This window comes from Papio anubis, chromosome 2 (assembly GCF_008728515.1).
Source record: "Papio anubis isolate 15944 chromosome 2, Panubis1.0, whole genome shotgun sequence".
Lineage (NCBI taxonomy): Eukaryota > Metazoa > Chordata > Mammalia > Primates > Cercopithecidae > Papio > Papio anubis.
In genome coordinates, this window is record NC_044977.1 from 68,201,873 (window position 1) to 68,273,961 (window position 72,089).

At 40.9% G+C, this 72,089-nt stretch overlaps 1 long non-coding RNA gene across 1 annotated transcript; it reads right to left on the bottom strand.

Annotated features, from left to right (window-relative positions):
• Positions 1 to 42,329: 42,329 nt before the first annotated feature.
• LOC110742549 lies at positions 42,330 to 55,004 on the bottom strand. Its single transcript, XR_004182138.1, has 3 exons — positions 54,910 to 55,004; positions 52,892 to 52,970; positions 42,330 to 43,062 (listed from the first exon to the last, which is right to left on the bottom strand). It is a non-coding gene; the product is annotated as an uncharacterized LOC110742549 (long non-coding RNA).
• Positions 55,005 to 72,089: the final 17,085 nt, after the last annotated feature.

Genomic DNA, 72,089 nt, shown 5'->3' on the forward strand with positions numbered 1-72,089 from the left:
ACTTACCTGGAAGAAGAAATTTGTATTGCCTTGAGTATCTGAAAATTCAGTTTATTTGTTTGTATGTTTGGTTTTACTTATCTTTACTTTCTCATTTTCTAAAAAATGAAAGTCTATTTTAATGTTGTAGTGGGTGTCGATTGTGCTTCCCTGATATCATTCCTTCCTCTTCAACTTTGCATCCTTCAAGGAACCATTCCTGACCACTGCCAGGCTGTATGATTTAGGTGGGAGTTACCTCCACCATTGTTCCCCACTGCAGATGGGTCACACACTAGACTGTTCTATCAGCATATTGCAATGCCCTGCTGTTGTCCTCAGTTTGGGAATGAGAGCCAAGCCCCAGACGTCACACAGAGCTATTGGAAAGAGCCTCTCTATTTCTGTTGGTGTTACTGAGTAGAATGTAAATCTGAAGCTGCATCTTCCCATTGCTTTTGAAGAGCTTACCCATTGGTAAAAACAATCAAGAGAAAAGCAAAGCTGAACAATGGAAATAAACAGATTTCTTGATAATATTGATATGGGTCTGCCAATGCCTGAAGTCTTTCCTTTTCCTTTGGCACTTTAGTTGCACAAACTGATAAATTTCTCTTTTGCTTGAATCAGTCTATATTTGTTTTCTGTTACTTGTAGCCAAAAATATCCTGACTAATGCACAAAGGAACTCTTTGTCTATTATACTTTATTGTGGCCTGAATCTTGAGTTGATTATCTTTAATCAACAACACATGGAGATTTGTATTGGCATCCCTTGTCAAAATCTATTGGGAGGAATTGTAACTTACTGGATGAATTTTATCGCTCTATATCTTCCTCCTCTTATTGTTTTTGTCAATGAGACTTCTGTGCTACCTTGTTTGAGTTTTTCCCAGAAGCAGACCCCGAGGAGAGGTTTGAGTGTCCATAGTTTATTTCAGAGGTGATCCCAAGAGCATCAGTAGGGAATTGGGGGAATAGAAGTGGAAAAAGAAAGATGAGTTATTGAGAAGGTTACTACAGAGGGCCATGGGGCCCATTCCAGCTGGGAAACTCTTGGAGACAATATAGAATGAGCTCCAGAATTATCCCCTCCAGGAGTGAGGGAATGAGGGTTATTCATCTTCCAGCTCACATCCATCATTGGCTCAGGGCTGTTCCCAGAACTTTAACTCCCCTAGCACTTTAGCCTGCCCTGCTCAGGAGCCCAGAACAAGCCTTTAGGTGAAGGGTTGCAAGTATATGCAGCAGGACACGGTAGGCATGGGCTTGGGGGACCCTAAGAATAAAAATGGATATTGGAGGGGCCCAGGCAGCACCTCCACCAGAAACTGCAAGTGTTCTTGTTTCAATTCCCAGGCTTCTGGCTTAGCCTTTTTTCATACAGTGGCTAAGAAGGTGTATTGATTGCATGTATGTTGATTCATAAATAATGACTCTTCAGAAACACAGTAGCTTTAAAACTTACCAGGCTTTCTCCACATTTGAAAAGATGAGATTGAGGTCAAAAGTGGTGATGTTTTCAGCCTATTTCAATCACTCATTTATTCATTCATATAACAAATACTTTGGGGGAACAGAAATCGATAAGCAAAAGTCCTTATCCTTGCAAAACTCAGAAGCTGATGTCAGGTAGAAACAACTGTAATTACTGGTGGAATAAAATGAGACTTGCTTTAATAAAGGTGGATATAAACTACATTAGAGCACAGGTAGAATGACAAAGAAGGCAGTGTTTGCATCTTAAAAGGTAAGAAGTGAAAAAGGGAGAGTTCCCTGAACCCGCTCGCAGGATGTGCAACAGGAGTGTGGCTCATTTGTCCGGCCACCACTCATGCTCAAACCCCTTATGGGAGGGGGAGCACGCGGATGGGCAGGTGCAGGAGCTGGGGTGAGTGCCCCTGGGCTCTGCCCCACAGCAGCATCCAGGGGTAGATGTCTGCAACTCTCAAAGCCCAAGTGGGTGCGTGTTACATTGTGCTCTTTTAGTCTTGCTGTCTGTGGACAACTTAAGTGTTAACCAGTTTAGTGCCCTCTTGGTACCTAGGTCCTTGTCCCACATCCAGAAAGAATCGGGTTGCACATGGACCTGAAGGATGAATGTAGTGGTTTTATTGAGTGGTGGAGGTGGCTCTCAGCAGGATGGATGAGCCTGAAGGGGGATGGAGTGGGAAAATGATCTTCCCGTGGAGTTTGGCTGTCCAGCAGCCAATCTCCTCTCCGACCATCCCCAGCTGAAATCCTCTCAGCATTCAGACACTCATTCTCTTCTCTCTGCTACGCCATTCTGCCATTTTTCTGTTCTTCTGTTTGTCCCCTCATGGAGCTGGGGGTGTAGGGTTTATATGGGTACAGAATAGGGGAATGTGGCAGGCCAAAAGCAACTTTTGGGCATGAAAACAGGAATACCTGTTCTCATTTAGGGCCATGGGTTTCCAGATTGAGGGTGGGGCCTTTGCCGGGAAACTGCCCTCTTCTATCCAGTATTTCCCTGTCTCATGTCTGTATCACAAGGATGAGAGGAAGGAACCTTATTCTCTTTGCTATTACAGCCTAACTAATCACCCCAAACTTATGGCATAGAACAGCAACCATTTTATTATGCCCATGATTCTGTGGGTCATGAAAGGAGGTCCAGAAGGCTCAGTTTGTCTCCACCATAATGTCTAGAACCTCACTATGAAGGCTAGGGTTGACTCAGGGGCTTGTGTGTGGAATCATAGGAAGGCTCCCTTACTCACTTGTCTGGCAGTTGGTTTGCCATTATTATTTGACGCTGATGCTTGTGAGGAATCCAGCTGGGGCTGCTGACTGAAACATCTACACTTGGCCTCTCCATGAAGCTGCCTGGGCTTCCTCTCAACGTAGTGGCCAATTCCAAGAGCTGGTGTCCAAAGACAACTTGGTAGAAGCTGTGTTGCTTTTATGGACAAGTCTTGGAAGTCACACAGTGTCACCTCCACCATGATCACAAGCCTGCCAAAACTCAGAGGAAGAGAACGAGACCCACCTCTCAATGAGAGGAGTATCAAAGTTACGCTACAAGAAGGGGATATAGGAAGGGAGATGCTATTGCAACCAGTTTTGGAAAGTACCATCCTTAGTACTGAAGTGATCAAATTCTGATGAGCATCTGGTATCTAATAATATCTTTCCTGGGTCACTTTATTTTTGATCGATACTATTTTAAATTGCTTAAACTACCCTCTCTCATAAAAAGATGAAGAGAGGGATTTATTAGTTGATTTGTTTGCACCCCCGCTCTGCCCACACAGTCTTTCTCCCTGGAACACTCTTTTAGAACCAATGTCACAGGGCTTGGCACAGTGGGAGAGGCAGGTGTCAGATTGGCACAGTGGATTCTATTTAGAGGTCAGGGAAGAGCAAAGACTGTGAATATTCTTATCTTTTTTTTTTTTTTTTTTTTTTTTTTGTAACAGGGTCTCACTCTGTCACCCCAGCTGGAGTGCAGTGGCACGATCTTGGCTCACTGCAAACTCCACTTCCCAGGTTCAAACGATCCTCCCACCTCAGACTACTGAGTAGCTGGGACCACAGACATGTGCCACCGTGCCTGGTTATGAATATTCTTACCTTAATATTAAAGTTGATTATAAATGCACATATTCATATACATGCTAAGTTCCTTTCTTTTCTCATTGGATCTTATTCTTGGGAGTATTGAAAAACCTTAGATTCATTTCATGTGTGGCATTATTCTTTTGAACATTCTAATTTATTCTCCCTTTTGAGTAATTGTGATGAGGCTCAGGGCTGTTTGAGAATGTCTCCTTTGTTCATTACTTGGATTTTTTTAAGCGGAAAGTTGATAGTTTGCATTTTAAAAACCATATTAAAAACATCTTCAAAACTGACATCTCATAATCAGGGTATACACACGGTGACATTTTGACACCTGGCTGAATGAGGTAGCTAGGAGGCAGTATTGTACTATAGCCTGGCAGTCTTTGGCTTGAATCCCAAATGTACCACTTACTGTTCTGTGGGTTTTGGGGAAGTTACTCAACTTCCTGCAGTCCTGGTTTCTTGATCTGTAAAATGGGGGTAATGACACTTACTTTTTAGTATTGCACTACACACTAAATAAGACGATTAAAGTGGTTGGTAGCTAGGAAATGATAACTGAATATTGTGGAATTCTAAGAGAAATTCAAGTCTGTGCTCACTCAGTTCTCACTGGAGACAGAGGGCAGGTCAGTATCCACATAAACACTGTTCAGATTTTTATGTCCCTTTCCTGCCTCCAAGGGCTGAGGAAAGGCAGAAAATCAGCTGAAGCCGAAGGCCTTCTTGTTATACTCGTGTGTGGCAGTGGGTGTCGGAATCCCGGCTGTGGAGGATACTTCCTGGATCAACCACTTCCTCACCTCTCATCTCGCTCTCCTCTTCTCCTCCTGTTTCATGAGACTGGAAGCTTCAGAGATGTTTCCTGATTATTTCTCAGGGTCGTATATTAAGTGAGGCGGAATCAAAGCCTCACAGGGAAGGCAGCCCAGGGCTAAAGCACTCATTTGGTGTGGCCTGCCAGCGCCCTGAGCAGACTGTCTCTCCTTTCCTCCCAATCTAATTTAGAGCCAGACCTGTGGTATCACTCCCAGGCCTGCGATGGAGTTGTCAGGAAGGGCAGAGCCGGAATCTGCCCTGCCTTGTAATTAGAGTCTGGTCCTCCACCGTCTCCTGTGCTGTGTTGCAATGAGACACCCACTAGGTCACAGAGAGCTACTGAAAATGGCAAGAAAATCACCATATTGCCTAATATTCTTCTTGCTTGCTTTTTTTTTTTTTTTTTTAAGTAAAAAAGCCATGAAGCCACAGTGAAATCACTGACAACGTCAACCAAAAACTGCCCATGTCATTTGGCCCTTGTGTGTGTGTGTGTTTAATATTAATTATTATATTGATGGCATTCCACCTTTCAAATTAAATCCCTTTCCTCATTGTCTTGGTTTGCCATTATTATTGTCTGAGTTGAAATGGATTTCATGACAACTCTGAAAAACCAGAGTTGGCTAAATTTAGCTTTAATTAGGCATCATCTTAGCCCCGTGATTATTTCCTCATTTCATTCGGATTCTACTAACGGGAATGCTGAGTGAGGGTTTGGCACGGTTTTCATGCAATTTTCACAGAATTCGCCACCACATTTCTTGCAAGCATGGTGATTGTTTTGAACCACAAATGATTTTTGCAGATAGAGCTTTAATCCCCTTTTATAACTCAGAGTTTATTAGGGGTCATCAGGCTATGCTCCATAGTTGGCAAGTGCTGCTGAGAGGAAAACCCAAAACAAAATTGCAGGGCATCTCTGCTTCCTCTGGGCCCTCCAGGTGGTGGGCACCTGTGGTGGCAATTGTCTATTTTGGGTGGGGTGTGCCTGTCACTTCTGCACAGAGGAATTTCCACCTTTATCCAAATAATGCTGTGGAAAATGGATCTTTGCAGACCTTAGCTGACCCCTCCTTTTCCTAGAGACAATCAAGCCTACTGGTTAAGAAGTAAGCTCCAGGCCAGGCATAGTGGCTCACGCCTGTAATCCTGGCACTTTGGGAGGCCAAGGCAGGTGGATCACTTGAGGTCAGGGGTTCAAGACCAGCCCGGCCACCATGGCAAAACCCCGTCTTTACTAAAAATGCAAAAATTAGCCAGGTGTGGGGGCACACACCTTTAATCCTAGCTACTCAGGAGGCTAAGGCAGGAGAATTGTTTGAACCCAGGAGGCAGAGGCTGCAGCGAGCCAACATGGCGCCCCCTGCACTCCAGCCTGGGCAACAGAGTGATACCCTGTCTCAAAAAAAAAAAAGAAGTAGGCCGGGCGTGGTGGCTCAAGCCTGTAATCCCAGCACTTTGGGAGGCCAAGACGGGCGGATCACGAGGTCAGGAGATCGAGACCATCTGGCTAACACGGTGAAACCCCGTCTCTACTAAAAAGTACAAAAAAACTAGCCGGGTGAGGTGGCAGGCGCCTGTAGTCCCAGCTACTCGGGAGGCTGAGGCAGGAGAATGGCTTAAACGCGGGAGGCGGAGCCTGCAGTGAGCTGAGATCCGGCCACTGCACTCCAGCCTGGGCGACAGAGCGAGACTCTGTCTCAAAAAAAAAAAAAAAAAAAAAAAAAAAAAATGAAGAAGTAGGCTCTGAAGCTACAATGCCAGATTTAAGTGTTAGCTTAACCTCTTGCCAGCTCTTTGACTTTGCGGAAGTTACTTCTTTGTGCCTTGGTTTGCTCATCTGTAAAGCAGAGATATGGTGGTCCTGTTTCATAGTGTCATTATGAGAACCCAGTTAACACATGCAACGCATGTAATCACTTCTTGACAGTGTGTGGCATGTAAGTGCTTGCTGCTGCTGCTGCTGCTGTTATTTTGGGCCTCCTGGAAGACAGCATAAAAGAGTTATGGTCAAAAGTAACAATAAAGCAGGGACAGGCTGGAATGAAGGGTAAAACTTCAGTTCCTGGAAGAGAAACTCACAAGAACAAACCAGGATTTAATCCACAGTGAGCATCTATTAATTCTTGTCTGCCTACCATTCATTCTCATTCCTGGACTTTCCTTCGGGGAGCTGTAAGATTCAGGATTTAGTTATCACAATGGAACCACTCCGGGTATTTCAAACGGAGTGAAATGTATATTGGGAGCTGATTATGCAGATGATGGAAGGGTTGAGAAGCCAAATGATAGATGGCAAGTTTGCCCAGTGGTTAGTGACTCTCTTCTGCACCTAGGGCTGGGGACCAGGGGAGGAGGCAATGCCACCAGAGCCCAGGGCCAACTAGTAGACGCCAGAACTATGGTGAATCTGATCAGCAGAAGCTGGGACCATGAAGGTAGGGTCCCAGAGGAGACACAGCCGTTGTCTGTGACACCACCTGAAGCAGAGAGAAGGATCAGTTTATTGGCTTCTCGTTCCTTTTGTCCTTCCATCAGTGTCTCCAATTGAATCTACCTGGGAACCAGAGGCAAAGGCATTAAGGAGATATAGTTCCACAGAAAGGCATATGAAGGGCCCAGGACCCGTCTGTTCCCCCACTACCCAGTTCCCATGACTCTGATGGCGCTGACCTTGACCTTTGGCTCCAGGGGTGGGCCTGTGGCCTTGGTCTAGCCAATCCGTGTATTCTACTCTGCTGGCTATCGTGATTGCTTCAGTAATGATAATGTGGCTCAAGTCAGTTCTAGTAGAGTGAACCCCAGAACATTTGCTGTGACTATTGGGAAGAGCAGAGAGGAAGCTTCTTTCTTCTGGGGTAGCTGGGCTTCCAGAATATAAACCTAAAGTCACTAATGGCCAACTTACTGCCATAGAGAAAAACATGGCTTAGAATGAAGTCAGCTTAAGGCCAGGCGTGGTGGTTCATGCCTGTAATCCCAGCACTTTGGGAGGCTGAGGTGGGCAAATCAACTGAGGTCAAGAGTTCAAGACCAGCCTGCCCAACATGGTGAAACCCCATCTCTACAAAAATACAAAAATTAGCCAGGGATGATGGCGGGTACCTATAATCCCAGCCACTTGCGAGGCTGAGGCAGGAGAATCACTTGAAACTGGGAGGCGGAGGTTGCCGTGAGCTGAGATCGTGCCACTGCACTCTAGCCTGTGCGACAGAGAAAGACTCCATTTCAAAAAAAAAAAAAAAAAGAATGAAGCCAGCATAAAGAAAAGCAGAAGCATGAGAATGGAAAGAGATTGCTTATGATCTTGTTGAATACCAGATCCAGCCATAACTGTGCATAGATCTCTTGGTTATGTGAGCCCTTTTAAAAATTATTATTGTTTTTTTATGAGTCAGTTTTGCCATTTGCAACTGGATGACAGTCTTTGGACTAAGATACAACAGACCTGAGACAGAATTAGGTACTAAGAGATCACTGCAGTCCAAACCAGTGAACAGTGACTGAGGGGGATGTCTGTCTTTGGGGCCAGTTGCAGGATTGGACAGTTTTGAATGAGCCAGATGTCTAGACATCAAAAGAGAAGCCCACCTCAGGACTAGACTAGCAGCATAGGTGATCCTCTCTGTTGCCTGCGTTTCCAAACCAAGTTCTAGACACTCCCTACTTCTCATGCAGAATCTAGCCATAACAAACTTCTTCACAAATTCCTCAGCCTCATTTTTTGTTCTCTTTCTTATATCTGGGGACGCTTGCTATCCTTTCAATAGTGAGAACTTTTTCCTACCCCCATCCTTAATAATTATTTCCCTTATAAATTATCCTTACGTGTCAGATACTCTGACAATAAACATTATTTATAAATATATTTATAGTTGCGTCATAATATAAATATATTTTAATATTATATATTTTAATCTTTATCCATGAGGACAATAACCTGTGAGGTCAGAATGATTATTTTCCATTTTTTAAATGTGGAAATTGAGGCTGAGATGGGTACATTGACTTGCCCAAAATTTGAACCTTGGCCATCAGACCCTAGACTGCACCCTTCTAGCCCTTATGACATAAGGCCTCCATCTTGCCTGAACACCCTTATTTATCCTTTGGGTCTCACTCAGATCTACCCTTAAATCAACGTTGGTTCCCCGCTGCCGTGCACTTCCCTGGGCCCAATGTTCTTCCCTCCTGATAGCTGTCAGCACATTCTTCTATAGTTGCTTGTTCAATTGTCTGTCTTCCCTGCCAGGCTGGGCCCCATAAATGTGTGGCCTGTGTCCCCCGTGACTCCAGGCTCTTCTCAGTGTCTGGCATATAAAAGATCCTCAGCAACCATTTCAATAAATGGAGGAATGACTGTTGAACCACAGGTGTTGGCTTGAGTGAATCCTGCCTTTTGTTCAGACTGAACCTGAAAGTTATATGAAAAGTGACCATTCTCAGCAAAGGATCAAGGAACTTGGGCCATAAGGGGCCAAGGATGGATACAGAGAAGAATTCAGACACAGCTTGATCTAGCCCCAGAGTCTGCAGAATGGGGGATTCCAGGCCTGGTACCACATAAGGAGAGACTATTAGGCAAGAGGGGTCTTGCCACCTCTCAAATCACATCCCGGATCCACCCTGCTCACCCCACAACCTGGATTCTTCTTAGTTGTCTTCTTCAGCAGCTGTGAGTTTTCAAAACCAGGAGTTTTGTCTTTCAGCTCTGTTTCCCAGTCCTCAACCCAATGCCCAGCAGTCCATGGGCCCTCGTGGGTGCTGCTGGCCGGCTAGTCGTTCAGTGATGGAGTACTTGCTCCCAAGGCAGCCTTCATTGCTCTCCTGGGGTTGAAGTGTGATGGAGAGGGCTGCTGTTCAATTCCAGCTAGCTTTCTGCTCTGTGCAGCTTTGGCAGAAGTGCCGACTCTTCAAAGGACAGGTGCATTGACATTTCACCAACTCTGCATGCTTTCTGATAATTCCTGATAATGCTATCTGCCAAACAGCAGTTACTGCTTTCCACGACCACAAAAATGAGATTATTGTCTCAAATGTCCCTCTAGACATCATAGGCAGTTTTCACATTCATTCATTTATTCACATATTCATCATTCAGCAAATATTTACTGAACACATATTAAGGCACATGCTAGGTTCATGGCTATTGAGGAGGGCAGTAGGAAATGGATCAGTAAAACATGAATGCTCTCTAAAAGCTGAGTTGAAGACACAAAAGCTACTCTTTCTAAGATACCCACTGTGGGCCAGCCATGTGCTAAATAATCTTCATATATTGTCTCCTTTATTCTTCACCACCACTATTAAATATGGTATGAAGTATGGATACTAGATGAGGCAGCTGAAGATCTGAACGTGAAAACTACTTGCTCAAGACCGTACAGCTAGTGAGAAACAGAATGAGGATTCCATTCCCAATCTCTGAGACACCAGTGCCTAGTTCTTTGTGCTGCGCTGCCTCCAAAATAAGGATCAGATTGGAGGTGGGCAGCGACCTTGGACAAAATGCCATGGAAGATCAATAGGGACCGATTCCAGTTATGGGACTGCTGACCGCTGCTGGAAGATGGAAGCCATCCACGTGGATCCTTCTAACACCTATCCTCTACAATAGATGAAAAGTGAAAATTCAGTTGATCCTATGGTACTCCTGAACCGTAACATGAAATTACTGAATGTTTAGAATCTACTTTCCATTTCTATAAGATGGCACATGCCCAACAGACACAGCCTTCAGCATTTTTCCATTTTACCATGCCTGGCGCCAAGCATCCCACCTGCTGCGTTCCATATGGAACAGGGCTCTGAGAGCAGACCAGGTGGTATGGTGGTGGGCCTCCCTCTTTGGAATTGGATGTTAGCACTGTCCGTCATTCTAGGGACTGAGAAGTCAACCTGGGAATGATATGAAGCTAGGGAAAACTTTTCTCCTCCATATGGGAGACCTTGATCTCTCGGTGGGTGGTTTAGCTGTATCCCTGGCTTGTGAAGGTCTCTTGGGAAGCAGGTAAGTCCCCGAGGATAAGCTCAGGACAGTAGGCTCTGGAAGTGGCAATTCCTGGAGCAAATGTGAGTTATCCTTTGCAACTCCCAAGTCTTCAGTAAACTCATTAGAAGAGAAGTAGAGGCCGGGCACGGTGGCTCAAGCCTGTAATCCCAGCACTTTGGGAGGCCGAGGCGGGCGGATCACGAGGTCAGGAGATCGAGACCATCCTGGCTAACCCGGTGAAACCCCATCTCTACTAAAAAAAATACAAAAAAAACTAGCCAGGCGAGGTGGCGGTCGCCTGTAGTCCCAGCTGCTCAGGAGGGTGAGGCAGGAGAATGGCGTGAACCCGTGAGGCAGAGCTTGCAGTGAGCTGGAGATCCGCCACTGTACTCCAGCTCAAGTAACAGAGCGAGACTCCGTCTCAAAAAAAAAAAAAAAGAGAAGTAGAAACGGCAAGCATAAATGTTTAATCATCTGCGTTTATATCCTTTCACTGACTAGCTGTGTGCTGCTTCTCAGCTCATTTAACCTCTCTGAGCCTGTGATTTCTTATTTGTAAAATGGGGACAACAATAGTACCTATCTCACAGTATTATTTTAATTAATTTTCCAGACACAGGCTGGCTGTAAACTTAAGAGAATTATCTTAGACATTAAAAGCAATATAATCTTACCTAAAAAATACACCTTTCCCGAGAGAAGTTCCAATTAGATGTTGATGGGACAGAGTATTTTCATTCTTTTTCCTTTTGCTGTTTTTTTTCCCATTGAAGGAAGTAGAAAAGCATTAGAGCTTATTAATGGAATGATTATCACAAAGGTGCTGTAAAGAAATGGGGTTAAAATGAATGAATAATGATAACACCACTTTGGTTAAACTTATTTATTACTGAACATATTTAAAAAGAAAAATGGGTAGTAATTTAATTCCATTTGTAACACTTTCATGAAATCATTTCCATTAAATGGTAAAGAGTGCATATTTTGAAACATGCTGTTCATATTCGTCTAGGAGAAGAAATTTCATTGCTTTGGAAGCGAGAGACTGCTGAATAGAATTTCCTCTCATAAATAAGGCATTGTCCTAGAAATCTGGTCTTCTTTATCCCACTATGTTCAGTTGTTCAGCTACTCTACTAATTGTTGCAATTGGCAGTTTTCAAAGAAATCAACATGAAGAGCTCTGCAAAGCAAAACTGGGCATTTGGTTATAAAATCTGGCGTAAATCCATTACAGTGCACTATTGGGAGAATCAGCGCAGCTTCCAACTTCATGAGCCATTAACAAAGCGTAGACTCTAAACACACAGACATATTTCTTGACAAAGCATAATGTTATAGGTGATTTTCTGGCTGATTTCAATTAAGTGTCTATTTTTTTAATTATTTTTAAAATCACAAATAATTTTTAAGTGATTTGAGGCACTAAATGCTAAGGTTGAAATCCCAGCTTACTAGCTCTGTGACCAAAGTACTTAAGCTTCTTGAAGCTTTAGTTCCTTTTTAACTCTATAAAATGTGAATAAGATTACTTACCTCATGGCTTGAAGTGAGGATTTAGTGAAGTAATATGTAAAGTACCTAGCACAGTTCTCAAAAATCTTTGGTATTATTTTCTTAGTTGTCATTATTATTGTAGTTGCAAATGATAGAAACCCAACTCAAATTGGTTTCAAAAATAACAGTGATAACATATATTGGGGGCTTACTGTGTGCCGCTTGCTGGGATCAGCACTTCATCCTAATTATTTTCGTTAACCAAAAGGAATTTTTAAAATTATATAAGTGAAAAACCTAGGTTTGGTCTGGCTCCAGGGAATGCCAGACCCAGATGCTCAAATGAAGTCCTCAGCAGCGTATCTCTTTTCACCTTTCCATTCTCTTATCTATGTTGGCTTCAGGCTCAGTCAGTCAGGGTCTCTCCATTAGCTATCAGCAATTCCAGGCTTTCATCCATTAGGTTCCTCTAACCTAATAGTTCCAGCAAAAGGTCCACATGGCTTTTGATTAAATAGTGCCTTTCTCTGCCTAATAACCTTGACCGGAAGGATGAACCATTCTGATGAACCTGGCCTGGGTCACTTGCCCACCCATTGAGGATTGAGTATAGGGACTAGAGCACTCAGTTTTCAATTGTTCTACCTCAATTTCTGAAAAGCACACAGAACATCATGAATGAGAAAAGACAAAACTCATGGACAACATCAACATTTTTGGCAAAACTAAGAGATTTTAGAAAACCTCAAACCCCAAGGTAGCAGAACTGTCATGAAATCAACCATGGTGCAACAGGAAGGAAAGCAGAATGCTGAAATTTCCTACAAACTGCAAATCTCCTAATGACCAAACACAGGAGAGGGTTGCACCTTGAGTGAGAACTGCTGTGAGCTAATTTGAGAATGAAGCAAAATGAGGAGTCTGGGAAAGGAAGTCCTTATACCAAATTATATTTCTATAAACGGAATGGCCTACAAGTCATGTCATCTCAGTAGAAATGAACACTACAGAAAATCCTACTTAAAGGACCTGGCACTCCTTAGAGAAATGGTGGGTCTGAAGCAAAGAAGATACTTGGTGAGCTGGAGATAACTTGTTCTACCAGAGAGCAAGGAAATTTCCAAGATTAGTAGATTTGTGTCAAAATAACATAGAAGGCAGTATGAAGGGGCTTCTACTGGTTACAGCTGGGTCAACTGGGCATCAAAAAGAATAATGATTAAGAAGAAAAAGAAACAAAAGGCATCTGAATTGGAAAGAAAGAAGTAAAATTGTCCCTGTTTGCAGATGACATGAAGTTATATGTTGAAAACCTTAAAGACTCCATTAGAAAATCCTTTAGAACTATTAATAATAAACAAATTCAGTAAAGTTGCAGGATACAAAACCAACATATCGAAATCAGTTGCATATCTATACACTAACAATGAACTACCTAGAAAGGAAATTAGGAAAATAATCATACTTAAAATGGCACCAAAAAAATAAAATACTGGAATAAACTAAGGAGGTGAAAGACTTGAATACTGAAAACTACAAAACATTGATGAAAGAAGTTAAACAAGACATAAACAAATGGAAAGACATCCATGTTCATCGTTTAGAAGACTTAATACAAAAGTCCCCCTTTATCCATGGGGGATACATTCCAAGGCCCCTGGTGGATGCCTGATACCACAGATAATACTGACACCTAAATATACTATGTTTTTTTAATCTTATAAGTGAGATGACTGCTAAGTGACTAATGGGTGGGTGGCATATATAAGATAGATATGCTGGACAAAGGGATGATTCATGTCTCAGGTAGGACAGAGCAACATAACATGAGATTTCATCATGCTACTCAGAATGGCACAGAATTAAAAACTAATGAATTATTTCTGTAATTTTTTGTTTAATATTTTCAGACTGTGGTTGACCATGGATAACTGAAACCACAGGAAGCAAACCTGCAGACAAGTGTTGGGGGAGCTACTATATTGTTAAAATGTTCATACTTTCCAAAGTGATCTACAGATTCAATACAATATCAAAATCCTAATGACATTTTTTACAAAAACAGAATTCTATAATTCATATGGAACCACAAAAGACCACAGGCAGGAATAACCAAAATCAGTCTTGGGAAAGAAGACCAAAGCTGGAAGCATAATACTTCCTGATTTCAAAATATATTGCAAAGCTACAGTAATGAAAACAGTATAGTATATATGTCTAAACTGGCATAAAGACAGACATGTGGACCAATACAACAAATAGCCCAGAAATAAATCCATGCATAATATATGGTCAACTGGTCTTCAATAAGGGTATCAAGATATACAATGGGGAAAGGACAGTCTCTAATAAATGATGTTGGGAAACTGGATATCCATCTGCCAAAGAATGAAATTGGATCCTTATTTTATACCATACACAATGGTTATTCATAATAGCCGAGATATGGAAATAAACTAAATGTTCGTGAGAAAATTAATAGTAAAGAAAATGTGGTGTATCCACACAGTGGAATATTATTCAAAGTTAAGAAAGAAGGAACTTTATATGTGACAACACAGATGAACTTTATGAGAATATTATGCTAAGTAAAGCAGTCACAGAAAGCAAGATATTGCATAATTCCACATATATGAAGTACCTAAAGCAGTCAAATTTATGGAATCACACACTGGCTCATGCCTGTAATCCCAGCTATACAGGAGTCTGAGCCAGGAAGATCGCTTGAGCCCAGAAGTTCAAGACCAGCCTGGGCAACACAGTGGGACTCCCATCTCAAAGTACTAAAATTTAAAAAAGCAGAATGGTGGTTGACAGGAGCTGGAACTCTGGGACAGAGGCAACAACAGGCATAAAGTTCCAGTCAAGCAAGATGAATAAGCTCTAGAGGTCTACTGTGCAACATGGTACCCCCAGTCAACAATAATGTATTGAACACTTAAAAATTTGTGTTTCTTACAAATTTTTAAATTTGTAAATGAGAAATCTCATGTTGTTTTCTTACCACAATAAAATTTAATGAAATAATGGTTATAGATAAAATATATTTAATAAATAAAATGTGTGACTTCATAAAGATACTAAAAAAAGAGAAAGCCTGAAACGACATCATATGAGATGGCCATTAAACCACTCCTTATTTTTTAGTTGGTCATTAAAGGAAAAAAATTAAACATTTTGCCTTTTCCAATAGGAACTATACAACAGGATAGCCAACTAGCCCACCTGATGAAGAGAAGCTCTACTTTACAAAATAATGCCGGTTAATAAATGTAGAAGAAACAATAAAGGTTGAAAACCTCATCTTGCAAAACCTAGTGAAATTATTGATTTAGTCAAGATTTACATATTAAGCGAGTGGGATACAGAACAAGACATAAGACCAAAGTAACATTATATAAATTCCTTTCTGATCATGCATCAGTTATTTATTGCTGAGTAACAAATCATTCAAAGAATCTAGTGACTAAAAACAATAATCATTTCTGATTCTTTATTACTCTATGGGTCAGCTGGTTGGTTCTTCTGTCTGGGCCAGCTTTATTGGTCTCTGAGGACAGCTGGTGACCCACCTAGGGCTGATGGATCCCAGATGACCTCACACAAATGTCTGGCAGCTGGTAGAGATGGCTGGATGGCTAAGGCCTCCCTTCACATGGTCTGTTGAGATGATTTAGGATGGCTTGACTCACATCTCTGGGAACTCATCTGGACTAGCTGGGGCCATGCTCCATGTGGTGTCTCATCCCCCAGTAGGCTAACCTGAGCTCCTTCACATGGTGTTCTTAAGGTTTCAATAGCAAAAGAGGGAAAGCCCTGGTACACAAGCATTTTCCGAGCCTCTGATTGCATGATGTTTATTAGTATCCTATTGGCCCGAAGAAAGTTGCATAGCGATGCCCAGATTCAAGAGATGGAGAAATGGACTAATTCTCTAGTTAGTATGTCTAGTAGAATTTTCTTCAATGAAAGATATATTTCATATCTGCCTTGTCTAAATGGTAGCCACTAGCCACATGGGACTATTGAGCACTTGAAATGTGGCTAATGCAACTGAGGAACTGAATTTTATTTAAGCTTAAATTTAAATAGGTACATGTGGCTGGTAGCTACCACACTGAGTAGTGCAGTTCTAGATACAGAATCTCCTATGGTGTATTCTAGCAAAAAATGCTTGTCATGAATCTATCAGTCCTTTAGATCTAACTTATCATTTGCAGGAGATAGAGGGTACAGGAATCAGCTACATGGCACAGCAAGGAAGCAATCAGACATATCTAGAAGGTGAGATATTCCACAGGAAATCCAGTCCAGTGTCCTTAACAAGTCAATGTCATCAAAAAGGAAATCAGGATAGACTGGGTGAAATAAGGAATATATCAGCCAGATCTGATTCTTGATAGGATTCCTAGAGAGGAGAAGCCAGTTATAAAGATCTTTTTAGCTTAAGTGGGGACATTTGAATATGGTTTAGCTATTCAATGACATAAAAATGTACTGAGTGGGCCTGGCACGGTGGCTCATGCCTGTAATCCCAGCGCTTTGGGAGGCCGAGGCGGGCGGATCACAAGGTCAGGAGTTTGAGACCACGGTGAAACCCTGTCTCTACTAAAAATACAAAAAATTAGCTGGGCGCGGTGGCAGGCGCCTGTAGTCCCAGCTACTTAGGAGGCTGAGACAGGAGAATGGCAGGAACCCGGGAGGCGGAGCTTGCAGTGAGCCGAGATCGCGCCACTGCACTCCAGCCTGGGCGACAGCGCGAGACTCCGTCTCAAAAAAAAAAAAAAAAAATGTACTGAGTGGGTCAGACACAGTGGCTTGGCTGAGGTGGACAGATCACTTGAGCCCAGGAATTCAAGACCAGCCTGGGCAACATAGTGATGCCCTGTATCTACAAAAAATACAACAAGAACAACAAAATTAGCCCAGTGTGGCAGTAGTTGTAGACCTAGTTACCCAAGACACTGAGGTGGGAGGATCACCTGAGCCCAGGAGGTAGAGGCTGCCGTGAGCAGTGTTTGCACTACTGCACTCCAGCCTGGGCGGCAGAGCGAGACCCTCTCTCAAAAAAAAAGTACTGAAGTGGAAAGGTAAAGATCATTGGCTGAAAAGGCAAGTTTTAAGACAGTGAATGGAGTGTCATCTCACACTGGTAAAGCAAAATCCATATAAATATGTGTGTAGATAAATACAAATATATGTACAAATACGTAAAGATTTAGAAGCATATGGACAAAGGTCTAACATATGGTGATTCTGGGTGATGGGAAGGTGAAGTTTTTGTTTGTGTTTCCTAGTTTTCTATAAATATAAATGCACTGCTTCTATAATAGTGAAGAAGTTATTCAATATTAAAGAGATAAAGACGCTACTAAGTGTCTTGGAGGTGCCAGAGACAAGCAGCTAAAAATTACAGTGTTTATGCGCATGTGCTTGTTTAGGAAATGGTCTATCTCGATAACATTGCAGATACTATGTGAGGACAAGGGGAGACCTATGAGGCTCAGCAGCTGCTGAAAGCGTTTAGCTAATCTCGAGGATCTGGTAAGTGGATCACTTCCTTGTGACACCACAGAAGCTCCAGCCGTCAATTTGGATTAGTCAGCATATCCCATTGGACAGCATGTTCTAGAGTGTTCTAGTATGAATCATTCATGGAGGCTTCTAGTTATGTTACTTGGTTTCCCTCAGAAATAATGGCCCCAGGGATTGAATGCTGTGTAACAGAGAAAGTGAATAAATTGGTGCAGGCCCTGCCAGGTGTCAAACAAATAGGAATATATCACAGGAAAAGTGCTCCATCTATAATTAATGACAACATTTTAAAGTTTTACCAGAAATTGATAATACAGTGGTTTCTTTTAATGTGTTTTCCCTTTAGTAATGTGTACATATTTTAAAGTAAGTCTAGCATTAAATATACATCAAACTCTTCTTATAGAAAAATGTAATCGTTGAATAGAAAAATATTATATTTATAAATATCTCATTGTTACCTTTTATGCAATTATTCACTCTGGGGTGTTCAGTGTAGAAGTTCCAGGAATATAATGCTTGTCACAGAAAGCATATTCAAGACTATCAAGTAAAAAATCAAACTTATGACTGCCAATTTTTTTGAACTTTTTGCATAATTTCCAAATTGCTACTGTCATAATAAAAATCTAGATTGCCACTAGTTTGTCTCGGAATTACATGGCTATCTTTTAAAATAAACATATATTGTCATTTCTGAGTTACAAACCCATTTAGGTAGCTTAATCTTTCTAGCAGTCAACTGAATAATTAAATAGCAAGGTAAGAGCTTTTATTATCCCTCAAATCTGCAATTGAACATTTGCCATGAAACAAATGGATACATTTCTCTTTGGGATCCATTAGGGAGAAAGGGGAATTTTAAAACTCTTAAAGTCTAGCAAACAGCAGTTGTTCAAGTGTTAAGTTCTATCAAATAAAATTAAGTGAAATCAAATTCTCTTCCCATTTGTATACTTTATGTCTTGTTCAAATTGCTTATTCTGAGACACAATAGGCTGTCACACCTGTCCCCTAAATTTCCAAAGCATTAAGTCATCACTCTATTGTCTAACTTCTATTAGTGCCATATGCATTCTGCCTTAAATTTGAGAGTAAACACAAGCTTTAACAAGTTCCCAAAGCCATCTTATTTTTTTTTCAAGAGTCTCCAACTGTCAACGTTGTTATCAAGTCCCTGAGAATATTATTGTTTCATTATAGTTAATTTGAAATTGATACACAATGTGATTTTTTGGTCATAGACAAAGAACAAGAATGATTTTGTGCACTTTGTATTTATAAGTGGTCTCTCAAACTGCTGGCCCAGGGATCCATCAATAAACATCAATCACGTTTATTGAGCATAGTTATCTACAAAGTGTTTCATCTAAATGAGGAAGGTGGTGGGCATCACAGTAGGAGAAAGGCAAAGCCTTCAGAGCTAGATAGTGTACATTGCACATATTCATTCTTCTATACACAACAAGAACTTGCAATATACCAAGCATCATGCTAGGTGTTAGAGATACATCAGTGAACAACACAGGCACTCACATAATTTTCAGACTGCTAGGAGCACCAGATATTTGAAGTAACCATGCAATTAATTAATTAACTTCAATCATGAGAAGTGATATGAAATATACACATGATAAGAGTATGAAACAAGGCAATCTAACCTGTTGGGGACAGAAAATGAGGGCTGAATGGTGGGCAGGGGATCCGTTAGGAAAGGCTTAACTAAGCAAAGAGAAGGAGGAGAAAGAGTTAGTAGATGAAGAGTGGAGAGTATTACAGACAAGGAGGGAACAGCATGTACTAAGGCCCTGGGGTGGGAGGGAGCATGGCAGTTCCAGGAATTGAAAGAAAGCAAGGATGGTTGAAATGCAGAGACTGAATGAGAGAATGGTAGGATATGGCCAGAAAAGAAGCAGAGGCCAAGGAGAGGATACAGATCACCCAAAAGACACTAAGTAATTTTCATTTTCTGGGGTTAAGTTTGAGAAAAAAGGAAAGATTGGGCCAAATAGTTAGGTTTTAATATAATAAACAGTGCCCCCATTTGAGTAGGAGAAAAAACTTTTTGTCAATGGTATTTGCGCAACAGAGCACAGCTAAGTTGGTAAAAGGGGGAAAAAATACGCAATCTGAAGAGAAATCAGAGTATTAGCCAGGCTGGGAGCAGGAGTGACACTGGAGACAGAGCTCCCAGCTCAGAGGATCTGCAGAACTCTGTTCAAGGGGCTTATGAGTAGACGTGGAAGGAAAAAAGGAAATGTGCAGCTGAGACACATTCATTAGAGGGATGAGAATCCACTGGCTTTGTGAGAGAACAGATGAAAGGAGGGAAGGAGAGAGAGGAATTGAAACTAAAGCGAAGAATATGAACTTAATGCTGATGGCATTGATTCACCAATCCCTGATAGGAGTTGATGGAAAATACCCCTCATCTTCATAAGGTGTGCTCTGTAGCATCTCCCAGAGGTCCTCAGTGGGATTGAGTCTCTGTTTTTACATTTCTTCTTCTTTTTGTTTTTGTTTTGCTTTGTTTGAAATGAGGTCTCACTCTGTCACCCAGGCTGGAGTGCAGTGGCACGATCATGGTTCACTGCAGCCTCAACCTCCCAGGCTCAAGTGATCCTCACACCTCAGCCTCCCAAGTAGCTGGGGCCACCAGTGAGAGCTACCATGCCTGACTAAGACACTGAGACAGGGCGAGTAGAGAGGAGAAGATGGAAAACACACACACAAGCACACATACACACATTTTAAGTTTGGCAGCTTCAACACAGACAACAGTTGGGATATAGCTTTGGCCACCATTTCTGTGCACATGATCATTGAATCCCGCAGAGGCTGAGTTTCTGAAAGAGAGAAGAGAGGCTCAGACAATGCTGAAGAATCAGGAAGGTGGTGTAGGGGATGTTGTTATGAATGAGAACGACAAAGGGGTTTGGTTTTGGAGGCTTCATTGCAGAAAGCTTTCAAAACAGTTGCTCAGAAATTTGGAGGTGAATCTATGCCTTTGAGAAAATTGTGGAAGAACAGCGCACGTGATATATGAAAAACTTCTGTGTTTATGTAATTTTCTTGTCATTATTTTGTGTAGTAATATTGCTACTTCAGTAAGAGGTTAAGCAATTTATTTACGAAAACCGGCTGGGCACGGTGGCTTATGTCTGTAATCTCAACACTTTAGAAGACTGAAGCAGGCAGATTGCTCGAGCATTAAAGTTCAAGACCAGCCTGGCTAACATCTTGACACTCTGTGTCTACAAAAGATTTAAAAATTAGACAGGTGTGGGGGAACGCACCTGTAGTCCCAGCTACTCGAGAGGCTGAAGGGGGAGGATCACCCGAGCCTGGGAAGTTGAGGCTGCAGCAACCCAAGATGGTGCCACTGCACTTAAGCCTGGACAATAGAGTGAGACCCTGTCGCAAAACAATAGCGACAAAAGAAAGCTAATTAGTATGTGCCTTATGGGATCCACTTAAGGATCGTTCTAGTATATTTCCAAAGGTTTTTTTTTTTTTTTTTTTTAGAACTTCAATAAGCCTTTTCTTTTTTCTGCTATATTTGCAAAGGTTTTTTTTTAGAACTTCATGAAACCTGTTGCCCAGGCTGGAATGCAGTGGCATGATTGACCTTGGCTCACTGCAACTTCTGCCTCCTGGACTCAAGTGATTCTCCTGCCTCAGCCTTCTGAGTAGCTGGGATTACAGGCATGCACCACCACACCAGACTAATTTTTGTATTTGTAGTAGAGATGGGGTTTTGCCATTTGGCCAGGCTGGTCTCAGACTCCTGGCCTCAAGTGATCCACCCACCTCAGCCTCTCAAAGTGCTGGAATTATAGGCATGAGCCACTACGCCCGGCCTACACAAAACCAATTTTTAAAATGTTGAATGTACACTGCCTTACCCTTATCTAGCCCATTGTTATCCTAAATATTTCACAACAATTTACATCGCTTTAATCCTTACCAAATATTGGTGAGGAAATGCATTCTGATTCTCATTCTCAAGATGAGGAAATTGACACAGAGAGGAAAATTGACTCACCTAGTTACTAGTTACTTCCACGGTTGATGATAAACCTGAGACAACTGTGAAGACTGCTTCACTTCTAGCATATCTCTGGTTTGAATTTAATTAGAAATGAGTCTAATTTAATAGGTTTGTTCTGTCATTGGACATTTCATGGTTTATGAAGGAAATGCTCCTGGAGCTGTCATTTTGAAATGAAAGGGCATGTGTTCTAAGAAGGTTTTTTTCTCCCCTGGGAGCTATTTAGATTATGTAGTTCAATGGGTTTATAATCAAGATTTGTCTTTTCTTGTGGTCCCTTAAGAAAAGGACTTCAGTAAGAAAAGATCTTTTAAGATAAAGGGCTTACCCCACTAACCCACAAAAAAACCCCACAGGATCAGTGAGTATAGCTGGGGACATACTTCTAAAGAAATTTGGTCCAACAGAGTTCACTTGATATTTTTAAATGTCTCTATTACCTAAATTAATAAATTGAATATTTTTCAATTTTTTCCTTTTCTCTCTTAAGCAATTACTTCTCTCTTCTACTTAAAGATGCTCATTAACATTGATCATCACACTAGGGATGGTGGCAGGCACCTGTAGTTCCAGCTACTTGGGAGGCTGGGGCAGGAGGATAGACTGAGATTAGGAGTTCAAGATCAGCCTGGGCAACATAGTGAGACCCCATGTTAAAAAATAAAAATAAATTGATCTTCAGAGAGTGTATTAATTTGGTAGGGCTGCTATAAGAAAATACCACAGACCGTGTGGCTTAAACAACAGAAGTTTCTCATGGTTCTGAAAGCTGTCCAAGATCAAGGTGCCCGCAGGTCTGGTTTCCTTCTGAGGCCTCTCCCTTTGGCTTGCAGATGGCCACCTTCTTACTGCTGTTAAAGCTAACTAAATATGGCCTGAGAAGACTCCATACTTCTATATTTGAGTCCTTGTGGGCGAACTGAAGCCTAACTTAATAGGTAGACAAGATTGAAACCCTAACTTAGGAGTATGCGCCTGTAACAATCGCTGAGTCTTGGCCAATCCCAGCAGCCATACTTCAACTACTCATACACTGCTGAGTGTTCAAACTGTGCTCAAATAAGGCAAACACTGAGATGTAACCAATCCAGCTGTTTCTGTACCTCACTTCCGATTTCTGTATGTCACTTTTCTTTCTTCATCCATAAATTTGTTCTGACCATGAGGTACCCCTGAAGTCTCTGAATCTGCTGTGATTCTGGGGGCTGGTCGATTTACCAATCATTCATTGCTCAATTAAACTTCTTTAAATTTCATTTGGACGAAGTTTTTCCTCTAACACTACGTCCTCACATGGTCTTCCCTCTGTACACATGCATACCCAGTGTCTCTTTTTGTGTCCAAATTTCCTTTTCTTATAAAAGGACACTAGTCAGATTGGATTAGGCCTGCCCAACTTTGAAGGGCCTATCTCCAAATGTATTCAGGCCCACCCATATGTCCTCATTTAACCTTAGTTAATTCTTTAAAGGGTCTATTTCCAAATACAGGAATACTCTGAAGTACTTGACATTAGGGCTTCAACATGTGGATTTTGGGGGTTGACAAAAACTCTTTCTAAATAACCTTAGGCCAGGCTCCTCTGAGCTGTTTAAAAAACAAAAACAAAAACAAACAAACAAAAAAACTAGACCTAAACCTTTGTATTCTTCTGTTAAAATCCAGTTTTAGCAAGAATCCTGGTAAGTCAGTTTAGCAAGAATCCTCAACCTTGGCATCTATTCACCTTCCTCCTCAGATCCAATGCCTCATCCCCCACTTTTGGTATCTGATCACCTTGGCCTCCCTTCAGCAAGAGTCCTATCAAGTCAGTTTAGCCAGAGCCCCCTCTTACTCCTAATGTTTCCTCTTAGTAATTTTCCATCCATTGACCTCCACCCTGCTCCTTGGCCATAAATTCCCACTTCGTCATGCTGTGTTCAAAATTGCTGCATTCCAAGTTCTATACTGAGGTCTCTTCTCCCCTATTGTAATAGTTCCTTTTTGAATACAATTTACTTTCACTGCTTAACTTCTGTCCGGCCCTGATTTTCTTTAACAGGGGACACAATTCAACCCATTACAAAGAGGATATAAGCATGTACATTTGTGGGTCTTTCAGAACTGAAAAGTGAACTTCCCCCTTTCTAGAAAGATAATGTTAACCTCTTTGATCCTTGAGTATTCTCCACTCTGGAGAGTGAAGAAGCAGCCCTTCACTCTGTTGTGCAGTACTCAACACATTGCCCCACAACCCAGGTGGTAACCCTCAGATCCCTCCAACCCCAGATTGGCACATGCCATTGGATAGAAGCAGAGTTTAAACTTGGGCCCTTAAATAATCAGACACATATTCAAATTCTGCCCATATCAGCTGTAAGCGTAAGATCTCCAGCAAGGTATTTTTACTCTCTAAGCCTCAGTTTCCCTATCTTTAAAATGGGAATAATAATTGTCCCTGCCACAAAGTTTGTGACAAGGATTAAAGAAGACAATGCAAGTAAAGTACTTAGCATGCAGTTGGCACTCAATAATGCTAACTATTATTATCGTTAAAGATCATCCAAGCCAAGGCCTGAAATTGATAGGCAAGGAATCCAAAACTTGAGATCCCACTCTGTTCTAAATCTCTTCCTCAGTTCAGGCAGCTATTTGTTTATCTGAAATTTAGGGGAGAACAATGGCCTAAAGATTCACCTTGAAGTTGGGGCATGCATTTGAGGGGCTTCTACATTTATAATCTGTCTGACTTTGTCCAAAAGAAATCTTATAGCAAAGAGGCTGAAAGGAAAAATCTTCCTTTTTCCCCTTACCTTACTGAAGATAGTAATTACAGCTGATGTGTAGCACCCACAGAGACACTCAGCATGGGTTACAGCTCATTTTAAACCAAGTAAGAACTCAAATTCAAACATTAATGGTGTGATTTTGACTTAGTATTCTTTGAAACATGTAACCACTTTTCCCTTTATAAATCTGAGGCCGGTTGCTTTATTCCCTTAGGCCTTCGTTTAAAAATGAGTGCCTCATTAATTATCTTCTTGACGGCATAATAGATGATGTTTCATTTCATTTTCACATTAGATGAGTCAACCAAAAGAGACCTCATTGCTAAAAAACCATGGATCACAATTTCTTCTTTGTTTCTCCTCTGTTAGGAAAAGCTCACTCCCCAGAAGAAGCATAGTAATTCTCCCAATTGCATTTATCTTGCTTATTAATTCTTATAAATGTGGTACTGTGAGATGTTTCTATGTAATTTCACCCAATGTCGTTTCTACCCTTTGCCATGACAGCATGCCTGAGTAATGTATGCATGGACATCCATGGTAACATGGTTTACGAAAAGTATTGGTTGCAATCTTTTTCCACATGGATATTTACAATTGAAAACAACTTTCTAAATAAAAGCAGCATGAAATATGCCCTTATACTTAGGTGCTGGAAGTGTGAACCCCAAATATCTGAGTCAGGTCTCAGTCAATTTAGAAAGTTTATTTTGCCAACGTTAAGGACACACCTGTGAAACAGCCTCAGGAGGTCCTGATATGTGCCTAAGGTGGTCAGGACACAGCTTGGTTTTATACATTTCAAGAAGACGTGAGACATCAATCAATATATGTAAGATGTACGATGTACATTGTACATTGGTTCAGTCCAGAAAGGCAGGACAACTAGAAGTGGGAGGGGGCTTCCAGGTCATAGATAGGTCAGTGACAAATGGTTGCATTCTTTTGAGTTACTGATTAGCCTTTTCATTGAATATGCAATTTACAGGAATAGTCACTTATGCCTTAGTCTGGCTTAATGAAACAGTAAGTCAGAGGAAGCAATCAGATGTGCATTTGTCTCATGTGAGCAGAGAGATGACTTTGAGTTCCGTCTTTCCTTTGTCCATAAGGAATTTCCTTGTGGGCAAATTGTGAGGGAGTTATGTCGTCGTCGTCGTCGTCGTTTGTTTGTTTAAATCTTTGCAGCTATCTTATTTGGGAATAGAATGGGAGGCAGGTTTGCCTATGCAGTTCCCAGCTTGACTTTTCTCTTTGGCTTAGTGATTTTGGGATCTCAAGATATATTTTCCTTTCATAGAAGTGTATAAATATTATCTGGATAAACAAAATTTCAGGCCCAGTTACTTAAAGTGCAAATTACACAGACCTGAGCCTTTTCTCTTTTTACTTAGTTTTCAGAATTTGAAAAGCTGATTCATAGGGTAATTTATAAGAGTATAACTAATTAACAGGATGGCCTCTATGAGTGCTACAAAATGCTGGGGGAAAAAAAAAGCCCAACCTTTGCTCTCTTTCTTACAAAGAACATCAGCTTTTCTGACTTCTAGCATCTTCTTTTAAATGAAGAAATGACGCATTCTCTATGTTGGAGGTATGACTGTTTACCATTTATTTCATTTTTCCCTAAAATGCTTTTGCTCCCTTTTGTATAATCACTGTGGGTTTTTAAAGGTCTTTTCTAAATGGAATTGGCATACTTTTTCTCCTCACTTTAACAAAAGCTGTATCTTGGGCTTTCTTTTGCTGTTTTTTTTTTTTTTCAATAGAACCAGTTAAACATTAACAGAAAAGGTAAAGTAATTGATTTATAGGGTATATACCTTTGAGTGAATTACTCCCAAATCCCACACAATTATAAACTAGAAGCACTTAAATAAATTTAATACAATAAGACAAAGTGAAGCAATCAAAAAGAATATTCAAACAGTGAGACTAGATTAACTGTTTACAGTTAGAATGAGTAGACCCCCTCCTAAATGGCTTTTGAATATGGTATTAAACAAGATCAAATGCTGGGTCCAGGAAAGCATTCCAAGACAGTAGTGAGCAATTTTCAATGAATCATATATTCGAGATTTTTTTTTGCATTTGTAGGGAGGCACCCTTTAAAAAACAAACATAAAATTTTCCAAAGGATGCACAAATAACTCTGGAGAAAACAAAATCTGATCGGGTGTGGCATTAAAGCATTCAATAAATGATGACTAATGGATGAATGAACTAAGAATGGGAACGAAGATAGCAGGACACACACAAGTCCCAACTGTTCTTCCCCTGAATTTTCAGTCTCCTCAGAGGGCTCACTTTCATCTCACTGCCATCTACAAATGTGCAGAGTTTGATTGTACACATTCAGGTCCCTCTGCACGGCTTCAGAGAAGAAAGAAAGAGGTAGCATGGAGGACCATCCAACTAAGAATTCTTCACTGGGATTGAAAGACCAGCTTTGTTCTTCACAGCCATAGTGTTACTGGAAAGGGATCCCGATCCAGACCCCAAGAGAGGGTTCTTGGATCTTACGCAACAAAGAACTCAGGGCAAGTCCACCGTGCAAAACAAAAGCAAGTTTATTAAGAAAGTAAAGGAATAAAAGAATGGCTACTCCATAGACAGAACAGCCCCGAGTGTTGCTGGTTGCGCACATTTATGGTTATTTCTTGATTATATGCTAAACGAGAGGTGATTATTCATCTCTCCTCTTTTTAGACAGTACAGGGTAACTTCCTGATGTAGTCATGGCATTTGTAAACTGTCATGGCATTTGTGAGAGTATAGCAGTGAGGACGACCAGAGGCCACTCTTGGCACCATCTTGGTGTTGGTGGGAGTTAGCCGGCTTCCTTACTGCAGCCTGTTTTATCAGCAAGATCTTTATGACCTGTATCTTGTGCCGACCTCCTATCTCATCCTGTGACTTAGAATGCCTAACCTCCTGGGAATGCAGCCCAGTAGGTCTCAGCTTCATTTTACTCAGCCCCTACTCAAGATGGAGTTTCTCTGGTTTACACACCTCTGACAATACCACCCACCACAGCTAAGCCACTCTTCTCTGGGTCTTAGTTTTCTCACTTGTGAGATGAAAATGTTGATACTAACCTCATAGAATTGTGTACGTAAAGCATTTTACAAAACCAGAGTTGAAAATATTACCTCTCATCAAGTCATTTTAGCCATTCAACCAGCAGAAAGCCTGTGGGCAACTCATCTTACAGGATTAGGAAAAAGGAAGTATGTTAATACACAAATACAACAAATCCTCCTTGGCAATCAGTGAAGATAGTAGGAATGTAACAAACAGTGGATAAAGTCAATGAGATAAATTAGAGTTAATTAGCTTTGCCTATTGCAATAAGCACATAAGGGTTTTACATTTTCAAAAACTGAATAAATAGATCAGTATGAATTTTTCTTAAGCTCCCCTCCCCCAAATAACCAAGGGGGCCTAGTTTTGGTTATTTTTATTATAAAGGACCTCAGCCCAACCTGTGTTGGATATTTACATTGAAACTAAAAGAAATTTCTTACTACTCTGGAAGTTCTAGTTCATGTTATTTTCAGCCATTGGATTTTGCTTTAGGCCTAATTTTTGGTTCTTCAACAACTGCCAAAATAATAATGCCATCACTTAAAGGTGTCTCCTCCAGCAAGGGTGTCCAGGTTTAGCAAGTAAAAAGTACAAGATCCCCAGTGACATTTGAATTTCAGATCAACAATGAATGATTTGTTTTAGACTAAGTATATCCCAAATACTTTCATGCTACATACTTATACTAAAAATCATTCATCGTTGATCTATAATTCGAATGTAACTGGGTGACCTGGCAACCCTACCTTAGTCTGGGCCTGGCCTAGAGGCTGCTTCTACATCTTCAGGAAGATACTCTAGGTTTTGTTTCCTCCAGAGGCCTACCTGAGCTAAGAAGTGAAAGAAAAAGGGAGAGGCCCCTGATATTCTTGAAATGGGGACAGAACTTGGCTGTCTCAAGTCAAAGAGTAGGAGCTGGTCAAGTGGGATCCTGAATCCCTCTGCAAGGTACCACCAGAGCAGGACTGTTTCCTCATATGAAGAAATACCCTGATTTAGTCCCAATCACAGGTCTAGCTAGAAGACCTGTGTCTGTGTGTTCATGTTTCATACACTTGGAAATGTAATGATGAACAGCAAATAGTCCAACACAACCTACTCTTCATTGCGACCATTGTATGACCACTTGAAAAGGACATGCTCCTTTCAGGTATATGACTTGATAATTGGCTTATTTTATTTCTTTCTTTCTTTGTTTTCCTTCTTTTGACACGGAGTTTCGCTCTTGCTGCCCAGGCTGGAGTGCAATGGCATGATCTCAGCTCATTTCAACCCCCATCTCCCTGCTTCAAGGATTCTCCTGCCTCAGCCTCCTGAGTAGCTGGGATTACAGGCGTGCGCCACCATACCCGGCTAATTTTTGTATTTTTAGTAGAGACGGGGTTTCTCCATGTCAGTCAGGCTGGTCTTGAACTCCTGACCTCAGATAATCCACCCGCCTCAGCCTCCCAAAGTGCTGGGATTACAGGCGTGAGCCACCGCGCCGGGCCTGGCTTATTTTATTTCAAAGCTCTTTGCAATCAAATAAAACTGATGTGTGAATTGGCTAAGCATGCTCTGTTTTTCTTTTATGTTGTTTCTGCTTTTCCTGTCTACATGAGTCTTTGATTTGAATTCTCTATTATTTTGAGGATAAGAAGTAATAAGCACCATGCTGCTCATGAGAGTGTTGTCTGTTCATTTTTCAGGTAAGTCCTTCCTAAACCCTTGTCAAAATAATAGTTGTTACTTTTGTCACGATTTGTACCTGAGCCATTTCACTTTGGCATCCATATAATTTGAGCATTAGGTTGTAAATTGAGGCTATAATATTATTTAAAATGCCATTTCAAAGATGAGTTATTAAATGTTATATGGAAAAACATTTTGAGTGAATCATCAGTTTATTCCATTTGCCAAATACCAATTGAGGGTCATAAACACGATTATGCAAAGGGAAGAATTTCAAGAACGCCTCTCAGTGATGTTGATTTTCTAACAGATAACACAGTCACTGCGTGAGCATAGTGAGTTTAAGAAAATTACAAATATTATTGGTTATTAAACAGGGATAATTTTATTTTCTATAAAATTTGAGTAGGGCAAAGTGATGTCATTTTATTGCCAAAGAAGCTATGTAAAAACTTCTCATAAACAATATGCTAAAGTAATGAAATGATTATAAGATTTCATTTCAAAGCTACCTCAAGTTCTATTTAAATGTTTTAAATAAAAATTAATAAACTTTATTTTTCTTATATTGATATGGAGTCTCACTCTGTCACCTAGACAGGAGTACAGTGGTGTGATCTCGGCTCACTGCAACCTCTACCTCCCAGGTCAAGCTATTCTCCTGCCTCAGCCTCCCAAGTAGCTGAGATTACAGGTTCACACCACCATGCCTGGCCAATTTTTGTATTTTTAGTACAGATGGGGTTTTACCATGTTGGCCAGGTTGGTCTTGAACTCCTTACCTCAAGTGATCCGCCAGCCTCAGCCTCCCAAAATGCTGGGATTACAGATGTGAGCCACCACGCCCGACCAGTAAATGTTTAGTATTATAAATATATTAAATAAAAATAGGGCAGAAGTGGGGTGGCCTTACCACCCCACTCTCCAATCAAGAAATATTTAAAAATGTAGGGCGAGGTACAGAGGCTCATGCCTGTAATCCCAACACTTTGGGAGGCTGAGGCAGAAGCATCACTTGGCCTAGGAGTTCAAGACCAGCCTGAGCAACATAGTTAGACCCCATCTCTACAAAAAAATATAAAAATTAGCCAGGCATGGTGGCATGCTCCTGTAGTCCCAGCTACTCAGGAGGCTGAGGCAGGAGGATGGCTGGAGCCTGAGAGGTTGAAGTTGCAGTGAACCATGATCTTACCACTGCACTCCAGCCTGGGCAACAGAGTAAGACATTGTTTACAAAAATAAATTTAAAAAAACATATTGTTTAATAGTATCTAAAGGATACTTTATATATATTCATTCTAATTTCCCCAGCAACCTTGCAAGGTAACTATTATTGTTTCACTTTACAGATGAGGAAATTGAGGCTCAGAGATTGTGAATAAATTACCCAAAGGCATGGTGCTAAGTAAGGGGCAGAGCTAAGATTTGAACCCTGGTCTGGCTGACACCAAATCCATGTACTTCCCCTGTTGTTAGCAGAAGGTGCACTGGAGAAGATTTAATAATATAAAATCTATAAACTTCTACCTTTCAACAGTGGATTAGAGGCTATATAACATAATGTAAAAACAAGACAATTAAAAAGGAAGACAATAAAAGATAGTTTAAGAGAGTTGATGTTACATTGGAGTGAGAAATTACATTAGTTGAGTCATAAACTTAGCTGAGTGTCCTAGCAGCCAAGTGAAAAAGGAACAGCAAATTGGATTACATATTTATTTTTTTATCTTAAAAAAGCCAGTGAGTATGCTCATTTGCATACAGAACTTTTTGCCTTCCATGGTTTGATAGAGGAATTTGTGACCTAGGTTCTTGATTAACAGGTGCTAGGCAATCAAATCTAGATATTGCCATACTTAAAATGTGGTTTTATAGAAATAAACTTCATTACACAGAAATTAATTCTAGTTGAAGCTAAACTGCAGTTCAGGTTGTAAATTATCATTTTAAGATATATATATATTTTGCATATGTGGAAAGTTGACACACATGGATATTTGTTATATGATCTCTATATGCTGAGGGATTAACATTAAATTGCAATTCATTAAGGACATATAAGCAAAAGACTGACACAGTATGACCAAGATAGTACCACTGGGTGATTTTATACAGGAGTTGACAGACTTTTCCTCTAAAGAGCCAGGGAGTAAATATTTTAAGCTTTGTGAGCTGTATGGTCCCTTGCAACTGCTCAGCTCTGCTGTCATAGCGCAAAAGCAGCTATAAACAGTATGTACATGAATGAGTATGGCTGTGTTCCAATAAAATTTTATTTACAAAAAACTGGCAGCAGGCTAAATCTGGCTTGTGGGCCCTTGTTTGCCGACCCCCATTCTAAGAGAATAAAAGGTAGAGCTGTGAGATGATATCCCTTCATCCTTCTGTCTCAAATACTAGTTGTCCAATGAGCCTTGTTTCACAACTCATTCAAGGAGGAATTATACAACCTGTATGCATATTCTCTATTACTGCTTCGTGCAAGTCTCACTCTTTGACCAGGCAGCAAGAAGCAGAGTTTATGTTGTAAAAATGCAGGATGGCCAAGCTGTGTTCTCCCAAGAAGGCTTTCAGCTATAGGAGCTAAGGGAAATGGAAATCTAGCTAATGTTCTGATGAACCCACCCAGAGGAAGGACTGACTTTTTCTAATTCTTCTACCCCAAAGAGGCACCTTTTTCTAATTTTTCCACTGGGAGGGGTGTCTTTTTCCCATTCCTAAAAGGGCGTGGTCTGTGCTAGAAGAGACCCTGTGAAAATCTAAGAACCTGACTCATATTCTTCTCATGTTTGTGGGCTGTAGCTCAAAAAGCAATCTTTGCATGGTTCTTCAATAAGAATTAATTTGAAACCATGGGATTTGGCTCCATCTACCAGGAAGAATATGCTTTAGGCCTGAAAATTATTAAGAGTAGCTGTTAACAATTGACTGTGGCAAGCAGAACATCTTAGGATTGTGCTTACCCCCTCTGATTGTGTCATAGGCATTTAAAAATCCTAGCCCTCTGGAATATCTAGGGAAATGGTATAATTTTGATAATAGGCTATTACTCTAAAGGGGATGAAATGCTGACTGTGGATGACAAATGGTGGGGAGAGTCTGGGGTCGTCCATACTTGTTTTCTGATAAGATTTACCATTCAACTGTGATCAATTGCACAATCATTGTGCTTAAAACGTGCTCATTCTTCATATGACATCAATGAAATCTGTGTTGCAATTTGTTAAGAATGTTGGCATAGACTTGTTTACTTAATGGGGTTAGTTTTATTATGAAAAATTCTCATAGAAATTAGAATAATTCTGAAGTGCATAAAGGAAAAACAGAAGGCCCCAGTGTTTTTTGGCCTTTGTGCATGTTTGGAAAAAAGTGTCCAAGTCACAATTATTTAAAAAATATTTCTATATTTTCTTCCATTTGTTTTTTGTTTTCATTTGTATTTAAATCTGTAATATGATTGGAGTATAGTTTTTAGTTATGTTGTAAGGTAGGAATTGGACTTTTCCATCGAAATGGGTAACCAGTTTCAATCATCTGTCGACTTCTCCATCATATTTTGGTGGGCAGCAGAAGAGCTTGATGGGTACTTCATATTGTGGCATACAGATTATTATAAAGATATTAATCTCAGGGTGGAGATTTAATTAAATCAATCATTTTTACCACTTCACTGAGGACATTCATCAGTGAAACTGGTATTTTTCAAACTGTAAGTACACGATGATAGTAAATACAATGACTAGTCCTATAGTTTGGTACCCTCACCATGATTTGTATCAAAATTTCAGCAGTTAAGAGCACAGTTACCTTTCTAGCACTGGTGGGAATGTCAACACAGTGAAAAAAAGAGAAAAAGACAAATAATGTTTTAGTATTATTTTGAAAATGATTTCGGGCTGGGCGCAGTGGCTCACGCCTGTAATCTCAGTACTTTGGGAGGCCGAGGTGGGCGGATCACGAGGTCAGGAGATCGAGACCATCCTGGCTAACACGGTGAAACCCTGTCTCTACTAAAAAAAATACAAGAAAATTAGCTGGGTGTGGTGGCGGGCGCCTGTAGTCCCAGCTACTCGGGAGGCTGAGGCAGGAGAATGGCATGAACCCGGGGGGGCGGAGCTTGCAGTGAGCCGAGATCGCGCCACTGCACTCCAGCCTGGGGCACAGAGCAAGACTCCGTCTCAAAAAAAAAGAAAGAAAATGATTTCGACATTGCAGCCCTTCCCAAAAGGGCCTCAGGGACCACAACAATTAACTGTAAGTTCCATGAGAATAAAATTGTATCCATCTTGCTCATCATTGCATCCCCAGTGGCTAGCTAGCACACAGTAGGACCTCAATAAACAGTTATTGGAAGAGTATTCGTTAACACCTATTTCAGTTAGTTTTTGTTGCAATAATGCTGTGTAACCAGTAACGACAAAATCTCGGTGGCTTTGTAACAGCATTTTCTATACACAGCAGCAAGTTGCCTGGGGTTCTGCTGACCTAGGCTGGGCCCATCTGGGCAACTCTGCTTCTCACTGCAGATCTGTGTGTCAGCTGAGGCGGCTCCACTCCCAATGGGTCCCATTCTCCTTGGTGCAGTGAGGTGGCAGGCCCCAGTGCAGAGCATTTCTGTAGCAGAGATATAAGAGAAATCAGAAACATACGAGATGTCTTAAACCTTGAAAGAGGCGCACCATCACTTCTACCCATATATTTTTGCCAAGACAAGTCACATGGCCAAGCCCAAAGACAAGGGGCATGCAGGTACACTTTGCCCATAGTGAAGCCATTGCAAAGATATGGATGCAGGGCATGAGGGATTAATTGAGGCCAAACTATCCACGAGGGAACCAACTCGTCCAAGTTTGTCTGTAGTTCTCCCTGGTTTTAGAACTGAAGTCTCACATCCCAGGAACCCCCTCTGTCTCTGGCAAACTGAGACAGTTGGTCACCCTCATTGCTCTTTTATATGCTTTAAGCTGTAAAAAGCCTGAGAATTGTGTGGCGTAAGAACTAGTCCCATTTAAAAATTTTTCTCCTTTCTTGAGTGCTATAACTTTAAATGCAAATATTCGATGGAAACGTTTTGGTTCTCATAAGGGAATGGGTAGCAAAAATAAATCTTCCACAATTGTTTTTAACTTCCACCATAGAAGACATAATCTGTGTGTATAGAATCATCAGGTAACACATTAATATTTTACTCTAACAGATTTTTAAACCATATAGTAAGAAAATTCAATTTTAAATATATATATATATACTCTATCATTTACATGTGATAAACTATGGTAGCAATCTCTTATAGTTTGCAAATATCTTTTAACATTTACTTCAATTCAGTTGATTTTTATACCCTTAATCATAAAACTATAAAAACAAGATGATATTGTTACTGGCACCATGTAATTATGTAACAACTCATTGGGCAAGAAAGAGCACATTTAAAGGAATGATGTAAGCACTGAATATTTGGGGGGTATTAACAACCTTGGGTATCGAAGCTGAGAGCCTGAAACAAATTTATGGGGTTACCTTGCATCTTTAGCAGTTCAAACGCAAGAGGGAAATAATAAATCAGCTGAAACGTTGTAAGAAAATTGAATATTGTGTAGAGAGATTAGCAGAACTACACAGGAATTGAGAGACGTATATGCCTGTTGCTAGGAATGGTAATGAAAATATCGGAAATGAATAGTTCTGTGTCGTCCTTGAAATATCATTACCTGTTTTTCAAAAAAGCACTTTCCCATTTGTATATTTCCTTAATGTAATGTATTTGTTTGCATCCTCGTTCAGAGAGAGGGTTTGAAATATGTCAGAAATGTTCTTTAATTCCAGTTGAAAATAACAATGTTTCATGAGTTCAAAAGAGATTTTAAAAAAATCACTGGTGCTTAAAAATATGCCCTTTTAAAAAATATAATATTGGAAACCAATGAATCCACTCTTGCTCTCAAATGAAGATGAATATTTATTAAAAAGATTGACTGCTACTACAAAAAGGCATTGATGGAAATGTATCAAAAATGAAATAACAATTAAGCATACATTATATTTTAAGAGTATTTTTGTTCAGTATCATTCTTAGCCCAAGTGATTAAATATTTATTGCAGAAGAATAAAGCTTTACAACTTCAGTGCAACCAAGATCTCTGTACAATGAAGTGAAGTCAGCTGCCAATGCCCCATCTATTTTGAACAACTTGAATAGCAAAATCTGAAGTTAGCAAAAGCTTGTAGATGGTTATACCATTTTATCATCACCATAGCCCTAGAAAAGATATAACCATCTTCATTTTAAAGATGAAGAAAAAGGCTCAGTGTGGTTTGGTAATGTGTCCAAGATAACACAGCTTGTGTCAGTGTTGGTATCAACACCATGGACTTCCAGATTCAAATCCAGTGTTCTTGCATCTGTATCTCAGTGGGTTATAGATTGGGCCAAAAACTACAGCCACCCTCTCAGTGGCTTTCTCTGAGGTCGCTCTGTTGTGTACAGCTCTCACTTTTGTGTAATGTTATTTTGATGAGAAACTCTTTCCTATTCCAGTTCTGGTGGGGTTGTCAACTACAGTACCTAACCACCCCCCCACACACACACACCCATATTCCTGTTCTTCCATGTGCTGGACTGTACCATCACTGGATTGGACCACTCATCATCCCCGTGGTTGTTCCAGTTCCAGTTGGCATCGTTTCTAAGAATTTTCCAAACTGGGATAAAAGTGTGTCTTACCAGGATTCAGTCTTTCTCTCTCTCTCTCTCTCTCGCTCTCTCTCTCGCGCTCTCACTCTCGCTCTCTGAATAAATTGTAAGCAATTAGTTCTTGTAATGTCAGAGGTCCTTTCCCACTCTCCCATCCCCAACCCCCTAACACTCCCACTTAGAAAGGTTGTCTACATAGAATCAGTCCAACACACAAAGAGAAGTGGAGATGAGATATGCATGGAGAGAGAGAATCCAGAGGATTCTGTGAAAGCCTGGATTCAGCCACAGCTACACTTTCAGTTGATATGAGCCAGTACATTTTCTTTTTGATTAAGCTAAGTTGAATTGAGTTTCTATCATTTTCAATCAAGAGGATCTAGGGCCGGACACAGTGGCTCACGCCTGTAATCCCAGCACTTTGGGAGGCCTTGGTGGGTGGATCACTTGAGGTCAGGAGTTTGAGACCAGTCTGGCCAACGTGGTGAAACCCCATCTCTACTAAAAATACAAAAATTAGTCCAGCGTGGTGGCGGGTGCCTATAATCCTAGCTACTCGGGAGGCTGAGACAGGACAATTGGTTAAACCTGGGACACAGAGGTTACAGTGAGCCGAGATTGTACCACTGCACTCCAGCCTGGGCCACAGAGTGAGACTCTGTCTCAATAAAACAAAGTAAAAGTAAGTTATAGCCATTCCTATAATGAAATACTCCAGAGAAGTTAAAGTGAATGAAATGAATCTAATGTATCAATATAGATCCACCTCAGAAACATGATAAGGTACATAAAGTCAAACTGCAGGAGGATACGTGGAATTTGGTATCATTTACTCAGATGTTAAAAATTCCCAAAATTTATATATTATTCCCTGTAATTTTGTTTATGTTTAATTTTTTCATAATAAAATTCAAAAAATACATCATATATTGCTTCATCTTACACAGATATGCAATAAAACACAAAAACATAAATTAGAAGAATATCTGCTTCAATGTACCTCTGAAGAAGGGAGAAGAGTATAAAAGAAGCTTCCACTGAATCAATGCTTTGTTTCTTTGGGAAAAAAACTTCACCTGAAGCAAATATGACAAAATTTTGCTTTGAGATGGGGTTTCACGATATCGCCCAGGCTGGAGTGCAGTGCCTATTCACAGATGCTGTCGTGCTACTGATCATCCTGAGAGTTTTGACCTGCTTTCTTTCTGAGCTGGGCCAGTTTACCCTCCTTAGGTAACCTGGTGTTGCCTGCTTTCAAGAGGTCACCGTACCGATGTCAAACTTAGGGTGGGACACCCAATTGTCATAACACACTACAGCCCAGAACTCCTGGGCTCAAGCAATCCTCCTGCTTCAGCCTCTCGAGTAGCTAGGACTACAGGCATGTGCCACCACGCCCAGCTAGCAAAATGTTCAGAGTTAATTAGGTCTAGGAGGGAGGTAGACACTTTCTTGTATGTTAGAATTTTTTTAAAAGTCAAACATTAAACACAAAAAGATACAAATCGACAATCAGTTGCTCAATTAATTAGTGAGGGACTGTTTGCCCCAACATCCCTTGGCTGCTGCTAGAGAGGAGATGGCATTCTGTCTGCAAGCACTAGGGGAAGAAAGGCAAACATAGGAAAGTCCTCCTATCTTTTTTGTGATACACTGCAAGGTAGAGTTGTGTTGTAGCAATGTAATTCAACAGAAGAAGGTATGTGAATGTCTACACTGCAGATTCTATGAATGCCAAAAGAGCTTACTTTTTTTTTCCTTTACCATCACACCTAAAAGATCTCATTCAACGGAACCAGGATTCCATGCTAGCCACTTCCTGGAAAACTGATGATCCGCTTACCTGAGTGGTCCAAGTATCTGAAAGCAGCAGATTAGTGGGCTTTTATAAAGTCCTTTCTGAGCAGGAGACAATTTTTATGTTAAGGAAGGTAACTTAGGATTTATAGGTACCAATCTGTATGGTCAACATACATTCCTTTCTGTGAACAACTGATTCACTTATTTTACACTTTCTTTTTCTTAATTATTATACTTTAAGTACTGGGACACATGTACAGAACATGCAGGTTTGTTACATAGGTATACGTGTGCCATGGTGGTTTGCTGCACCCATCAACCGGTCATCTAGGTTTTAAGTCCCTATTTTATGATAATTTCTGTATAACCTACTAGTCTGGACCTGAGACAGCTGGAGCTAACGTTCTGTTCTCTGACAACACACATATGTTGTGGGAGGCTGAGAACAAGTACTGGGCACAGTCAGGATGGAAGAGAGGATGGTCTGCCTACTGCTGAAAGGTCTGAATATTGGGAGGATGTATTCCAGAGTTAAAGAAAGGCCAGCATAGTGGTTGCCTTTGGGGTTAATTGTGCCCTTCCTCCTCCATTAACTAGACAGAGAAAGGGGAACTACATTTAGGGTACTCATTTCTGTTGCCCCCGCCCATCCACCCACCTATCTAAAAGGGCAAGGTAGGGAGAGGCCTACAGTAGAGAAAGAGAAAGACTCATGGCCTTGTATCAGCCTGCAAAGATTGCTCAGGAGAATGGAGCTGAGTGCTCTGGGGCAGTTTCTCTTTCCTTTTCTGCCCAGGGAATTGGCAGAGTAAAGGACTCCTACCACTCCTAGAAGTGAGCAGCAGCAGGAAACATGCAATGGCATAGCCATGGCCATCGGGGTAAATTGGCAGCAGAAAAGCACAGAGTTGCCTTTTGGGTTGACCATGACAACAGCCCAGCTGCAGGGACATTGTATTCCTTGGTGTTACATGACTTGAGGCCTGGCCTCAGAAACAGGCCAAGGAAGCAAAGAATGCAGCAATGGCAGAGAGCACGAGTGTGAGGGAGCGGGGTTGTCCATGTCAGCCAGAGCTCATGGAAGGGGAGACTCCGATTCCAGAGTGTGAAGGAAGAGATGGCCTGGTCCTCTATTGGCCCTTGTAGATTAGGCTCCTGCCGCTGGTTATGGAGAAGCTACCACTTCCTGTTCATCACTGAGTTGATGATGACAGGATGGGAGCAGTGGATGTTGACTTGTAACCTACTTTGACGTTTCCCTCACTGCTTGAATTCGTGCTTCACATCTGTGTTGCTCTCTGTTGTGCCTTAGTCACATCTGTCATGTCTGAGAGAGCATGCAGGTACTGTCCCCCACGCAGCACCCAAAGTAGTCTTTTTTAAATGTAAGTCAGAGCATGTCACCCCTGGCTCCAAACCTCCTATGGCATCTCATTTCATCTGGAGCAAAATGCAAAGTCTTCACAATGACCTTCAAGGCTCTGTGCAGTATGGGACCCCACCACCACCCACAATGTCCCATGACCCCAGCTTCCTTTACTGTCCCCTGCATCTCTGCTGGGTCACCCAGGGACACTCCTGCATGAAGTGTTCTTCCCCTGATATCTGGGCTTCCATGCTTTCTCCAAGTCTCAGCTCCACAATTAACCTTCTCTTTACTGACCACGACGACTCTATATAAAATTGCAAACCCTCACCCCCAGCCCCCATGCCACACACGCCTATCCCCCTCCCAGCTTGACTTTCTTTTTTCCCCATCATCTATACTGCCACCTGACATTCAGCATGCTTCAGTCACTTGTTTAATATCTGTCTCTCCTCCCCCACCCTCCTAGATTGTAAGTCCTATAATGTAGGGATGTCTGTCTGTTCTGGTCATTCCTGGTATGTCCAGGGAGTATAACCTGACATGCAGAAAATGCTCAATAAAGATTTATTGAGTCGATGGAGTAACAGAAAGATTTACAGCAAACTCGCAAGATGGAACAAAATATTATTTTATCTCTTAAATCACCTCCTAATGGGCATTTGGGAGTGCTTCCTCTTCTTTGGGCTCCCTTTTCTTCCTACTCTCACCATCTGCCCACCCACCTGATTTTCTCTACCCGCTCCCTCCCTCCAGCGTTCCTGCTGTATCTTGGGTGAAGGGATTCGGTCTTCCAGGCCTCACCCAATTCTTCAGAGCAAAGCTTCCCCAAAGCAAACAGATCTTTGTCTCACCAGCACTGACCACCTCTTGAGGTTTAACGTCAATGTGTGACTATGCTGTTAACCTCCTGTTTCCACACTCCATTGCATCAAATACCACTTTCCAGAAAGAAATAATGGGGGAGAAGACAAATTGGAAGAAGGAAGGAAGGTTTATCTGGCAACATCTTTATAGCACACAGAGAGGCAGCTGTACTAGATAGCAAAGTGGTTAACTGTCTTGGATCTCATGAGCAAAGTGTCACTAGAATGGGGACTTTCTTCTTTTTAGAGAGAGTCTCACTCTGTCACCCAGGCCGGAGTACAGTGGCCCGATCTTGGCTCACTGCAAGCTCCGCCTCCAAGGTTCTAGCAGTTCTCCTGTTTCAGCCTCCTGAGTAGCTGAGACTACAGGTGTGCACCACCACACCCCACTGATTTTTTTTTTTTAAGTAGAGACAGGATTTTCCAGGCTGGCTAGGGTGGTCTCGAACTCTTGACCTCAAGTGATCTGCCCACCTAGGTCTCCCAAAGTGCTGGGATTACAGGCATGAGCCACCGCACCCAACCTAGAATAGGTACCTTATAATGTGTTTAATAGTTTTAATAACATTGAGATCTAGTACACATGACATGCCTACACATATTTATGCTTCTGAAACAGAAGATTCATGAAGCAACAACTATCATATTTTGGAGTGTTGTACTCTGACATTTTCCATTCTATTCCATTTCACTTAAGAAATGTCAGTCTTGATATTTCAGTTCATTTCATAACCCAGTGGGTCATAGCCCTCAGCATACCCTCTGACCTAAATGCCCTTGAACTAGAATATCATGTGCACTTTTGTAGCCTGTCAGGTAAATGTGAAATAATGAGTCATTGCACGTTGACCCTTTCCTGCTTCATGAACGCAAGTGTGGTTTGAAGAAGCAATAAGATGTAAGTATGGATGTACTTTTTCAGAACTTTAATTTCTTGGAGAGAAATGGTACACCACATATTATGAGATAATATTAGTAGAATAAGTTAAAATGACTGTGGTACCAGGTAAAATATTAAATCTATTAAATATTTATATATCCCTTTAACATATGGGGAGTTTCCAAAGCTCACTCTTGCTTGTGACTGTGTTACTGGATGACTTTCACACTGAGTGAATTTACTGAGTGCACTCCCTCTCTCTCCCCCTTACACACACTCATCCTCTCATGCACACACACACACACTCACTCACTCACATGCACAGGCTTCATCTACTCTGACTTTCCGAAGTCAGGCACTGCCTTGTAGTATTACCTGACGTGACTCTTTGTAAACTAAATACCGATCACTGAAAGAGTGAATTATCCACTGAAAAAGTGGTTTTAACTGCTGAAAAAATGTTCCGGAGCTGAAGAGCATACAGCAAGTACACAAATATTATTTGAGATTGTGAAAGCAGAGTAAAGCAGGTAGTTTCCAAAGCTGCAGCTTGGCTGGAGTGGGGTTTTTATGGAGGGCCTTTCTGATCCTCAAACCATCGCATCATTTTAATCTACTGGCTCCAACCATCCATATATCAATGTGTGAAGGAAGTAGGACAGACGTTGTGATTCTCACAATGCAAATGCAGAAAGTGAGCCTCAGAGGTGTTAAACTGGGTGAAATGTCCCTGTTTCCCATTTCCAATTGCAGGAAAGTATCTAGCCCTGGCACTGTATGCCTGATGACATTGATTACATCATTATTTGTGGTGTGCCAAGGGACTGGAAAGAACATGGGGTCAATCAGGAGGGAAATGGTTGAACAAATATGATATACTCATACTATGAAATACCATGCTGCTATTTAAAATAATGGCTTAGATCTAAACTCAGAAAAGCAAGTTAGAGAAAAATATATATAATACAATTCAATTTTTTACTTAAAAAAGGAAAGATCGTGTTTAGGTAAAATTACTTGTAGGGGTTCATGGAAGATTAGTGAAAGATAGATATATACTAAATCATTAGTATTACCTACTTGAAGAGAAATAGGCTATAGGGATGGTCAAAGGAGATGGAAGAGTGAATAATTAGCTTTTTTGTTGTATAATTTCATTTGTTTCAAAAAGTAATGTTTTTGCAATTTAAAAAATCTGACAAAGACTATGTAAAACAATAAAATAAGATTCTTTCTTCTAGTTCTATTATTAAGTGAAGTAACCTCCCAAGATTACCTTAATTGAAAGGAGCAGCATTAGTGCTTGTTTTTGACCCCAAAACCATGGCCTTTCCTTAGCGCTACAGCTGTCTCTTCTGTATCAAGTCTGTGTAAAACTTCGCACCCTTGAAACTAGCATTGGGTGAACACACACAGAAAAGAGCAGAATAATGTCACATAAGAAAACACAGCCCAAATTATTATTGTTGTTAGCACAGTGTTTAATGCAAATTTAAGCATGTGAATCAGGTATCACAATAGCTGTTGAAGAAATGTAATGCTGACAGTATTTGGCAATAAAATAATAATCACTGTGTATATCTCTGATGAAATGAGATTTAATACATTTGAGCTCCTAATTGTCTGCCACACTACATTAGAGATGGATACAACTATTGTCTCCACTGCTCAGAAATGTGAAATTCAAAGCAATATGCACGGTGTCTTGAAATAAGCTAGCTTAATGAACCAGCAAATTAGACCTTTCTATCTCTTTATTTAACAACCAGTTCCATGAATGTATCAGAGTTCATTACAAAAGGGCAAAATTTAAAGAAATGCTGCTAAATTCATTTATGATTAGAACTAATGGCTTTGAAAAGACTCCTCATATTTTTAGAGAAAGCCATTATTTATTATTGAATTTATATGGCTTTGGGTAATAAACATTCAATCTTTTCTCACTTACATCTGTTATTTATAATTTGGATTTTGTAAAACAGCCACACACAAAAAATCTCCCATAAAGAAATCAACTTTCCCCAGCTAAACTTGGCAATGACATTCAGAAAATACAACGGCAAAACTTTCTTCTTGATTTGTGTCAATGGTTCTCAGTGGGGGTGAGGAGGATTTTGGCAATGTCTGGATACATTTTTGGTTGTCACAGCTAGTGGGAGAGGGAAGGACACTGCTACTTGCATCTGGTGGGTGGAGGCCAGGGATGCTGCTAAACATCCTGCAATGCACAGAACAGACACCCACAACAAAGAATTATTCAGCCAAAATGTGAATAGTGCTGAGACTGAGAAACCCTGAGCTGTGTGTATGTGTCTCATTTAAAGAATGCTCCATTTCATTCAACGTCTTCTAAAATGAGATCACTCTCCATCCTGTCACGTAGGCTTAGAGCGAGACCAAGGGAAGGAATGGATCTGGCTCAGATGATTTTTTTCCCCCAAATCGTTATAGTAATAATGACTTCAGCATCTGCAATAAAGATGATAGAGTTTCATGATAATATAGATGACTTAAGTTTGTTCAATCATTTACATTATCTTCCAGGAGATACCTTTCCCATTTGAAATTAAAAGCATCTGATTACCTAATACTTTTCAACATGTTAGCATATTGGTTGAACATATTTAAAATAAATCTGTTCGGGACTCCAATTTAGACGAGAAGAGTCAGTAGCCAGCAGGTCTATGGCCAGAGTCAAGAATGCAGGCAAACAATGGGAAGATCAAAAGGTCTGATTCAGCCTGGGCATGGTGGCACACGCTTATAATCCCAGCATTTTGGGAGGCAGAGGTGGGAGGATTGCTTGAGGCCAGGAGCTTCAGACTAGCCTGGGCAAAATAGTAAGACCTTGTCTTTACAAAACAAACAAACAAACCACACTCTGATTTTTATTTTAGATTGGGGGAACATGTGCAGGTTTTTCTTTATCTCCCATAAAGAAATCAACTTTCCCCCACTAAACTTGGCAAGGGTATATTGGGTGATGCTGAGATTTGGGCTTCAATTGGTCCCATCACCCAGCATAGTACCCAGTAGGAAGTTTTTCAGCCTTTGTCCCCTCACTCCCTACTCCCTCCCTCCTTTTGGAGTCCCCAGCATCCACTGTTCCCATTTTTATGTCTATGTATACTCAAGGATTAGCTCCCATTTATAAGTGAGAAGATGCAATATTTGGTTTTCTGTTTCTGCATTAATTCACTTAGGATAATGACCTCCAGTTGCATCCACATTACTGCAAAGGATGTGATTTTGTTCTTTTCTATGACTATGTAGTACTCCATTAGTGTATATGTACTACATTTTTAAAATTCAATCCACCATTGATGGACAGCTAGGTTCATTCCATGTATTTGCTATTGTGAATATCGCTGCAACAAACATACAAGTACAGGTGTCTTTGGTAGAACAATTTGTTTTCCTTTGGGCATATACCCAGTAATGGGATTGCTGGGTCGAATGGTAGTTCTCTTTTTAGTTCTTTGAGAAATCTCCAAACTACTCTTCACAGTGGCTGAACTAATTGCAATTTTCTTTAAAAATAGCCTGGCCTGGTGGCATGTGCCTATTGCCCCTGCTATTCATGAGTCCCAGCTCAAGCCTAAGAGTTCAAGGTTACAGTGAGCTATGATCTTACCACTGCACTCCAGTCTGGGTGACAGACTGAGACCAAGTCTCTTTAAAAAAATCTGATTCACTTTAGCTCAGAATTGCTTGGAACATTATTTACAGTCTGTTTCAAGGTAGAAATTGCACACTTTTGATAGGAATCAGTTTAATTCGAATATGGTAGAATTTCTCTTTTGGCATTCTAGACGTAGGCTAGCTTTTTCTCTAATCTGTCTATCATATGCATGCATGGGGAAACTGGTTAATTTGATATAATTTAACCTGACACTTGTAGTTCCCCTATGATAACAATGATCAAACTTTGTATCTAGGCCTTATTTAAATAAAATCTAATTATTATGAAATAGCCCAGTGAGGAAAAATAAAAGACACTGAAATTCTTTTCATCCAAAAGAAAATAATGATCAAGCATTGGCAGGGTGCAGTGGCTCACCCCTGTAATCCCAGCACTTTGGGAGACTGAGGTGGGCGGATCACAAGGTCAGGAGTTCGAGACCAGCCTGGCCAATATGGTGAAACCCTGTCTCTACCCCGTCTCTACTAAAAATACAAAAATTAGCTGGGCGTGGTGGCACGTGCCTGTAAGCCCAGCTATTTGGGAGGCTGAGGCAGGAGAATCACTTGAACCCTGGAGGCAGAGGTTGCAGTGAGCCAAGATCGTGCCACTACACTCCAGCCTGGGCGACAGAGTGAGACTCTCCATCTCAAATATAATAATAATGATAATAATAAAATAAAATCAAGTATCAAAAATTAAAACATTCGAATCCTAATTTGTTAAACTGCTAGGGAACTAGGGTGTCCTGAAGTAAACCTGGTTAAATATAAAACATGTTCTTATATCCTTCTATCTCATTAAGTAGAATAAATATAATTGAAACATTCATGACTTAAGGATTGTATAATGGTGGATTTCCTTCGGGAAATATTTTAGTGGTTATATGTTTATTGCCATACATTTTTAGGAAAATAAATGTTACTAGCACATCAAATACATGATTTCACCAATATTACTGCTCTTGGAAATAATGAAATAGATCTTGGTGCTAAGCTCAACTTGATTTAAAGACAAATATTAGTGATGGTACGGCTGGTACTCAGATGTAGCAAAAATTGTGACTGGTATCCAAGTGAATGGAATCCTGTGGCAGTACTTCAGAGTCATCATTCTGAACATTTTTATTGTATAGCCCTGGGGTGAAAAAAGTGAAAAGGATGAAGGTTAAATGACCTCAGTGTATGTCTTTACACTTTTGGTTTTTACAATTAAGAACAGTTAACATTTATGGGTGCTTGTGGTGCACCCAATAACGTTTACATAGTGCTTAGTACATGCCAGGTGTTGTAAGAATGTTACTTGTTTATTGTTTTTAATTCGTTTAACGCCACAACAACCTCATTTAATAGATTACAGCTAGTACATGGTGAGGCTGGGATTGGCACCCAGGCGTCAGCTTCTGGAGTCTGTGCTCTTTGACAACTCTGCAATAATGCATCTCTTGTGATAACAACAAGTACCGCACATATTATCTCATTGAATTCTCACTGTGCTCTTCTGCTGAGCTTCATTATCTCACTGAATACATGATGTCAATGGGGCAAGCCAATTCATTTCTCAGTAAGTTGTATGGCGGGAAAAGCTTTCAATTACCCAAGATTCTAAGTCAATTAAAACTAAAGTGGGGAGGGCACAAGAAGAACTGCTAAAGTGTGAAAATCAAAAAGAATGTAGAATTTCAATTAACATTTATTTCATATCTCATCCTTTTCAAAATCCATTCTTTGTATATATGTTATAAAGCATTTATGCATCATTGCAATTGTACACTATGTAGTTTATCTTTATATTTTTTATTTGAGACAGGGTCTTCCTGTGTCACCCAGGCTGGAGTGCAGTGGCATGATCTCAGCTCACTGCAACCTCTGACTCCTGGGTTCAAGCATTCCTCCCACCTCAGCCTCCTGGGTAGCTGGGACTACAGGCGTGCTCTACCATGCCCGGCCAATTTTTGTATTTTTAGTGGAGATGGGGTTTTGTCATGTTGGCCAGGCTGGTCTCAAACTCTTAACCTCAGGTGATCCACCCGCCTCAGCTTCCCAAAGTGCTGGGATTACAGGTGTGAGCCATTGCACCCGGCCCATTATGTAATTTATAAATACATATACAAATATTGGGAATGCATGATCAAAAATTTTATACTGATGGAATGTTTGCACTTAATATATATTTTATAATAACTCCAGGTTTTCTCCCTGCCTGCGCCATTTCCATGACATAAGCAAGTCAATTTGGAAACTTGTATTATCTCCTTAAAACCTGTATCCACGCTTAAATGAAGTATGCATGACTTCATTCCCTACGCCATCCAAATTCATTCCCACAGCACATTGTCACTAATTGCCTGGGAGTATTTCAGACACACAAAGTATATCTTACCTTGAGACTTCATCTACGAGACAAAACCAAAAACAAAACAGCTAATTGATTCAGAAAAAATATCTCATTGTCTGAAGGAATCCAAGAGGTTGAATGAATTAGTTGTTAGGATATCCATTGTGCTAGGCACAGCAGGTACCACACGTCTGGGCTCTGTCCTGATGGAGCTGACAGTTTATTGTGGCAGTAGGGAGCACAAATCCCTGGCAGTATGACCTTGAGCAGGTGATTCACCCTCTCGGTGCTAAGTTTTCTCATTTTTGCAATGGGCATAATAACAGCACCTACCTCAAACGGTTGTGGTGAAGGAGATGGTGAATTAATATATAGAAAGTGTCTCGCACAGTGCCTGGCATCCACAAAGCACTATGTTCTCTGTTTCGTTGTTGTTTTTGTTTCTCATTGTCAAAGAAGGTGAACGAAGCACTAGATCCTCATCACTTTGTGTGATGATTAATGTCATGTGTCTGCTTCACTAGGCCACGGTACCCAGATATTTGCTCCACCCTTATTCTAGGTATTTCTGTGAAGGTATTTTTAAACAAGATTCACATTTAAATCAGTAGTCTTTGAGTCAAGCAGATTAACCTCAATAATGTGAGTGGCCTCACCCAGTAAGTTGTGTGGCCTCACCCAATAATAATAATGTGGCCTCACCCAATAAGTTGAAGGCCTTGAGAGAAAGGACTGACCTCCCCCACGGAGGAGGGGATTCTGCCAGCAGACTGTCTTCGAGGTTGAACTGCAATACCAACTCTTCCCTCAGGTCTCCAGCCTGCTGGGCCACCCTGCAGATTTTGGATTTACCAGCCTCCACTATCTCATGAGCCAATGCTTTAAAATCTCAATCTCTCTCACTTTTTTATTTCTCTCTGTCATACACATCTATGTGCGTATATATGTGTGTATACTCATATAAGAGAGATATGTAACTCTGTATTCATCCATAAGTAAGAGTCACTTAAAGCTAAGAGTTTCTTACTGATACAGAGTAATACATCTCTCTTAAATGAACACACACACACACACACACGCGCGCGCGCGCGGGTATATATGTATACACATCCTACTGGCTCCGTTTCCCTGGAGAAGCCTGACTAATACACTGTGGGATAATGGCAGCTAGCATTTATTGAGTCCATTCTACATACTGTTTAACACTTCAAATATGATCTTACTTATTCTTCAGAAAATCCCTATTACCAACCACCATTTTACAAAAAAGAAACCGAGTCTAAGAGAAGCCGGCGACTTTGCCCCAGATCATTCAGCTAGTATGTGGCAGAGGCAGGATTACTCAAGTGCCTCCCTCACTTCTCCAGTACAAGTAAATGCTGTCATTGTTTGAGTATTCATTCAAAGGTTTTGAATGGAGTGATCTGTCTTCAGTATGCCCACAATGCCAGGTGATGTAGAAATATTTTTGTGGCTATTTTAAAAACGCTTTCAGGCTATTGAGAGATACTAATTGCCAAACAAATTTTGCCTGCTTTTTTTTTCTCTTTCTTTTTTTGTTTTTTTGAGATAGGGTCTCTCACTCTGTCACCCAGGCTGGAGGGCAGTGGCATGATCATTGCTCACTGCAGCCTCAACTTCCTTGGCATCAGCCTCCTGAATAGCTAGGACTACAAGCACGGAACCACACCTGGCAGTTTGTTTTTTTAAGCAGACACTCATGTTGCCTCACTATGTTGCCCAGGCTGATCTCGAACTCCGAGGCTCAAGCAATCCTTCCACCTCGGCCTTCCAAAATGCTAGGATTACAGGCATGAGCTACCACACCCAGCTGACCACTTCTAATTGTAATTCTTGCCTGGGCTGAACTGTTGAACTGTTTCAGCAAAGCTATTTGCAATACATCAGACAGAAGCTAAGTAGACAGCAAAGAACATGGAGACGACCCAATCCTCTGCTACAAGGGCTACCTGGCAGAAGGGAGCAATTTTAACATCTTGGAGTGAAATTAGCCAAGGTATCATGACCAACTGTGGTTTTTGAGGGAAATAAAATCTCTTTTGAGTTAGTTGAGAGCAACAGCTGTTTACCAATGGACTTTCAAGACCTCTCCTTCCTATCACTATGCATATTATGAAATTAGCAAATCCCATCAGACTTCTTCCAGTAAATAACTGTGACTATTGAATGAAGCTTATCTGAGGGTTTGCCAAGCACATTTAAACCAGTCCGAGAACCATCGGGCAAACCCACATTAGCTAGCATTCACAATTTCCTTTTATGTGCAAAGCTGTTTCTAAAATTTAAGAGTTCAAAAGAGCTTTGAAGGAATATTTTTATAATCTGTGCCACTGGGTAACAGATTGAGTTTAGCCTCAACTGGTGATATTTGTCTCCTTAATTATCAGCAATAACAACACTTTAAATTGATATGGTGCTTTTAATTTTGCAAAGAATGGTCAAGTTCATTTATCAACTCATCTACTTTGTTGTATTATGCTATAATTTTCAACTATTAGTCTAAGACAACAGGCTAAAATATGAAGAAAGATGGGCTAAGGAGTGCTGTCAACATCTTTTTTTCTTAAGCTGAATTTAGGTGATGATGACATGATCTAAAGATACTTTTGTTATCTGAGATAACTTATTTAGTCATCACAGACGTAAAATATATACTTGATAGTAAATGCGTAGAGAACACTTAATGTTGTTGTAAAAACTTTAATTCGCATGCACATTCTAAGTATAAATATGAAAACCAATGATTGGCAAATGACTGGAGAACTTTCTTTGCTGTTTATCTCTGTCTGCGAGTCTAGGAAATTGAGAGTTTGCTATACTATCAAATACCATGCTTCAAAAAATACTACAAAGGGGTTAAGAGCAAGCAAAGGGCTTGGCCTTGGCTTTTGAATGGTCTATGCTGTGCCTGGCTATAGAAGCATCTTTCTATAAAAAATATTCATATACTCACCATAATAGGAAAGTAATAATTATGTCGGCAAACCCTTCAGCTATAAAACTTGCTAAATGGTGTTTAAAACAGCAGGAGAGCATTTGTCTATACATTTTGTACTACTGTTTTGCATTGTATGGATTAGGATTATATGGCATATTTTAACATTATGTGACAAAGGAAGGCAACAACTCTGAAATATATGAGGTTGTAAAACTTATATTTAGATATTTCACTACATAAGGAGACAAGTTCGCAAAGTGAAATTAATAGAAGGGATGTGTTTGTGCAATTTTAGAAGGTAAATCAAAGTAAAGCTATTTGGTGTGGAATTCTCATTCAGGAATAAGTCATGAAAACAAATTAGTCAATGAAAAGTACACGTATACATAAAATACGTACTAGATTGTACTCTCATGTTTGAAAGTAGAAAGGCATTATCAAATAACTATAAATGGTATATTACTGCATCAGAATCAACTCTTATAGCAAGGGATGCTTATACCTGTTGCAAAAAAAATGCTGTCTGTGATTAGTCAAAGTTCACAATTTGTTTTGTCTCTGTCTATTGTATTTCCATAATTCTAGCTATTCCTGTTCCAAATTTGGTGTTACACAGATCCAAGAAGCAATTTAGAAGTTTGTTCTCTTTCAATGTGCTCAGCAGAATCACTACTGTCATTGACTATTACCCAAGAATGATGTTTCTGTCGCTTTCTCCACTGTATCTTCCATGAGCTCTCTATCTGAAATAGCAGAAGGGAAGACTTCTATTCTGGCAGCAGAAACCCAGCACCACAGCATTGCACAACTCCAGAGGCAATATTCACACTGTAGTTTATGTGAATTCCTAGTGTCATTTTTATAGACTACCGTGTGAACGGTGCCCTTTGGAGTGCTGCAAATCCTCTGAAATTAATTTCACCTATTAAATTAACAAAAGCTTATAGGGTTATCTCAAGAACACAGGAGGTTTTCTCCAAAGTTGGCTTTCTCTCTTCACCTTTATAAGGCCAGACACTTCCATCTCAACCTTGGCTTTGCTTGGCCTCTCAGTGCAGGCACCAACAGGATTGATGGGATTTGGAAATCTAAATGGCCCAACGTTCGTCAGGCATCCACCCCATGGTCCAATTAGCTGTGGCCACAGAAGTGGTTTTGTGCCATCCGCTTAGTAAGAGACAGAATCTCTGAGAAGCGGTATGGATCAGGCAGGCAACTGGCTACTGAGCTGGCTGTGGTTACATAGATAATGCTGGATTTTTTCGGGAGAGCAAATACTCTCTAAAAATTTTCTCATTATACAGAAGTCATTGACTCTATGAGTACTTACCCTTTCCTAATAGTGAAACTGCCATCATCTGGCAGATTGTATTATTAATTCAAAAAATATTTATTTTTTATTGTAAATAGATCGTATTATTTATTCAAAAATAAATAATAAATAATTATTTATTATTCAAAAATAAATAATTTTTGAATAAACAATACAATCTACCAGATGATGGCAGTTTCACTATGAATCAATTATCCCTGTGAATCAATTATCATTTCCTGCCCCATGACTGCAAGTCAGGCCTGGACCTGGCACTTGAGGAAAGGCTAGTGAAATTGCTGTTACTTATCAGCAGACGCCTTAAGGGCCATCATCCTCTTTCCTTGCTGCTCTTCTCCCTCTGCTGTGATAGAAGCAATGTTAATATTTGAGGTAAATATCCTTGTGATGTCAGTTAGTGATATTATTTCATATTATTTCTGTCCCTGCCCCTCCACCCTGCCATCTTTTGTTCCTGTTTTTCCTCCCCTGCCTTCTTTGTGGTTATGTTGTAGAAACTCATGAATCTGTTATATTCTTACAAAGAATGTTGATGGTTTTGTTTTAGCAGGCAATTAACTTAAACAGACTCAAACTAGGAATTCTGTCTTGTGTTTGGCGGGCTGCAGCTCAGATCTCAATTCTGTTCTCTAAGCCTGACCTACAAGCTGCTTTGAGTCTGCCCCATGCACAGATCATTCAGGTGTCAGGAACTGGGGCAGTATTTACGCACAGAAGGCTTTTGAGGCTCCTATGCCCTGGCTGTCATTTCTGGGATTCTCTCGTCACTTTCCAGTAGCAGTGGTTGCCCCAGAACCTTTGGTTCTTCAGGCCAGAAAGAGCAGATGTTCTAGCGGGTCTTGCCCATTCATGCTGTCTGCAACCCAATCTCAGACTGAAGTCATGAAAATGGGAAACTCACCCTCTGATAATCCCTCTTTCATATTTTGACTCCCTCCTAAAATCTGCCTGGTTTTGCTCGCTCTCCAGAGTATTTTGTTTGGAGTTCAGAGCTGTTGCCTGCAAACAGGCCAGGCTCTTAGAAATCTACTCTGTCATACTGACGTGTAATTCTAAAGCCAGTTCAGGCATATAATAACAAAAAATAAACTTTTGTGGTTGAAAGCCATTAAGACCTGGGGTTATATTTGTTTCTGCAGCCTAACTTACCCAAAACTGGAATGTTGCTTCTTAACCGTTTCACATCTATATTTGTGAAATCTTATTCAAGGACAAATGAATTTCCCTGAATGTTTCTGATGCTGTGAATTTTGCTTTTCTTCTTCCACTGTTAAGATACTTTAAGTGGTACCCTTTCCTTCTTAACTTCTGCTGAAATCATGAAGAAGACTGTTCCTTAACTTTTTAAGAAGATATTCTCTGTTCCATGTTTGCACATTCCATCCTTATCACTGAAACCACAGGGTTTACAGATCAGTATTCATCATCTAAAATGAATACACATCTACCATACTGTGCTACTGACAAAATTGGTCTTGGTAAATTATGAAACATTTTATTTGAAATATATGGTGAATTGATTTCTGCTAAAGCATGGTAACATAAAAAACCTGTAAAGAAGGGGTAAAAACAAATTAAGCAAAGGAAAGCATTTTTCTTGGGATTGTCATTTCAATGTTCACTTCCCTAGAAATGATTCCATAAAAAGCATGACTTTCTTCATATAATATAACCAAGCAGGTCTCTGGCATAGATGTTAAGTATTATGATATTGCCTTTAATAAAATGCAAGATTCTAAATATGCAACCTTCAAAATTAGTGTAAAAACTCTACTTCTCTCTCTTAGTTGATTAAAATCATGAAAAAAGAAATACACACATATACATTTATATTAATATATTTTCCCCTAAGTTGTTACTTTCCAGTCTAGCATCTAATTGGTAACAAAAATCTCTTTATGAAAGTCTACAGGGGGGTTGTAGATTAGAAAAGCCTTTTTGAAATTCATGACAATCTTTTAGTATTATCAATTTCCACTTAACTTACCAGAAAGTCTGGGAGGCTGACAATGAGAGATGTCCTATAGTCATCTTCACAGCTTCCTCTTTTTTATTTGAACATTTATCTACAATTATTTTTGTAAATAGGCTGTAAATATATTTATATAGCTCAAATTATGATTTCTTTTTTTATTTATGTATTTTCTTCAGATTCTCTCTATCACTTATTCAACCAACATTTATTGAATGGCCACTTTGGGCCAAGCACGGTGGCTGCAGGAGTGAACAAGACACAGCTGCAACAGCCTTCATGGTTCTTCCTTCTTTTTTTTTTTTTTTCCCAGGTGGAGTCTTGCCCTGTTGCCAGGCTAGAGTGCAGTGGTGTGATCTCGGCTCACTGCAACCTCCGCCTCCCAGGTTCAAGCCATTCTCCTGCCTCAACCTCCCAAGTAGCTGGGACTACAGGCCCGCACCACTACGCCCAGGTAATTTTTGTATTTTCAGTAGAGACAGGGTTTCACCATGTTGGCCAGAATGGTCTTGATCTCCTGACCTCATGATCCGCCTGCCTCAGCCTCCCAAAGTGCTGAGATTGGTTCTTCCTTCTCTAGGGGAGGCAGACAGCAACCATTGGCACAAATACAATCACTTCAAGTTGTCAAATATGCTATGCAGAAATGTAAAGCAGGATAAGGGGTCAAAACCTACTGGAATGCTCAATTCTCTTTAATTTGTTTACCTTTGCATCATTCTGAATTACAGTAACTGCTTTGAATTATAAGCAATCCCTGCACAAAAGATTAATGGTTTATGTACATTTTGCTTCCACCCACCCCAAATTCCACCACGCCTCTGATGCTGCCCTTCCTGAGGAAACCAAAGACCTCCTCATCTCTAAGTTCATTGAACATCTCTCATGCTTTTCCTAAGTTGACTCCTTTATGCATCTCTCAATGTTGCTCACTCGCCAAAAAATTGCTCCTGTCCTGGGATCACCTCTGGCCATGCTTTCTCTGTATCCTCTGGAATCTGAAAACATTGAGGAGCCTGGAAGGGCCGGGTCCTCCACCCTTTTCTCCTTTTTTTAAAACATTTCCCTTCAGGCATATTATGCATCCCTCATGACTGCTTCATTACCCACATATACTCCAATGACTCAGAAACTCGTGTCTCCAGCTGAGGCATTGCTCCCAAACTCCAGACTAGTGCCACCAACTGCCTTAGGACACTTCTCCTTGGATGTGCCTTGGGCTTCTGACATTCAATTAGTTCAACACTGAGCTCAGCATCCCATTTGTCTCCACACACCCACCCAACAATTCCCCATCACAGAAAGTGGCACCACCATCTACTCCTCAGCTGCCTAAGCCAGAAAGCAGGTGCCATCCTCTCCCTCACCCTTCTCATCTTCTTAATTACAAAATATAGTGAAACTGACTTATATATTGCTCAGATCCATCCACCTGGCTTCATCCTCATTCCTATTCCCTTAGACCAAGCCACAGGGTGACAGACACACTCTCAGATTTGCTAATTTCATTCCACCCCCTACCCTGCAGCCAGGATGAACCATCTGAGCTCTTCCTCTGATTGGGGCTGTCCTAGGCTTGAAGTTCTTTATAGCTTCTCTCAGGGAAAAAGACTATCGGACATTAACCTATGCACCATTGCAGATTCTTTCAATTTCTTCATTTCTGAAGAAGCTCAGTTTGGCCATGCATGAACACCCCAAGCTGGTTGGGGCCCAAGTTGAAGCCGTGGGCCTGTCAAGTCTACACACCAACCTCTGCTTTGAGTCATCCCTCCACTTCCAGAATGGGATGAAATGTTGCATGATGGCGCATGACATCTGGCTTCCTAAGCAGCCTCCAAGCACCAGATGCTACAACCCAGAAGTGTGGGGAAATTAACTCCCCATGGATGCTCCCTGAATAAGGGAAAACAGGAGGTAGAGTGTAGCTGGGCAGATTAATTCCTCCTTCTCTCTGTTTTCATGGCCTACTACAAGACAGAGTTTCTTCCCACAGCCTTTCCAGAGCAATCCCACGTACCAGGCAGACTCACCTGCTGAGCCACCTGCTATGCCTCTTTTCGGCTCCTTGTAACCTGGTGGCCACACAGTGGTGTGTGACAGTTTCCTCACCATGCCTGACTTCTTTATTTCCCATACTTCCCTTTTTAACTTACCTTTTAAACCTTGGACTTGCACCTCCCGAAATGTCAGCACTTTAGTTTTTGACTCAGGTTCCACTTTCTGGAGGACCTGGGCTTAAACAAGAGCCGAACTTGTCGGTCACTGCCTACATCACTGACTTCATCTCTTTTTCTATGTACTGAACCCTTTCCTAGCTACCACCCCCTGCAGTGTCACGGATGTGCCAGATACTTTCTTTCCTCTTCCAGGCCTTTGGATATGACCTCTCGCCGCTCTGCTGGGGAAATCTTAGGTCTCACCTGGGAAGCATATTTTTACACGACTGTTGCATTGGACTGGTTCATGTACCATGTTTAGATGCCCATGGCACACTGTGCCTTCCTGGGAAAGGGCTCATCCCTCTTGTTTACTTCTTTGTCTTCTCCACCTGGCAGGAAGTTATTCACTATGTACTCTAGTGCCTGCTTCAATGCCTGACACGTAGTGTCCAATAAATATTTGATGAATGATTGGATAAATGAATACATGTTTTCAAAAGGAGACAAATTCCCTGGAGAAGGTACACAAGCAAGAAAATTATGCAAGTGTTCAATTTTTGTCTATGAAAGCTTTAGTATACTTTTTAAAAAACTGAAGCATATTACATTCCATTTTTTTTTCTTTCTCACTATGAATCTTCATAGAAGTATGAAGTATGGGGGGCTGAGGCAGGAAGCTCATTGAGTCTGGGACGTCAAGGCTTCCGTGAGCCCTCTTGGTGCCACTGCACTCTAGCCTAGGCAACAAAATGAGACCCTGTCTTAATAATAATAATAATAATAATAATAATAATAATGAAATGGCCAGGCTCAGTGGCTCATGCCTATAATCCCAGCACTTTGGGAGGCCTAGAAAGGAGGGTTGCTTGAGGCCAGGAGTTCAAGACCAGCATGGCCAACATGGTGAAACCCCATCTCTACAAAACACCTTAAAAATTAGCCAGATGTGGTGGCACATGTCTGTAGTCCCAGCTACTCAAGAGGCTAAGGTGGGAGGATCACTTGATCCTGGGAGGTCAAGGCTATAGTGATCCCAGATAACACCACTGCACTCCAGCCTAGGCAACAGAGCAAGACCTTGTCTCAAAAATAAATAAATAAATAAAATAAAAAAATAAGACAGTAAGGAGATGTATTCTTACCTAACTGGAAGGAGTGGCACTATCAGTAGCTGAAAGATGTCATCAGATACTTAGCTCTCTCCATCTCTCCACTCCATCTTTCTCACGATGGTGTAAGCCTAGTTTCCAAGTGCCTCATAATAACAAGACGGTTGTCAGTGGCAACTGGAGCTACATACTTCTTTGTTCTCAACTACCTGGTGAAAAATGGAAAAACCACACCTCTAAGTGTGTAATATAAATGTTTCCTTAATTTTGACTGAACCACTCCTAATCACAGGACCAATGTGTGATGGAGGCAGGTGACGGGGGAATGGCACCTGCCGATAGCCTCCTTAAGATTCACTCCTGCTGGGTGTGGTGGCTCACACCTGTAATCCCAGCACTTTGGGATGCCGAGGTGGGCAGATCACAAGGTCAGGACATCGAGACCATCCTGGCCAACATGGTGAAAACCTGTCTCACTAAAAATACAAAAATTAGCCGAGCATTTTTTGTATGGTAGCCGGTGCCTATAGTCCCAGCTACTCGGGAGGCTGAGGCAGGAGAATTGCTTGAACCAGGGAGGCGGAGGTTCCTGTAAGCTGAGATCGTGCCACTGTACTCCAGCCTGGCAACAGAGTGAGACTCTGTCTCAATTTAAAAAGAAAGAAAGAAAAAAAAAAAGATTTACTCCTAGAGCCTTGGTCGCATTCCTCTAAGTCTTGGGACAATTAATACTTGGTCAGAATCGGAGTTGTGTTAGGAAGAAAGACACAAGTGAATGGAGATGGGACAATCAGTAGTGTTCACCCCAGGTACTATTGCTCTCAGAAAATATGGAGATGCCTCTTTTTTCATATTTTAAAAAACTTCTCAATTTTTAATTTTTTTAAGTTTTAAATTTTTGGAAATAATTATTTTGTTTGTTTTTAGAAAAAGGATCTCACTGTGTTGCCCAGGCAAGTGTGCTGTGGCATGATGATAGCTTACTGTTACTGCAGCCTCCAATTTCTGGGCTCAAACAATCCTTCTGCCTCAGCCTCACAAAGTGCTGGGATTACAGGCGTGAAAGAGGATTAATTCTAGCACATTACATTGTCGTTAGAAACTATATTACCAGATGTAAGAAATAAAATAAAATTACATCTTCATATGTATATTTTATATATTTATAGCTAGCATTTATTGAGTGATTGCTTTGTGCCAGATACTATACTATACAAAATACATATATTTTGCATATTTATAGATAGCATTTATTGAGTGATTGCTTTGTGCCAGATACTATACTATACAAAATACATATATTTTGTATATTTATAGCTAGCATTTATTGACTGATTGCTTTGGGCCAGATCTGACTTTGTGCCAGATAATCACTCAGATACTATTGAGTGATTGCTTTGTGCCAGATACTACCCACCATTTCCATCAGCCTTCAAAAATACCCTCATTTATTTCATCAGAAAATACTTATGAAGCCCCTACCATACTTCAGACACTGTCTTGTCACTGGGAATATAGCAACAGCAGGAAAAGACCAAGACCCATCCCCTCATGGAAACTACATTCAAGAAATAGGAAAGTGTGGCTGAGAGGGATTGAGTGAGTTGCTGAAATTTACAGAGCTTGAAAGTGGCAGACTCGAGATTTGAACCTGAGAAGTCTAATCTAACTCCAAAGCTAAGAGTGGGTGTATTAGTCTGTTCTTGCACTACTATAAAGAAATACCTGAGACTGGGCAATTTATAAAGAAAAGAGGTTTAATTGGCTCATAATTCCTCAGGCTTTACAGGAAGAATACTGGCTTCTGCTTTTGGGGTGGCCTCAGGAAATGTACAATCATGGCAGAATGTGAAGGGGAAGCACGCACATCTTACATGGCCACCGCAGGAGGAAGAGAGAAATGGGGGAGGTGCCACACAGTTTTAAACAACCAGATCTTGCGAGAACTCACTCACTATACTGTACCAAGTGGGGGATGGTACTAAACCATTCATGAGAAACCCGCCCTCATGATCCAATCACCTCCCACAGGTCCCACCTCCAGCATTGGGGATTGTAATCATTCCAGTTCTCAGCCAATGGCAGGCTATCTTCTTTCAAGCCTCGACTTTTCAGGGGAGAGCTCTCTGGAACCTGGAGGAGGCATTGCTCCGGGGTCAGGCACCATGCCCCACAGTGGAATCCCTGCTTGAGAGCACCCAGAATGATGAAGGGCAGCCTGCAAGCCAGGGGAGGGTCCACTCAAACCAAGGGTGTACAGAGTAACCTGCATAAGCACTGAGGCCCCAGGAGAGATTTGCACAGGAGATGCAGGTGCCCAGTATGATCAGTCCCTCTCCCGACACCTCCAGCAATCATTTGCAGTAACTGAAGTTAACATTACCTGTTACTTTGCTTCTGGGAAACCAGTGTGCACAACCTCCTTACAGGAAATATGGGTTTGGCTGGGCATGGTGGCTCACACCTGTGATCCCAACACTTTGGGAGGCCAAGGCAGGTGAATCACCTGAGGTAAGGAGTTCGAGACCAGCCTGGCCAACATGGTGAAACCCCATCTCTACCAAAAATACAATAATTAGCCAGGTGTGGTGGTGCACACCTGTAATCCCAGCTACTCGGGAGGCTGAGGCAGGAGAATCACTTGAAACTGGGAGACGGAGGTTGCAGTGAGCCGAGATCATGCCATTGCATTCTAGCCTGGGCAACAAGAGTGAAACTCCGTCTTCAAAAAAAAAAAAAAAAAAGAAAGAAAGAAAGAAAGAAAAAGACAAAGAACAAAAGAAGGGTTTGTGGCATGTAGTGGGGTGAGACTTTCAGACTTCTGAGCAGGAACCTAAACTGATCGAAGAATTGCACGTATTAAAAATGCCTGGTCCCTGTCATATTGTAATAATCCGTGACCTTAAATTTAAGTATTCAACTTTCACCAGGTTATTTTGAATTTGAGTTCTGCTAGATAGAATCAAACCTATGTAATGCTGGGCGCGATGGCTCATGCCTGTAAATCCCAGCACTTTGGGAGGCCGAGACAGGTGGATCATTGAGGTCAGGAGTTCAAGACGAGCCTGACCAACATGGTGAAACCCCATCTCTACTAAAAATATTTTTAAAAAATTAGCCAGGCGTGGTGGTGCACGCCTGTAATCTCAGCTACTCAGGAGGCTGAGGTAGGAGAATTGCTTGAACCCAGGAGGTGGAGATTGCAATCAGCCAAGATCACACCACTGCACCCCAGCCTGGGTGACAGAGGGAGACTCTGTCTTAAAAAAAAAAAAAAGAATCAAACCTACGTTACTAATTGTTATAGAATCATCTGAATTTGACTGGCTTCAAAAGTGTCTTTCCAATAGGACTGTTTGTTTAATTGGGTTTAATATGTATTTTTCAAGCAGTCTTGAAGAAGTTTTCAAGCACCCACTATGTGTCAGGCGCTATGCTAGGCACCGGGTGAATTAAAAAGGCATAGTCTGATACCCAGAAGCAGACTCAGAGATAAAGATTTTTGTGAAAATGATTTATGAAGGCAGTCTCTCCTGGGAACACTGGGCAAAGGAAGACTAGGGGAACAGGGCAAAGCAAGAGGAGGAAGCCCACCAGAGTGGTGATCTCAAACCAAAGGCCAGATTCCACCTGATCCTGCAGGGAGCTCTGCAGAATCAACTGCATCTCAGGGTTTTTCCTGACTCAGGATAAAGGAGCTGGGCTTTCATTCTGCTCTGTTAGCAGGTCCTTGGTTACAGGCTACCCCAAGGGGATAAAAGCACTCAGGCATTTCTGGCCCTCTGCACAAGGAGAGCAGAGCCTCTCTGGGAGGCTGAGAGCCGTTCTGTTGCAGGTCCCACTGATATAGCAAAAGAACAATGCAGCCAAAGAAGGAGAGCACGAAAATGGTAAAGGAATGTGAGGGCTTCTGAGCTGAGCATCAGCAGTGGCTGCTACAAGGTCCCTAAAAGATGGTAATAGGCAGGGGCCGGGTGCTCACGCCTGTAATCCCAGCACTTTGGGAGGCTGAGGCAGGTGGATCACTTGGGGTCAGGAGTTCGAGACCAGCCTGGCCAACGTGGTGAAACCCCATCTCTACTAAAAATACAAAAAAAGTAGCCGGGCATGGTGGCTGATGCCTGTTATCCCAGCTACTTAGGAGGCTGAGGGATGAGAATCACTTGAACCTAGGAGGTAGAGGTTGCAGTGAGCTTAGATCGCACCACTGCACTCCAGCCTGGGTGATAGAGGGAGACTCTGCCTTTAAATAATAATAATAATAATAATAATAATAATGTTATACCAGCTACCTGGGCATCCCTTCTCCCAGTCAGGTTGACACATAAAATTAACCATTATATCTGCCATTATCAAATGTAATAAATGCAGCACAGGAAATAAGCAAAGTGCAATTTTGTAGGTACCTATTTGGGAAGAGGCAGACCTTCTCAACCTGCACGCACTCTTTGACCTTTCCCCTTCCCCTTACTCCCCAACTAGTCATAGGCCCCGTGCTGGTGATGGAGCAGCCATGGTGCTCCCCCAAGGAGTTATGTGTGAGGACCAACATTCCAAGAATGGCTGGGTGGGAAGGTGGAAGAAGCCCCAGCCTCCGATGGCATCGTGGAGCGAGGGCACTAGCCCTGGACTGCTGCCTCCAGATTGCTTTTATGTGAGGGAAACAATACCCATGGTAAAAAGCCAGAGGATGTTAGATTTTTCTGTTTCACACAGCTGAACTTAATCCTAGCTGGCCTCCAAGCCTTGGAGGAAGGGTTCGCCTTAGAGAGGTGAGAGAACTTGTTTAATTTCACAGGAGGAAGAAGCAGAGGGTAAATGCAAAAGTAGGAAAGAGGCTTCTCACACTAGCTTTTTAATAGAGGTAGAGATTATTATGACACTGTAATAAAGAAGCACTCAACACAGTAAGTGAAAGGGCATGGCTTATGATCTCTGTGGGAGTCTTCACCTGCGGAAAGCTGGTTCATTTAACCCAGGGCTTTTGAACCTTGGCACTATGGACGTTTGGGGTGGTTAATCCTTTGCTGTAGGGGGCTGTCCTATGTAGTGTGGGGTGTTTAGTAGCATCTTGGCCTCTACCCACAGTAGCACCTTCCCCCAGATGTGACAAAAACATATCCAGACATTGCCAAATGTCCCCTGGGAGACAACATCACCCCCAGTTGCAAACCACTGGTGCAGTCTGTGAACTTTTTCTCTCAAAAAGATATTTAAAACCTAGAAGTGTTTTTTGGTTTTTCTGTTTTGGGGTTTTTTGGTGGGAGGAAGGAATGAGAGAGTGAGGGAGATGTTGGTTAAAGGATACAAAATTTCAGTTAAATAGGCTCACGTCTGTAATCCCACCATGCTGGGAGACCGAAGTGGGCGGATCACCTGAGGTCAAGAGTTTTAGACCAGCCTGGTCAACATGGTGAAACCCTGTCTCTACCAAAAAAAAAAAAAAAAAAAAATTAGCTGGGCGTGGTGATACATGTCTGTGATCCCAGCTACTCAGGAGGCTGAGGCAGGAGAATCACTTGAACCCAGGAGGCAGAGGGTATGGTGAACTGAGATTGCACCACTGCATTCCAGCCTGGGTAACAGAGCAAAACTCCATCTCAAAAAAACAAACAAACAAAAATATGTGAGTTAATGCATATGATAATTCACTCAGTTTAGCCATTCCACATGTATACATATTTCAAAATAACATGCTGTATATGAAATATACAATTTTTACTTGTCAATTTAAATAAATAATTTTTAATTGACATGAAATTGACAGCAAGCTATATTACTCCTATATTCGTGGTTTATTTTTTTAAAAACACATGGTATCAAGCAATCAAGGAAAAAACACCTCAACAAGTATTATTTTAATTATCTACAAACTTTATAATTATTGACAAATTATATCCAAACTGTAAGGAAGTTGAAAAATAATCTTCTTTTCATTCTATAGGTCTACCACCTTCCTTTAATTAAACATTGAAAACAAAAATCGGCAACTAGAAAAAATATATAGTAATATCAACCACAGAACAAATTCACTATAAGTGCACCTTAGCTAAGTCATTTCCCACTATACATCGACAATTTCCACATCTATAAATGGAGACACTTATGCAAGAAAGCCCAGAAGTTTCTTTCTCCTTTAAAATTAAGTCATTCCATGTTTCACTGCACAATTTTTGAGTTATGCTGGACCTTAAATTATGATTCCATTTACAAAAAAAAAAAAAGTGATTTACATGCAAATTTGGGGAAAATAGGTCTATAGAAAGAGCCATACTGGCCAGGAGTGGTGGCTTACGACTGTAATCCCAGCACTTCGGGAGGTCGAGGCAGATGGATTACTTTAGGTCAAAAGTTTGAGACCAGGCTGACTAACATGGTGAAACCCCGTCTCTACTAATAATACAAAAAAATTAGCAGGGTGTGGTGGCGGGTGCCTGAAGTCCCAGCTACTTGGGAGGCTGAGGCAAGAGAAGCGCTTGAACCTGGGAAGTGGAGGCTGCAGTGAGCTGAGATCACACCACTGCACTCCAGCCTGGGCAACAGAGTGAGACTCCATTAAAAAAAAAACAAAAAAAAGAATGAGGCATACTATGTTTTTTTCTTCCAGAGGTTCTGTTGAAGAATGTAATTATTTTAAGGTAGGAAAATCATCATTGATTAAAAAATTCTACTAAGTAATTGTGCTATCATTGATTCAAGGTCAGGTTTTTACATTGGTATCTTCTGAAAGCATTCATTATCAGCTTCTTTGCATCCTTTTACAACTGACATGACCAGAGTCAAAGAGAATATGCCAAGAAAAGGTCAGTAAATGCTGAGGTGAATCAATTTGCATAAGAAAAAAAAAAGGAAAGTGTTGTTTCCATGGCTTCTAATAGAAGCATAGACAGAAATGTGAAAAATAAAAACTAGTTTGCTGTGGCAAACAAAATAAACTGATCTATAAATATATCATAATTTTAGTTCCATAAAATCTCATTGTTCAGTGGTGATCTTTATTATGAGTAATCATGGGTTGCTTTTTGTTTGTTTCTGGCTTTTTTTCTGCTGATCTCTGTGCCACATGTCTCTGAAATAGCACCTACTAATTTCTTTTTTCTCTCCTTCTGGTATATAGAGAATATATGTAGTCATCAAGTAGGAAGTTAGATACATAACTATCCAATTTCAACATATAAAGTACATTTATAGAGTCAGAGAGGATGGCATACAAAATGAAAACCCAAAGATAAAGTCCTCAGTAATGTTTTCCCTGGGAAAGGGAATAGTTCATGTTTAAGACACTACATGTTTTCCTAAGAGGTTGAGAAGTCCCTCTTATGGGCAGTTATGTTGCTTCTTGAGTCCTGGAGAGATATAAAGGGTGCACTGGTAGCTGATGGGTGTGTACAGAGTAACCCTGCTTTGCTCAAAAGTGGGATACACGGCTCTTGCCTTTGCCTCTGCAGCATCCATCCCCTCTTCCTTTGTTAACTTTTGTTTTCCTTAGGAGAACCACCTCCACTTACCCTCAATTCAGGTGGTCAAAGTGGAGCTACCACCATATGTGTAGCATCGGCAGACACCTCCACATTGCAAACCCATCCAATCAGCATATTCCATCCCTGTGGCGAGAGTGATTCATTCAAAAATGAACACCTAACCCAAAATGGTCCACAGAGACTCAATCCTGGGATTTCTGCTGAACTGATTGGAAGAAGAGGAGAGGAGTTAGAGCCCTCCTTCCAATAAATGAGGAAGAGAGAGGGTGTCGGCCTGAGCTCTTGGGACTACCTCACGGGAGGATGAAACAGAGACCAACCCAAGCCAACAAAAACCGTGAGGGAAGACCAGCTTGAACCTACCCCTGGTCCTTTGGGATTCTAGAGGATGTAAATTCTTTCTCTTTGCTTAAGCCAGTTTGAGTTGCGTTTCATTGCTTGAAATTGAAAGACTCCTGAGGAAGTCAAAAAAGTCAAGTTCTGCAAGAACCTAGAGAATTGTTCATAGCCTAGAGATGTTTGTGCAATGAAGTAAAGAAAAATCCATGTTTGTTTTTCAGGGATCTGTACATAGCTTGCAAAACTATGAGGAACAAATTAGGAAATGGTTAACACACAAAAGCACTCAGAAAAGTGCTTAGCTCTAGGGTGAAGGAAAAATGCGTATGTGGGGAGGGGCACACACGGGCTTCCAAAACCCTGGTAGTGTTCAAATGCCAAAGCTGGGTATTGGTCACAAGGCACTTATTATTATTTTTATTTTTAGAGGTAGGGTCTCCCTCAGTTTCCCAGGCTGGGGTGCAGAAGCACTGTTAATTTGCTGTAATGTCAAATGCCTGTTCTCAAATGATCCTCCCATTTTAGCCTTCTGAGTAGCTAGGACAATTGTGTACCACCAGCCCTGGCTAATGTTTTTTATTTTTGTGGTGACAAGTCTCACTATGTTGACCAGGCTTGTCTCAAACTCCCAGCCTCAAGTGATCCTCCTATCTTAGCTTCCCAAAGTTCTAAGATTATAGGCATGAGCTACCACACCTAGCCTATTGTTATTTTTGTATGTACATATACATCTTATATTTTATCTTAATATTAAATATTTCAATATCTCCGAGGTTAAGAAACTTGCACAAAATCACAGAGCTTATAAATGAGCCAGTGTTAGTATTCATCTCACCAGGTTTTGAAGATTAAATGAGGCAAAGCATGAAAGGATGCCAAACCATGCCGGACACACGGCAAGTGCTCCATAGATGTTTGATGTTGTTATAATCATAACTGTTTGGGGATGTTGGGAAGATTACATAAGATAATGCATATTAAACACTTAGCCCAATTTCTGTCATCCATGAAATGCTTATTTTAATGTTTGCTATTAATATTATCATTTTTTATCCGAACTGGTTAATGTGTTTTCTTGGCCAACATACCTTCCATAAAAGCAGGACATCCATGACATTTCTTTGTGGGTTAAGCTTTTTCCTCCTACCATTCAAGCTCTTAACCAGCCTTATATTTCAAGAATCTTCACAGTAGGGCAGCAAAATTGTAATTTATACCTGTACTGTACAGTATAGTAGTCATTAGCTACACGGGGCTATTTAAATTTAAATTAATTAAAGTGAAAATTTCATTCCTTAGTTGTACTAGCCACCTTGCAAGTGCTCCACAGCCACTTGTGACTAGTCGTACTGTTAGGGACTGCATGGCTATGGAGTATTTCCATCATTGCAGACAGTTCTATTGGGCTGTACTATGCTATACTGGGGAGTAATTAAAACCAGAACCAAAAAAGCACAGAGACCTTCATGTAGGGGGTGGAGAGGAGAGGCATCTCGGGGCAAGGCTTCCTGGCTGTCTTTCTAGAGGCCTCACAAGATGGCTTCACCTTGACCCAGTGATGATGATCCAGGGTCTCTCTCAGCCTTGCAGACTCAGAGCCTGACTCCTCAGCACCATAGGTCTCCTCCATTTGGGTCATGAATCAGAATGTCAATATGTCGATTTACCGTGAAAACCCTTACTACTTTCACTGCCCAGGGACTGGCATTCAGGACACTGGCTCCCGTGACTTCTCCCCACTGGCAAGGCCACCAGAAGTCCATGTATAATCAAAGGGCTGCAGTGAGTCGGAATCAGGCCAATGGCAGTGGTCTGTGTGTTCTGAATGTGCTATTCCCCAGCATCAAGAGGGACCTGCCTGTCCCTGGAGCCAGACAGGCACATCCTGGGCTGGAGTTCCACTGGCCTGATGGTGGTTAGCATTGCCAAGTTGTACTCCTGGGACTTCCCTTTTTTCTTTCTTCCCTACACCCTTTTTTCAATTTTAAAATAATTTTAGACTCACAAGACATTGCAAAAATTATACAAAGAGTTCCTGAGTACCTTTCCCCCAGTGTCCACCACAATAGCATCTTACATAACTAGAGTACACCATCAAAACCAGGACATTGACGTTGGCACGATACCCTTTTCCTTTGATAACGGCAAATATGTTAATGGGTTCTTACACTGTGTCAGACATACTTTTGTTTCATTCTCACAACAATCCTACACTGTAGGTATTATTATTATTCACTCCATTTTATTGAGAAGAAGGCTGAAGCTCTGAGAAATTAAATGTCTTTCCTAAGGCTAGACAGACCATAGATGGCAGAGTTGAGATTGGACCCTACCAAACCCAACTCCAGAGTAGCACTCTCTAAATATGAATGGATGGGAAAGGCTTTAACAAGCAGACCTCAAACGCCAGACCAAAACGCTTTTCTGCCTGTTTGCATTTGCGGCCTAAGTCTCCGGGATGATTTAGTGTGTGTTAAACCTGCACTTTCCCTGGTAAAGGGAAGGGGGAATAATGGGCTATAACCCCCAAATTCTGATGATGCATTGCTAAAGCCAAAATCTGCTCAAATGCTTATTAAATTTATCTTAATGCTTGAGAAAGATAAAAATAGTGCTCAAAATATAAAGAGTACTGCAGGGTGGTTGTACATTTTCTACTTCAAGAGCTCACTTGATGTCATGGCTTATTATAATTAGAGTAAACTTTCACTAATCAACAGTCACAGAGAACCATGAATACTCTTCGGGAGGGGTGTCGACTTAAAGAGCTGAGCTGCCAGTTTAGGAAATCAGGTTTAGACTCTGAACGTGGTAATGGTGAAACTGTTGCTCTAAAAAGAACCATCTGGTAGCAACTTGCATCGTACGGTACCGCTATTGCACTATTTTCACAGCACCTATTGCACAGTGCCTGCAGGCACATAGCAGCGATAGGTGGTATATCTCTGGTCAGTTACATTGCCTGTGTTCTTCCTTCACAGCTCCTCTTCTCCTACATGTGAAAGAACCACAAATGAAAGGAAATCAGAGAGAGTTGTGGGTTTTTTTATTGTTGTTTTGTTTTGTTTTGTTTTTTGAGACAGAGTCTTGCTCTGTCGCCCATGCTAGAGTGCAGTGGCACCATCTCAGCTCACTGCAACATACCCTTCCCAGGTTCAAGTGATTCTCCTGCCTCAGCCCCCAGAGTAGCTGGGATTACAGGCACCCACCACCATGCCTGGTTAATTTTCATATTTTTTGTAGAGACGGGGTTTCGCCATGTTGGCCAGGCTGGTCTTGAACTCCTGGCCTCAAGTGATCTGCCCACCTTGGCTACCCGAAGTGCTGGGATTACAGAGGTGAGCCTCTGTGCCTGGCCGGGGAGCATTTTATTGGACAGGAATCTTATCAAAACTTGGATGTTCCACCACAAAAATAAAATGTTTGAAATCTACTGGCTTACACAAACTAGATGTAAAAGAGATCAATTACAAATCAGGCTAACAATTAATCTATTTTAAAATAACTGATTACCTGGAATCGGTTGATGCTGAGATAGGATTTGGGGGTTTTCATCAGCCTTTAGGAAAATCATAACTTACAGTCAAGGCTGAGTTCTGGAACCTAATTCTCTCAGCAAGGAAAACAGTTCTATTTGAGCACCCCAGTAAACTCATCTCCTGACCACTTTCCCTCTCTCTACTCATCCACCTCCAGCTATTATGATGGGGGCCCATTAAACAGACAAACACACTAGAAAATGGAAGGGAGAATGCTGTAATAAGATCATAAAAGCACAATTACCACGGATCATTGGCTAGGGCTTGGAAATACTTGCATTATGGCGAATTGCATCCATCAGCTTGAAAACATTTTGGAAGTAAACAAATGAAAAGAGTTAGCAATCTGCCACTTAGGATTCTCTAGGTGAAAGCTTATCCTACCAAAATTAATTTTTCAGCCCCCTCCTGCTCAAACCTACACTATCTTTTTTGCTAATTAGTGAGCCAAAGGTTGATAATACTTACGTATACATTTAGCAAACCCAAACTCTGCCAAACTGTGTGAAAAAAATAAATGACTTCAGTGGATAGAGATCCAGGATGCAACCACACACTCCATGGCCATTTCTAACTGTGAGGACAGTGGAACAAGTGATCACAATGACTTGATATATATGGCAGAGACCTTCCTAAAAGTAGTCTCCTGTGTTTTGGAAAGTGTATTTATAACTGTTTTGTAGAGGGGTCCCCACACCTCAAAGAGGAGCCAGTATGGTTGGAAAAAACTAGAACTTCGAGGCAGGAGACCAGTGACCTATTTCCTGCTCTGTCTCCTGGTTCCTATGAGATGAAATCTTTTGGATTATCAGTTTCCTCATCTCTAAAGCGAGTTAGATGACTTAGATTATCCCAGCATTTTCTGTATTTGATTAATGAGTTTATTTGAGATTGGCTACATATTCAAAATGTACCCAATTCCTCTAAATTTCTCTACATTTAGTGGGGTTTTTTTCATTAAGGCTTGGATGTGGTCAAGATAAGGGATTGAGATTTGCCTAGCATTTTATCCCTGGCACATGCAAAAAGTGCTCTGTAATCAAATATTTTGGAAATGCTGAGTTGTACCAAGTTGGTACAACTAGTTTCTTTTTGCAGGACCTCTTGGAGTCTTTAATGTGTTAATACAAATTATGGCTCCTAAGAGGTCTCTATCTGATCACAAAAAATCACAATTTTTCTAAGATGAAACACTCCCTGGCAGATGCTATACTAGAGTCCTCAACCTCCAGTGTGAGGCTCACTCTAATTGATCCTGCCACCGAAAAAAAGCAGGCAGGATGCCTTTGATAGACAATTCACCTTATGAGAGCAAAGACACCCAGTCCCCACTTAGAACTCTGACAAATGAACCTGCAGAGCAGAAACACGGATGGCCCAGTTTCTTACCACTCACAAAAATAGCATCTCTTCTGAACTTGTTCTTAGGGGGATTCCTCTGCGGGTAAACATACCTCCAAACAAAAAGTCACATGTGTAGAATTGTACCTGTTCTCTGCCATTTTGTTTTTAAGTCTTGATCTCTGAGTTGTAAAGAGACAGAGAGAGAACAAAGAAAGAGAGAAAGCAACAAAGAGAAAGAGGTGAGAGGGAGGGAGAGAGGCAGGTTTTAAGATAAGTTTGGGGAAAATTCACATCATAGTCATTGTTTCTTCCTTTTGGTTATTGGCTATCTAAATTTTTTATGACAATATTTAAACAAAGCATATAAATTCAAGGAGAAGCTGTAATAGTTAAGTATTTGGCATAAGACCCAACTGGGTGTAAACCCAGCTCTACTACTTAGAAGTTACTGTGATTCTGTATGACACAGTTAATCTCTGTGAATCTTACTTCCCTCCTTTGTAAAATAGGAATTGTGGTAGTAGCTACCTCATAGGGTAACTGGAGGTATTATATAAGATGTATTGAGATTTACTGAGTACTTACCATATGCAATGCACAGAACGAGGCAGCCTTTACATTTAGAAATGGAGATTTTTGTAATTGGTTTGTGCCTATAAATTCCTATACCCAGATGTCTTATTATTTCTTCCAAGTCCTTTCCCTCAGGAAAAAAAAATATAGATATATTGATAGATATATATATATAGATAGATATACATATATACATACATATATATATACACACACACAATTCAAATTTAGGGGAGAAAAAAATTAGTCAATAAAATTTGTGTGGACTAACTAATAAATGTTGACCTAAACTAATAAAGAAGTAATTACCTAGCCCTGGTTTTTCCTCTTAAGAAAATTATTTTCTTTCTTTTATTTTTGGACAGAGTCTTACCCTGTCACCCAGGCTGGAGTGCAGTGGCACGATCTCAGCTCACTGAAACATTTGCCTCCCGGGTTCAAGCGATTTTCCTGCCTCAGCCTCCCAAGTAGCTGGGATTACAGGCGCCTGCCACCACGCTCAGCTAAATTTTTTCTTGTATTTTTAGTAGAGACGGGGTTTCACCATGTTGGCCAAGCTAGTTTCGAACTCCTAACCTTAGGAGGTCCACCCATCTCAGCCTCCCAAAGTGCTGGGATTACAGGCGTGAGCCACTGCACCCGGCCGAGAAAGTTATTTTCTGTATGAGACTTTCTGTCTGGAAAGTTAACAAATATGCTACAGATTTGCATAACAATCTCTTCCTTTTAATGAAGTACATGATACATAGCCTTAAGGCTCATCTTCAATGCTAAAAATAAATATTAAATGCAGTCAACACTGTAATGAATAAAACCTAAATCTTTTAGAACCAAATGTTCATCCTGATCCCTCATATTATTTCAAACACATTTTGTACTAATTATTTTTTTTAAAAAGTCTTTCTCTTGAATTAATATTTCAACTATTTAAAAATAGGTAAACTTTATTATACATTATCACTTGAATAGACCAAATAATTTTTAGTGCCTCCGTAGACAATTGGCTTTCAAATTGAATCCTGATGATTTATTTTTAAATATAAAGAGAAATCATCAGATTAAAATAGATGTCTTATCTAGAATTATAAAAGCAATTCATTTTTCACATCACATTTAAAGCGTGGTTATTATATTTAAAAGATATTTCAGACTGATATTGTGGGTTTGTTAACAAGAAAAGCCACCATGTAATAGTACAGTGATAAAAGATGAAGGGTGAAAAAAATAAGGAGAATATCTATTTTACTTTTTTGGAACCCTTCTAAATGAAAAATCATGTACACAAAGACAAACGAGACCTAGCTTGGAAATTACCAGGCCCACCTATTATGTGAAAATAATTAGAAGTCACATGAAGAAGACACATACAAAGTAAGCCCTCAGACAAGCTGGAATCATTTTTAAAACCAGAGCAGGCCAGGCACAGTGGCTCACACTTGTAATCCCAGCACTTTGGGAGGCAAAGGCAGGAGGATTGCTTGAACCCGGGAATTCGAGACCAGCCTGGGGAACAGACCCATCTCTATTAAAAAATTTTTAAAAATTAGCCAGATGTGGTGGTAAGCACACCTGTAGTCCCAGCTACTCAGGAGGCTGAGGTGAGCAGACTGCTTGAGCCTGGGAGGAAGAAGCTGCAGTGAGCCATGGTCGTGCCACTGCACTCCAGCCTGGGTGACAGAGAAAGACCTTGTCTCAAAATAAATACATAAATTTAAAAATAAATAAATAAAAAATAAAGCTAGAGCTTCATGTAAAAGAGTAACAGAAGTTCTCTTCCTTTATATAGCTGAGATTGTGTCAGGCTTTCACTGCAAGATGGCAGATGGAAGACCCATTTGCTACCTTTCCCCAATTCCACCAACAGATTTATTGAGCACCTAGTATATAACTGGCCATTGAGATGAAAGCACATATAATAAGGTGAACATGCAAGGGGTCCACCAGTGAACCAGAACTTTTGGCAATTCCCACAACTCAGAAAGCAGATGAATTCCACCGGTAAACAGAGAGAGCCTCAAAAGGACAGCCCAGAACAGACCTAGGAAAAGGAGGTGGGAAACAATTTACTCGAGGGGCAATAATGAAACTCCAGGCTCTTTATGATCTAATACATGAGTCGGCAAACTTTCTGTAAAGGGCCAGAGAGTAAATATTTTCAACTTTGCAGGTCATATAGTCTCTCTTGCAAATACTCCACTCAGCCCTCATGGTGTGAAGGCAGCCTTAGACAAAACATTGGCAAGTCTCGCTGGGTCCCACTCAAACTTTCTTTACAGGAACAGGCAGTAAGTCTCAGTCTGCCAGCGCCTGATCTAAATTCTTACCACTGTGGCTACATTACATGAAATCTAAAAATTTTAAGGGGAAATTGCCTGAGTTTTAGCTCTAGTCACCATCTTCTCTGTACCCCAGGTCTGTCTGATTGCCTTTCCCCACACCCAGAGGTTGCCAACACCGGAGCATCCATCTGCACTGTCAATCAGTTATACAAGGTGAATCTTGACGTTTCCTTGTCCAGCCTTTATCTTAACCAATGGTAAACTCTACTTGCTCTACTTTGGTTTTTTTGCTAGTTTTTTTTTTTTTTTTTAGAGTCTTGCTCTGTCACCCAGGATGGAGTGCAGTGGCTCTATTTCAGCTTACTGCAACCTCCCATGTTCAAGTGA